At 43.7% G+C, this 72,089-nt stretch overlaps 1 protein-coding gene across 1 annotated transcript; it reads left to right on the forward strand.

Annotated features, from left to right (window-relative positions):
- Positions 1-12,757: 12,757 nt before the first annotated feature.
- On the forward strand, positions 12,758-20,516 carry LOC100657156 (protocadherin-8). Its single transcript, XM_064270058.1, has 3 exons — positions 12,758-15,584; positions 15,753-15,960; positions 16,399-20,516. The coding sequence occupies exons 1-3, from the start codon at positions 12,954-12,956 to the stop codon at positions 16,770-16,772; spliced, it is 3,213 nt and encodes a 1,070-aa protein (XP_064126128.1). The 5' UTR covers positions 12,758-12,953; the 3' UTR covers positions 16,773-20,516.
- Positions 20,517-72,089: the final 51,573 nt, after the last annotated feature.

Here is a 72,089-nt window from a genome sequence, read left to right on the forward strand (position 1 = left end):
CAACTGTAAAGCACTCAGCATAGCACAGCTCCAACTCTCTGGAAGTAGCTTAATAAATGCTTTTTTGATCCTGGTGGTCAGTTGGTGGTGGCAAAACTAAAAGCCATTAGGACTGTGATTAATGAAGATGCTTTATGCAAGTTTTCCCCAAGCACAAGCAAGAGGACATGTAATCCCATTACCAATACTCAATCATTTGCTCTCAGGGGATTTCCTCGCTAATTAGTCTGAAGCTGTAATTTAGCCTATACTTTAAGGAACGTGTCACAGGAGGACACTTCTAATTTGTTTCTGACCGTCCTTGAATTTAGAGGCACATATGCCTTTGAACAGCATTTCTCCCAAATGCCATTTTCTTGCAGTGAAAAAAAAAGGTAATGGTTTGTCCGAGACCTGAGAAGGGGGGACAGGCTCAGAGCACGTACTTGGTACCTGGCTTGTCTGAGGGTTGTGTCCACATGCCTCTCTCTCTGTTCCCTCAAGCCTTCTAGCAAGCAGGCAGAGTGAGCTCTGTACCGCACCACTGGGACTTTGAAATGGACAAAGAAATGGAAGCAGAACTGATGGTGTGTCATCACTGTGGAAACTTGAAGAGCCAATGCACAACTTGCCACCTGCCCTATTCCTCCTGCCATAGCACGTGGAAGGTTCCACATGGTGGCTACTGCATCCGCCTGGGCCTCCAGTGAGGATGGCACTGAGCAGAGCCCCAGCCAACCTACAGTGGGCAGAATAAGCAAGAAAAAAACCTTTTGTTGTTTTGAGTCACTACCATATAGGGGTTGTTAGTTACTGCAGCATAACCTGGCCCACCCTACTGAGACTATTACCCTAAACCCTGTAACCCGTTGCCCTTGAGTTGACTCTGACTTATAGCAATCCTACAGGACAGAGTAGAACTGCCCCATAGGGTTTCCAAGGCTACAATATTTCCCAAAACAGACTGCCACGTCTTTCCCCCATGGAATAGCTGGTGGGTTCCAACCACTGACCTTGTGGTTAGCAACCAAGCACTTTAACCACTGTGCCACCAGGGCTCCTTACAATTTCCCTAGTTAGAGGAAATCCCACCCCAGACTTTAACAACACGTATTTTGCTATTGCCCCTTCAATTTCCTCCTATGGGCCTACCACCACAAGTGACCTCCGTTGAACAGCCTTTCTGGTCCCTATTGACTCCCTGGCTCCTTATCCCTAGAAACCCCCCTCCAAAATATTCTACTCACAACACTCCACTCCAGGGCAAATTTATTCCACTCCTCCTTTTCCGGAAGTCCAGTAAAGCCTGCACTGGGGTTTGATGGAAAGGTGTATAATCCATCACACATCCTATATTGTCCCCTCCTCTGAGCTCCCAGCCTTGAAGGACAGCAGCACCGGGCAGGGCCCCCTGCCACAAGGAGACCAGGAGTCACCCAGTCGCCGTGTTCTGACAGGCTGTCACATTATTCTTCCCTGTGGGAGTTCTGATCCCTCCATCGAACCCTCTTCTCAGTCCCCTGAGACCAGAGGCCTCTATACAAGGCCCCCGAGGCAAAGCAAAGCAAGATTGATGCCCTACAAACAGCCGTGCTGGGAGGGCTTGTGGTTCAATGCAGGGAGCAGCCCATTCTTCCCTATCTCAGGTTCCCACAGTGGACACCAAAGCGGGAGCTTGGAGCCAGAGCAGCAAGAATTCAACCTTTATTCATCCCCTCACACAAATGATCTGCCACACTCCCATAATCTCCTGAGCCCCAGCCCTCTCACCTCATCTACTCAAAGTCTTTCTGAAGGTGCCGCAGCCTTCTTGGACTAACATGTGATTCACGCTGCCCTTTGAACAGAGGACATTCAAAAAATCTGACAGTTAAGTGCAGGGGTGGGCGGGAGGGGGGACAACTCATTTAAATATTGGCCAAGAGCTACCCAACTCCTGTTCCCACTCACACTAAGGTGCCTCTTTCATCATTTGTTCTTATTGAAGCAAGTAGTGTTTGAGGGCTGTAGGCTGGGTAATTCTGCTAAAGAATAATAAATCAGCATTAATGCCGATTCGATTAAAAAAAAAAAAAAAAACTCAAACCTGTTACCATCAAGTCAATTCTGACTCATAGCAACCCTGTAGGACAGAGTGGAACTGCCCCATAGGGTTTCTAAGGAGCAGCTGGTGGATCCGAACTGCCAACCTTTCTTTGGTTAGCAGTGGAGAGAGCTATGAACCAGGTGGGAGGATATTTGCAACCACAGTTTCTGGAACTCTCAGGTAAAAGCCTCCTAAGGAAGGGCTGTGGGGACTTTGGGGGGCATCCGAGCAATACCTACAAGAAAGATTTTATCTACATTCCCTGACATATTCCATAGAACAAAGCACCTCTGAAGGACAAAGGGAAGACTGTAAAATTACCTGAAAATAAATGCTTGTAAAATGGCAGGGCAAAAAAACCCACAGTGGGGCAAGTTGGGAGGCTGAGAACTTATCCATCAGCTCGGTTTTTTTGTTGTTCTTGTTTGCACATCTGGACTTTTTTTTCCCCCAAGGCCACAGCCTGTCACCATGCAGTTTATCAGCCGTCACTCCATCTCGATTCTGGGTGACATGAGATCAACAGCCTAAAACTGCTCTCAGATCTACGGAGAAATTTATAATGCCAGACTCCTCCGTGCCCTGGCAGGGCTAGGGGCCAGGGCTCTGAGAGCCAGGCAGCCACGCACACTTCATTTCCATTTCAAGTGTGAATCGCAGCCCACCAGAGCAGGTGGGTTCAAGCCATTAGACGCAAAGGAGGGTCCTAGTCAGAAGTCTTCTACACTCACAGAACAATGACTTTGAGGAGAAAGGAAAAAGACTAGCCAATTATTTAAAATTTTCTCTGCCTTGAAAAGGCCCTAGCTTCCTACTTTAATTTCTTTTGAATTATGTAGAATTTGTTAATAACAAAACCCTAAATTTGCAGCAACCCGTTTTAGGCTCTGAAAGCAATTAATCCATCCTTTTTATCTAACTACAGAACTTCTGCGCGTGGCTTAAGGAGAGGTTTGCGGAGTTTTTGCTCCTTGCTGAGGGCTTCCTTGGTTATATAGAGAGACGAATACCTGCCATTCAGTCGACGACAACAAAACAAAATGTTGCCCAGTCCTGCGTCATCCTCACAATCATCAATATGTTCAAGTCCATCACTGTGGCTACAGTGCCCATCCAGTTCACCCAGGGTCTCCCTCACCCTCACTGGCCCTCTGCTTCACCATGCAAAGATGTCTTCCTCTAGCAATTGATCCCTCCTGATGATATGACCAAGGCAAGAGTTGGACAATGTTCTGTTGTGATCCATAGGGTTTTCGCTGGCTAATTTTCAGAAGTAAATCACCAGGCCTTTCTTCCTAGTCTGTCTTAATCTGGAAGCTCTGCTGAAACCTAAACACCTGCTGGTATTTCAAAAACACCGGCGGCTCCCTTTCCAGCACCACATTAATACTCAAATCACCCCAGTATGACAAACTGACAGATTTATCTACAACCTCTCTATTTCACCATGAAACATAAATGAGGTCCTAGGAGCCCAGATCACATTCCATACCCCACACCCTCCAGTGAAAAGGCTTCAGGGAAATTATTTATTCCTCCCCAGCACTGAATCTTTGGGGTTATAAGGGAAATGCTAACTCTTCATCATACCCCCAGGCCATGGACAGCTCTTGGATACTAGGTTTTCATCCCCTCCCACCTCCAAGGGACAATTTGTCCTGGACACATGTCCAACCGAAGACACGCTGAGGTGACCCTGGACTTGCTCTTGGTGGAACCCAGAGAAGATCCAGCTTTCTGAGCAAAAAGGAAACCCTCTCTCCAACTGCTGTTCATCTACATCCAAGAGGAGGCTCCCAGGAGGAGCTGAAATTCTCCAGCCACAGCTGGACCACCACCTACCAGCTCCTCACATCCCAGCTGACTCAGCTCCCTCTGGCCAGGAGAGACACGGTGGGACTCACACGTGAGAAACCCAGTTCCTGTGGAGTCGGCTCCAACTCATGGCGACCCCGTGGGTGTCAGAGTAGGACTGTGCTCCACAGGGTTTTCAATGACTGATTTTTCAGAAGTAGATCACCAGGCCTTTCTTCTGAGGCACCTCTGGGTGGACTTGAACTTCAACCTTTTGGTTAACAATTCTCTGGCTCGACCCATAGTCAAGCAAGTGCTGTCTCAGTGCATCCTCCTTTTCCTTGAGTTTCTTGGGATTTGTCTTACCACTATCTAGTCCATGATACCTAACCAGCCACTTGAGAAAGTTGCCTTTCACATTCTTTCCAGACCTAATTCTACCAGGTTAGCCTTCTTGCTCCATTTCCCTTTCCCTGCACTACTTTTGCCCTTCTCTTCACCGTAGAGAACCTACTGATTTTAGGAATGAAGTCCTTCAACAGCTCCCCATTTCCTTAAGGATAAAACCCAAATTTCTTAACCTGACACCTGAGGCTGCTGCTTGCTCAAGCCCTGGCTTTCTTCATTCCTCTGCTCCCACCACTTCCTTCCACTGCACCCTACACCCCAGCCCTAACATCTTTGTGCCACCACATTTGCTGCAGAGAATGCCCTATTCATCTCCAATCCTTGCCCCTCCGCTACTAAAACCAGTTGCCTTCTAGTCGATCCAGCTCATGGTGACCCCCTGTGTGTCAGAGTAGAACTGTGCTCCATTGGATTTTCAAAGGCTGGTTTTTTGGAAGTAGATCACCAAGCCTTTCTTTTGAGGCCCCTATGGGTGGACTGGAAACCCTTGTGGCATAGTGGTTAAGAGCTATGGCTGCTAACCAAAAGGTCAGCAGTTCAAATCCACCAGGTGCTCCTTGGAAACTGTATGGAGCAGTTCTACTCTGTCCTGGGGGGTCGCTATGAGTCGGAATCGACTCAATGGCAACGGGTTTGGTTTTGGTTTTTTATGGGTGGACTTGAACCTCCAACTTTTCAGTGAGCACCGGAGTGCTTTAACCATTTGTACCATCCAAGGACTCCCCGCCCTTACTCCCATTGCCATTGAGTCAATTTCGACTCATAGCCATCCTATAATACAAAGTAGAATTGCCCCATAAAGTTTCCAAGGAGTGCCTGGTGAATTTGAACTGCCAACCTTTTGGTTAGCAGCCATAGCACTTAACTACTGTTCCACCAGGGTTCCCCCCTCCCTTACTAACTATCCCTGTTTAATTTCTACTCATGCTTCAAAATTCAGTTCAAATATCACCTTCTCTTAGAAGCGTCCTGTTCCCCAGAGCAATGGAGCCTCTTTGCTGTGGGTTCATACAGACATGCAGTGCACAGCTGCACTGCTGGTCTTGGGGCTCTGCGGCTTGTATGCATGTAGTTCACGCTTCCACTAGACTGGACAGCCATCCATGATCAGCGCGCTGTGGGCCTCATCACAGCACCTCTCACACCTGAGTGCTATCTCCTTACTCTTCTATCATCCCTGCCTGAGGGCTGACTGGGTCTATGACTTCGTTTTTGTTTTATTTTGCTTGCTCAATAAACTCTTGTTTTACAAATTTTAGATTTACAAAAAAAATTGCGAAGATAATAGAGAGTTCCCATACACCTCACATCCCGTTTTCCCTGTTACTAATGTCTTACATTAGTATAGTACATATGTTACAATAATGTACCAATATTGATACATCATCATTAACCAACAAAAACCTCATTGCTGTCGATTCTGACTCATTGTGACACTAAAGGACAGAGAATAACTGCCCCATAGGGTTACCAAAGAGTGGTTGGTGGATTCAAACTGCTGACCTTTTGGTTAGCAGCTGAACGCTTAACCACTGTGCCACCAGGGCTTCATCATTCACCAATACCCACACTTTATGCAGATTTCCTTAATTTTTAACCTAATGTCCTGTTTCTGTTTCAGGATCCCATCCAGGATGCCAAATTCCATTTAGTTGTCCTGCCTCCTTAGGCTTCTCTTGGCTGTGACAGTTTGTCAGACTATCCTTGGCTTTTGGGGGTTTTTTTAATCACATTTTATTATGTTTTTGGTGAAGGTTTACACAGCAGTTTAGGTTCCTATTTGGCATTTTCTACATAAGTTGCTCAGTAACATTGGTTACATTCTTCACAATGGGGGAACATTCTCATTATTTCCATTCTGGTTGTTCCGTTTTAGATTGTTCTTGTTTTTGATGACTTTGACAGTTTTGAGGAATACAAGTCAGGTATTTTGTATAAAGTCCTTCAATTTGGATTCTTCTCATGATTAGGCTGGAGTCATGTTATTGAGTAGAAAGCCGCAGAGGTCGCTATCCACTAAATATTGGTATCTCAAGGTCTCCGGGCTATGCAAATAGTGTGCACTGGGCTGGTAACCAAAAAAGGCTGGCGGTACAAGCTCGTCCACCAGCACCAGGGAAGAAAGAGACCTAGTGACCTGCTTGCATAAAGATTACAGCCAAGAAAACCCCACGGGGCAGTTTTACTCTCTAACAGATGGAGTCTCCTAAGTCACAAAGCAACAACAAAAACAAAATCAACAACAATATTAGTATCTCTGTGTGGTTTCAGTCATAATACGTGGCTTTGGTGAAAGTAGGCAGGGATAAAGGCTACTGAAAACTCCATTTTGTCATCATCTCATCTCAACCAGAGAGTACAAAGGTTTTAAATAACATGAGGGCATGAAAGCTGCTTGAGCCCTAATATGAGCATCCTCTCTTGCCTTTGGGAATCTATGCACTTAGCGCTACATCTGTCATGACATCGGGGGCAAGAGGGAGGGGTTAGAAGGCAGTTGTTACCAAAGCAAAAAAGTGGACAAGGAAATGGTAGTTGCAGTTTCGGTTTTTTTGTTTTGTTTTGTTTTTCTTTCTGAACCAATTCCTCATCTCTAAAATAAGAGGTTTGGATTACATGATCTCTGATGTTTCTTCCCTATACGGGTAGTCCCCAACTTATGATGCCGAGTTCTGTTCCCATAACTTCCGTCAGGTCAGTTCTAACCTAAGTAGGATTTTTTTTTTTTTTTTAGTTTTCATTATTATTGCCTTTTATTATCAGTATCTTTGTAAATCCTGTCTTAGTCTTTGGGGGTTGGAACATTACATATAAACATCTGCAAGTGAACATCTGAGAATGATTACTTCAGCAAATTACATGCTGCAACATTGTGTGTGGTGCATATTACTAACAATAAGATTAAAAAAAAAACAAAAAACCATGGTGGTAAGTACAGTTCATGATAACTAAAATATGCCGTCAGGGACTACCTGTACTTTAAAAGGGAATGACTAGCATATTTTCAGGGTTTCCAATGTACTCAATACTGTATTATCTTAGACAGTCCTCAAGACAACTTTTGTTGTTGTTGTTGTTGGGTATTGTTGAGTTGATTACAAGGTCCTATTATAACCATTCTTGAGGATAAGGGAACTAAGATACAGAGAGATCAATAACTTGCTCAGGCCCACATAGCTCATCAGTGGTAATGTTTAGATTTGAACCCAGGCAGTCTGATTCCAGAGCCCTGGAGGCACAAACGGTTAAGCACTGGGCTGCTAACCAAAAGGTTCGCCGTTTGAACCTACCAGTGGCTCTGCAGGAGAAAAGCCCTGGAGATCTACTCCCATAAAGACTTACAGTCTAGAAAACCCTATGACACAGTTCTACTCTGTTACATGGGGTAGCTATGAGTCAAAATAGACTTGATGGCACCTAACAAGAACAGTCTGATTCCAAAGCCTGCAGTTAACAGCTATGGTCTGCTACTTATTGGGTAAAGTAGGTCTCCCAGAGTGTCCTGACTCACAGAACACACAAAGGGATGAGTGGCCCAAGGCCTGAAAAATGTTCTAGGATTTGTGAGCATCTGGCATTGGGATCAATCCAAAATCAATGTTTAAAAAACAGTTACCTTAGACCAAAGACACAAGGGAAAGATTAGCCCAAGGGACTAATGGACCACAACTACCACAGACTGAGCCCAGAACAACTAGACAGTGCCCAGTTACCACCACCAACTGGTCTGGTAGGAATCACAATAGAGAGTCCTGGACAGAAAGGGAGAAAAATCATAGAACAAAATTCAAATTCCCAAAAAAAAAAAAAAAAATCAGGCTTGCTCGTCTGACAGAGACTGGAGAAACCCCAAGAGTATGACCCCCAGACACCCTTTTAACTCAGTAACGAAGTCACTCCCAAAGTTCACCTTTCAGCCAAAGATTAGACAGGTCTATAGGGCCAGCAGAAACCCTGGTGGCATAGTGGTTAAAAGTTTGGCTGCTAACCAAAAGGTTGGTGGTTCAAATCCACCAGGTGCTCCTCAGAAACCTATGGGGCAAGTTCTACTCTGTCCTATAGGGTCGCTATGAGTCAGAATCGACTCAATGGCAATGGGTTTGTTTTTTGTTTTTTTCGTTTCTTGGTATAGGGCCAACAATAACACCTGTGGGGAATGTGGTTCATAGTTCAATCATGTGTATGAGACTAAAGGGCACACTAGCCCAAAAGCAAAGACCAGAAGGAAGGAAGGGACTGGAAAACTGGACAAATGGAACAGGGAACCTAGGATGGAGAAGAGGAGAGTGTTGACACATTGCAGGGTTGGCAACCAATGTCACAAAACAATTTATTGTTTCATGAGAAACTAATTTGCTCTGTAAACTTTCACTTAAATCACAATTAAAAAAAAGTTACCTTCACCCCAAAACTGTCTCAGTCTGACTGCTGAGTTTGAATGGGGCTACGGAGGATGCTGTTGAGGTTGGGTATAAAGTTTAAAAGCCACGGTGCCAATACTTGGAAGCCCTGGTGGTGTAGTGGTTAAGTGCTACAGCTGTGAACCAAAGAGTCGGCAGTTTGAATCCATCAGGCACTCCTTGGAAACTCTATGGGGCAGTACTGCTCTGTCCTATAGGGTAGCTATGAGACGGAATGGACTCCACGGCACAGGGCTTGGTTTTTTTTTTTTTTTTTTTGGTTTGCCAGTACTGACAACTCGATATGCATACACACACACACAAATAGGACTTAAAAAAAGAAAAAGAGTAAGCGTTTCGAGTGTAGCAAAGAAGTGCTTGGTTGCACTTCTAGAGAGCCAATCCCAGAAAAATCTGGCGATTTAGTAATTCTAAGAACTGATTTGCAAAGTGGGGTTTCTTTACAAGAATGAATTGTATGCACCTGAAGAACCGCCTCGGTTTGGCTGAGCACTTGGTGCGAACTTCCCTGGAACGTTTATCCGATGTAATGGGCCCTGAGCTTAAAAAAAAAAAAAGTTATAAGGTTAAAAAATAACCTCTCTCTCCATCCGTCCTTGGAATTACACTTTCCAGTGAAGTCTAGTTCCCTTTCCTGGTAGATATAATCCTAATTAAAAATAAATTACATGCTGTATAGAACTTGAAATGGAACAGATAATCCTATTACATATGAGAATATATCCTGATTTTCTTTCCCGCTAAACTGTGGGAGATAGCAGATCAGGCTGAGTCCCCCATTGTAGCCGCTTTGAAAACTTTCCGGGAGCCCTAATCCGTCACGTGACGCCCGTGTCACTATCGGGGCCTGCACGCGAGTTTCACAAAGCAGGCATTAGGCTCGGTAACAGAAACGCAGCTTTGCGGAGCCCGCACCATTTGCATTCTGAGAAAACGCCGGCCATTGTGGGGTCCTGTTTGTTCTCAGTATTGCGAGACAGTTGCCGGCGAAGTTGCTAAATCCGAGAGAAAGGAACCCTTTGAGCCGGCCCTGGCCTTTTGGTATGATAACAAGCCGATTGGGGCGGCTTTTGTGCGCCTAGATCACCGCCTGGGCGGATGGACGGGCGGGCGAGTTCCCCTCCTTCCCCTCCTCTTCCCTCTCCTCCTTCCCGGACATTTTTCCTCCCCGGGGAGTTGCTGTGCCGGCCGATGCGGTCTTTTACAACTTATTTCCATAATCTGGCGGCTGTGGGCAGCGGGGTTCGAAGCTCACTCTGCTCGCGTGCCTTCACACCTCGGCGGAGGCTCAGACAGGCCTCTGCGATCCGGCCGCAGCCGTGATGCTCGCAGCTCCCCGCCTCCGGCTCCGAGCTGCCCGGCGCTGTCGCTGTCGTTGCCACTTCCGAGCGGCCTAGAACCTGGCAGCGGATGAAACGCAGCGGGCAGGCTCCTAGTGCTCGCTGCCGTCACACACCCCTCCTCCCGCCTCTTGGCTTTTGCCTGCTTCCCGGCTCTTCCCTTTGTCCTCCTCCAAGCACGCCTTCTTTTATTTCAGCCTTGAGAATGAGCATGCTAATTCCACTCAAAGTGGAAACGCTATGAGTAATAATAGCAGGTAATTCCGATGCTCTGGTCAAGCCAAAAAAAAAGCTAACTTAAACAGCCGGGGCCGGAGTCCTGCAGCCCAGCCCTGAACCGCGAGGCGCGAGTGCGTAAAAACAGAAAGCCGAGCGTAGAGGCGCAGGTTGTAGGGTCGGCCTCCCAGCGACCGGCAGCCGGGCTTTGGACAGCTGTCTGCTCAAAAGAACAACTAAAGTCACCCTTTCGCTGCAATTCCGCTGGCAAGCCCTGAGTGCGGAAGCCGACCCCACTGACACCCCGGCCCTGTAGCGCCGCGCAGCGCCAGCCTGACCTCGCCGGGTTACGCCAGCGGAAGCGCGAAGGCCGCTGTCCGCCTGCAGAGTTCTGAATCTGGCCTCTTCTGGGCCCACAGGGAGAGGCGCTTGAGGAGGGAGAGAGGACCCTAGGAGCGCCAAAGGTCACCAGCAGGCCCCGGGCAGGGGTGTGGGGGGTGTTTCGGGGCTTAGAAGTAGAAGGTTCTTTCGCCTGCGCAGATTCCGGAGGAATATTCGGTGGGGGCGGGGAGAGAGAAAGACGTTAAATGGCATTTGGAAGGGAAAAAAGTTCAAGAGAAGGCTGGAAACTGGGCTTCTGGGGGGAGGGGGCGGGGGAGAGGGTACCCTTTTCCACATGCTGTAGCCGCTGTAGATGCATTCCCAGGGCTGCAAGGTGGAAGAAGCAGGGAAGGGAACCGAGGGCACGACATCTCTGAGGAAGCTCCAAGCTATCTACCACCTCCCTTCCCTATCCCATAAGAGCTTTTATTTATTGATGGCTAGGGCTGCATTCTCTGCTCTCCGAAAACTCCGAGGACATTCCTCATCCTGTCCACCCCCATGGCCCTCCCAGCTCCCTGCTTGGTCTCTTTACTCTGGGGGTGCTCCTGCTCTTCTGGGAGTAGACCCCAAAACACATTCCCACAGAAAGGACGCTGGCAGCAGAACTAAAATCAGGATTCAGAAGAACGCTTACTAAATGCAGTCTGCTTATCAAACTTTTCACCTTTTCTTTTTAATTTCTTCAAGTCTGTGGCTTTTGTTTTTACCTCTCCTCCTCTGTGTGCATTTGCATAGCCTACTCAATAAAGCCCTTCACTAAAAATCAGTAAGCATCCATCTTGTTCCAGATTGGACCAGTCTCTGCGGCCTTCAAGGTGGGAGAGGAGGGCGACACCTGTAGGGGGGAGCGCAGCGCTGGGTCAGCCCCGGTACCCACCCAGCCCAGAGCTTGGCAGTGCCGGAGCTCCACACTTTGGTAGGCAGATGGTTTCGTTTCCCCAGGTTCGTGCCAGGTTTCAACTTCATGCTGCGATTTTGTTCTTCTGAAATGGGATGAGTGTTGTTTCCCAGAGCGGCCCTATTAGAACAGAAAGAAAATCCTCTAAATAGGCGGAACAGGGCATGGGGGTGGGGGGAAGTTCTCTAAATGCTCTTTAATACGAACCCGGTATTGTGTGGAATTCAGCGCCCATCATCGTTTAGCCGGAGAGTTACGGCAGTGAACGGGATGAATAGAGGAACATAATGGATACATGTGGCGTTTCTCATTATATTCAAGTTAGCCCAACTCCGCTGTGGAAACTGTTCAACTTTCTCTCCCCTTAGCTTGTCACAGTGAAATAATACAGACATTGGGGCCTCTAATGGGATGACTGCCACGCCATTCTATTTCCACTGCTAACGAGGGCTTCATAAGCCTTTGATACAGTCTGATCTTTGAAACCTTTCCAAATCTCCTCAAGCTTATGCTAAATCCTATTTGGAACTTTTTTTTCCCCCTTGCCTGCTAGCGCCCAGGGCTTAAGAAAGCCATTTGGACAGTGACATGCATACTAACACATCGCAGGACTCTTTCCTGAAAGGGAAATGGCAGCTCTGATCACCGAGGCTCACACGAGCAAAACACAATTGCATACACAAATTTGAATAAAATCAATTTCCCCTTATCCTTCAGGCTCCTTAATCGAGAGGCTATTCCGGGCTCTGTGGGAAGCGGGAGAGGAGGCGAGCAGAGCCTCGCCCGGCAGAACAAGCGTCTGTGGAGAGGGGGATGCGAGCGTTTGGAAGCCTCTGAGGTGCAAAATGCAGAGAGTAGGTGGGGGGCCCGAACCACTGGGGCGAAACCCCAGGATTTTCTCACTCAGTCCAAGCAGCCGGAGGGGAGGGGTACAATTAACAAAACCATCCGTCCAATTTACTCCTAGCTCCCTGTGCCAACTCCTCTAAATGCAGGGTGCCGGCAGGAAAGAGGGAGAAAGCAAAAGGAGTCAAAGAAACAAAGGAAAGATTCCCTAATTTTCCTCTCTTGTTTTCCCCTCTAAGCCTTTCCACATTGAAGGGATTGTCGGAGGCTGGAGGAGGGGCGGTGCGAGGGCGAGACCGCCATTGGCTGCCGGGCTCGGACGATTTGCATATCGGCGGCTATAAAGGTGGAGGCGGCGCGCGTCGGCACAGCTCCAGCGAAAGGAGGGAGAGGCGCTGAGTGAGGGCGGGTCTGCGCGTCATCAGAGCCCTCCAGAGCCGGCGAGCTGCAGCCTGCAGACTTCTCCCGCACAGGGCTCGCGAAGAGCGTGCCCTGGGGCGCCTAGGACTTAACGCCCGGACCTACAAACCAGAGAGGACTCTCTTGCTCAGCCTTTTGGAATAGCAGTTGGGGCCGGCAGCATGAGCCCTGGAAGGCTCGGGGGCAGCCCCTGCCTTTTCCTCTTGCAGCTCTTCAGTCTCTGCTGGGTGCTCTCAGTGGCCCAGAGCAAGACAGTGCGATACAGCACCTTCGAGGAAGACGCCCCTGGTACGGTTATCGGGACCCTGGCGGAGGACCTGCATATGAAAGTGTCCGGAGACACAAGCTTCCGCCTGATGAAGCAGTTCAACAGCTCGCTGATCCGGGTGCGCGAGGGTGACGGGCAGCTGACCGTCGGGGACGCGGGCCTGGACCGCGAGCGGCTTTGCGGCCGGGCTCCACAGTGCGTGCTGCCCTTCGACGTGGTCAGCTTCTCCCAGGAGCAGTTTCGGCTGGTGCACGTGGAGGTGGAGGTGAGGGACGTCAACGACCATGCGCCGCGCTTTCCCCGGGCCCAGATCCCGGTGGAGGTGTCCGAGGGCGCGGCCGTGGGCACGCGCATTCCCCTGGAGGTGCCTGTGGACGAGGACGTGGGCGCCAACGGGCTGCAGAGTGTGCGCCTGGCGGAGCCTCACAGCCCGTTCCGCGTGGAGCTGCAGACGCGCGCGGACGGCGCCCAGTGCGCCGACCTGGTGTTGCTGCAGGAGCTGGACCGGGAGAGCCAGGCCACCTACAGCCTGGAGCTGGTGGCTCAGGACGGCGGCCGCCCGCCGCGCTCCGCCACCGCTGCCCTCAGCGTGCGTGTGCTGGATGCCAACGACCACAGCCCGGCCTTCCCGCAGGGCGCTGTAGCCGAGGTGGAGCTGGCGGAGGACGCGCCGGTGGGCTCTCTGCTTCTCGACCTGGACGCCGCCGACCCCGACGAGGGCCCCAACGGCGAAGTGGTGTTCTCCTTTGGCGCTCGAACCCCGCCCGAAGCGCGCCGCCTCTTCCGGCTCGACCCGCGCTCGGGCCGCCTCACCCTGGCCGGTCCCGTGGACTACGAGCGGCAGGACACCTACGAGCTGGACGTGCGGGCTCAGGATCGCGGCCCGGGACCTCGCACCGCCACCTGCAAGGTCATCGTGCGCATCCGCGACGTCAACGACAACGCTCCCGACATCGCCATCACCCCGCTGGCAGCCCCGGGCGCGCCCGCCACATCGCCCTTCGCCGCGGCTGCCGCCGCCGCTGCTCTCGGAGGGTCGGACACGACCTCGTCGGGGGGGTCTGGGAGTCCGGAGGCTGTCGCCACGTCGCTGGTTCCGGAAGGGGCGGCGCGAGAGAGCCTGGTGGCACTGGTTAGCACCTCGGACAGGGACTCGGGCGCCAACGGGCAGGTGCGCTGCGCCCTCTACGGGCACGAGCACTTTCGGCTGCAGCCGGCCTACGCTGGCAGCTACCTGGTGGTGACCGCGGCATCTTTGGACCGCGAACGCATCGCCGAGTACAACTTGACGCTGGTGGCAGAGGACCGCGGCGCGCCCCCGCTGCGCACCGTGCGACCCTACACGGTGCGCGTGGGCGACGAAAACGACAACGCGCCGCTTTTCACGCGGCCGGTCTACGAGGTGTCGGTGCGCGAGAACAACCCTCCCGGCGCCTACTTGGCCACCGTAGCCGCCCGAGACCCGGACCTGGGACGCAACGGCCAGGTCACCTACCGACTGCTAGAAGCCGAGGTGGGCCGAGCAGGGGGCGCAGTGTCCACCTACGTCTCGGTGGACCCGGCCACTGGGGCCATATATGCTCTGCGCAGCTTCGACTATGAGGCGCTGCGCCAGCTCGACGTGCGTATCCAGGCGAGCGACGGCGGCTCCCCCCAGCTTTCCAGCAGCGCCCTGGTGCAAGTGCGGGTGCTGGACCAGAACGACCACGCGCCAGTCCTGGTGCACCCGGCGCCGGCCAACGGCTCCCTAGAAGTGGCAGTTCCCGGACGCACGTCCAGGGACTCAGCGGTGGCGCGTGTACAGGCCCGGGACGCGGACGAAGGCGCCAACGGGGAACTGGTCTTCGATTTGCTGCAGCAGGAGCCGCGCGAAGCCTTCGCCATCGACCGCCGCACGGGGGAGATCGTGCTCACTGGGGACCTCTCGCAAGAGCTGCCCGGCCGCGTGTTCCGGGCGCTGCTGGTAGTTTCCGACGGCGGCCTCCCCCCTCTCTCTACTAGCGCCACCGTCAGCTTCGTAGTAACAGCAGGCGGAGAGCGCGGGCCGGAGGGGTCTGGCAGTGCTAGGGGCACGGAGCGCTCCCGCCCGCCCGGCTCTCGGCTCGGGGCATCGGGGCCAGCGCTGCAGTGGGACACGCCGCTGATCGTCATCATCGTGCTGGCCGGGAGTTGCACGCTGCTGCTCGCCGCCATCATCGCCATCGCCACCACCTGCAACCGCCGCAAGAAGGAGGTGCGCAAAGGGGGGGCCCTCCGGGAAGAGCGGCCCGGGGCGGCGGGCGGCGGATCCTCGGCTCCCGGCTCCCCGGAGGAGGCCGCCCGGGGAGCCGGGCCCAGGCCCAACATGTTCGACGTCCTCACCTTCCCTGGCAGTGGCAAAGCGCCCTTTGGCAGCCCCGCGGCCGACGCGCCCCCACCCGCGGTCGCCGCGGCCGAAGTGCCGGGCTCGGAGGGCGGCAGCGCCACGGGGGAAAGCGCCTGTCACTTCGAGGGGCAGCAGCGGCTCCGCGGCGCGCACGCCGAGGTGAGGCCTTCCTTCGGCTGGGCGCCCCCCTCCGTGCTCTGCGGACAGGCTGGGGGAAGGAACAGGAGGGCTCGGGGAGGTCGCGCTCAGGAGACGCTTAACTTATGGTACTTCTTTTTGTTTTTGTTTCTTGTCCAACTCTCGAACCCACCCTATTCCCTGCTGCAGCCCTACGGTGTCTCCCCCGGCTTCGGGAAGGAGCCGGCGCCCCCTGTGGCCGTCTGGAAGGGGCACTCGTTCAACACCATCTCCGGCCGAGAAGCGGAGAAGTTCAGCGGCAAAGACAGTGGCAAAGGGGATAGTGATTTCAACGACAGCGATTCCGACATCAGCGGGGATGCTCTGAAAAAGGATCTCATCAACCACATGCAGAGTGGTGAGGACTCTTCTTCCCCACCAAGTTCAGCGTTCTTCCCCTCCCGCCTTGCTTCCCTCCTCTCATCTCGGTTCCCAACCCCCTTCTCGCTCCCAATTTTTCCCCCCACTCCTCTGAGTGGCGAACCCAGGCTTGCCTCATACAGTAAATTTCAAAATACCCAGTCGAGGCAGCTCCACCATTTGAATAATGTACACTCCCACCCTGTTAGGCGGAGGGAGGGGTGGTGCTAGCCAGATAAAGATGCGGCGCCAGCTTGCTGTTAAGGTGATTTCACAGGAAGCCATGCGCCTTTCAAATCTTGAGTCACAGTGTTCATCTTCTTACATGCTTTTCTCTTCAGCCTCCCTGACCCTGTCTGACATTCTGAAGATGGAGGCCCAGGTGTGTTAATCCCAGTAATAACCATCATGCTCTCTTCCCTTACTCTTACGCTAGGACTGTGGGCGTGCACCGCGGAGTGTAAGATCCTCGGCCACTCAGACCGATGCTGGAGTCCCTCCTGCGGGGGGCCCAATGCGCCTCCCCTGCCTCACCCACCAGCCCAGATGTCCACCTTCTGTAAGAGCACGTCCCTGCCTCGGGATCCCCTGCGAAGGGACAATTACTACCAGGCCCAGCTGCCCAAGACAGTGGGGCTGCAGAGTGTCTATGAGAAAGTGCTGCACAGGGACTATGACAGGACAGTCACTCTCCTCTCCCCGCCCCGCCCGGGGAGGCTCCCAGACCTGCAGGAGATCAGCGTCCCTCTCTACCAGTCCCCCCCTGGTAGGTACCTGTCCCCGAAGAAGGAGGCCAATGAAAATGTGTAATCCCACGCTGCATGTCTTCACACACATACAGGCCATTCTGAGAAGCCCCTAAGTTAATTGACCGGTGTCAGTGTTGTATATATAAATATGCAAGACGTGCCTTAAAATGAAGTTGTTGGAAGCTGTTTCCAATCACATGAGTACTGTTTGGTATTTGCAAACAAACGGAAAAAAGTAGTCAATGTAACTTTTATGAAATGTGTGCAGTATTTAATTTTTCTTATCATGCTATGGATTTTAAGTTCACTTTCGGCTTGCCGTTTTCTTAGTGTTTTTAACCTGTACATTGTGTAATGTAATGTTTGTATATAATTAAATTTTGTTCTATTTTTATATACTAAAAGCTAAAGTGGACGTTATTGCCAAAGGAACTGTCTGTAAGACAAAAAAAAAAATATGTTGGAATTACTGAATGGAAATTTCTTTCATCTGAAACAATCTAGTGTTTGAGAAATTTTGCCTTGCCAAGTATAACTTGTATATCTTGAGTCTGTGGTAGATTTCAAGTTCAATGTTATTTAATTACATTTGGATTTCTGTAAACCATGTCACTTATAAGCACAGTAATAAAGGATTTGTCATGTGTTTGAAGAATCTGCTAATTGCTTTTCATGGAGTTACCTATAGTCAGACATCAACAGATAATTTGAGTACCAGAATTAAGCCTTCTTTCAAGTTCTATTTATTTGAGCCAGTTCAAATAATTAATGTTCATGGCAATATTAAACCTCTGAGAGATCAACTATTGGGAAATTTCACCAAGTTATTAAAAATACTTGTTTTTTTTTTAAAAAGTGTGTGCATCTTCATATATATCAAGCACTCTATAAAATTCCTGCCCTAATTTATTCACTCAGTGAGTATTTATTAAGCATCTACCAAAAAGCGGAGGAAGCTAAGTTAGGGTTGTTCATTCATTAAGTAAGCAAACATCTGCAGAGTATTACAAGCTGCCATTAACTCCTCTAGGAGCTGGAGACCAAAGGCGAAGAAGACATAGTCCCAGTGAGCTCTCAGCATATCAGGGATACTGGTATTAAAAAGACACCCAAGTTTATGGGTGAAATGGCATGATGCCAAAGATTTGCTTTAAAATATTCCAGGAAAAGAAAAAACAGGAGGGGTGGGAATATGAAACGATTGATAAAACGTTTGTCAGTGCTGGTATGGGTGCGTGTAGGAAGATTCATTATTTCTATCTCTCAATTTATGTGTTTATATCTGATAGCGTATATAATAGAAGGTTAAATTAAAAAAAAAAAAACACTCTAGAGGTATAAAGCCATATAATAAACAGAAAAAATTTTTACCCTTCCCTAAACTTCTGCAATTTCTTTCTAGCCAAATATTTCTGTTTCAGGAATACCTGCTCTTAACAATGCATTCTTTTCATTTGCAAATTAAAATGGTGATGATAATGAGAGCTAGCATTTACTGAGTGATCTTTGTGACTGGAGCTCCATAAAAAGCACTCTGTAAGAATTAATTCATTTCATCCTCACAGCTACCCCCATAAGAGGGGAAGTATCATCTCCATTTTGCACCGGGAGGTTAGGTAAAGTGCCCAAAATCATAGTCAGGTGACTGTCCAGGGTGAAATTCCAGGCCAGTTTAGGGCAGAAAAATGATGTAGTGAAAAAAGTTTGTTTTTCTTTTTCTTTTTTTAATAAACATGAAAGAGTTAGGTGAAAAAGTCCCAGTGCATTGCCTTTACTGCCTGATTATTGTTTAGTCCTTTGTATTTGTGAAGTGCCTGTGTTCCTTTATTACTAATTATAGAGTGTGAGGCACCAAAATGAATAGAGAAGCCCTCCAAGCTGCCTGTTGAAGTCATAATTGAAACCAGTGGTGGCTCCAAGCTGAACAGCAGGGTAAGTGCACACAAGTGCTTCGCCACCCACCGCCTGTGCAAAGTTCAGTGGTTTCTTCAGGCAACCGAGCTGCGCATGCGCCTGAGGAACTCAGCCTTTGCAGGCCTCAGGTCTTTAAAGAAACCTGTTCATCCAGAGCCATGATGACTAGGCCCAAGAGGAGGGACTCCAGGGTAGTGGTGGTGGTGTTAGGTGCCCTTGAGTTTATTTTGGACCCATAGCGACCCCATGTGATGGAGTAGAGCTGCCCAGTAGGGTTTCCTAATGTAACCTTTACGGAAGCAGATGGCCAGGTCTTTCTCCCGGAAAATGGCTGGGTGGGTTTGAACCACTAACCTTACAGTTAGCAGATGAGCACTGAGCCATTTGTGTCACCAGGGCTCCTTGAGCCAGTCGGGTAAGTGCAGAGCAGAATAAATAATCCCGTGGGACAGCAGTGGGTTTTTGGCAGCCCAAAAGCCTCCAGTTTCTGACTGTGGTTTGCTTGCTTGTGTCCTTCAAAAGTACAATGTTATTGTCATTATTTATTTTGTACTGTGTAAGCGATTTCATTATTCCAAAAAATTTGGTTTTCAAAACCTTTCAGACTTCACAGTGATATTTTTTTTCCCCCTTAGAGAAATGACCATTAAAAATCTTGTTTTTACTTTGGAACTTTAAAAAAATCAAACACATTATTCAGTCCTGATATAAAAAAAAAAAAAAAATTTTATGTGTTTGTTTAAACAAAATGAAAAGAGAAGAAGGAGGATCTTCTAAGAGACAGGAGAAAGGGCTCTCAGAGAAACAGGGCCTGTATGAAAGGAGCCTTCTGCTTTTCTCTAGAAATGTTTAATCTCAAGCATATTTTTATGAAAATAAGTTGTTTTATTACATTTCCAGTTGCCATTGAGTTGATTTTGACTCATGGTGACCTTATGTGTGTCAGAGCAGAACTATACTCCACAGGGTTTTCGGTGGCTGACTTTTTTAAAAAAAGGTTGCCAGGCCTTTCTTTTGAGGCATCTCTGGATGGACTCAAACCTTCAACCTTTCAGGTAGTAGCCAAGCACATTAACCATTTGCACTACCTAAACCAAACAAAAAACTCGTTGCTGTCGAGTCGATTCCGATTCATAGCAACCCTATGGAAACCCTGATGGCGTAGTGGTTAAGAGCTCGGCTGCTAACCAAAAGTTCGGCAGTTCAAATCCACCAGGCGCTCCTTGGAAACCCTATGGGGCAGTTCTACTCTGTCCTATAGGGTCACTATGAGTTGCACTACCCAGGGACACCTTTATTAAATTAAATGAGATTATATATATGGAGAATACTTAGCACAATACCTGGCTTATAGTAAGCACTCAGTATGTCCTGTCATCTTTTCTTGCCTTTCTTTGGAGACTGTCTCCACCACAGCTAGCAGGGAAGCCCCAACCACTAAGGAAGATGAAGTAGACCCCGGATGTCTGGCCTTGTTCTGACACTAATTTGCCTTCTTTACCTCTTCCACTTTCATCATGTAGACCAGAGCCTTCTGAGTCATCAATACTCTACAAACAAGGATGGCTAAAGGGAATTATCACAGGCAAACTCACCACCTCCTAGAGCAGTCAATACTCTACAAACAAATGAGGCTAAAGGGAACATCACAGGCAAACCTGCAAGCACTAGAGGTTTATGATGGTGCCACAGATGTCTCTCTGGAGGTGGAGGCCAGCAACCCTTGGGTACCTTCGCAGTGATAGGTTATGGGAGGGCCCTTGGGGAAGAGAGAAGTCACCTTGAGAGAGAAAGCTAAAGCCAGACTTTACCTCTTTCACATTTTCGTCTCTGGCCCCATTGACTTGGATGTCCTATGCTTCCTATAATAAAATATCCATCAAGGAAACCACTTCAGAAAATTAAAATGTAAGTGGTTTCAAAGTCTATTGAAAAATGCACTCTGAAATAGAGCAAAAACAGGATGCATGTCTCCAAATACAAATATATACGCACATGGAGAGGGAAAAAAATTATAATCAGGATGAGTTCCATGCCATATTTAGCTAAATTTCTGGCTTATTCCACTTGGCAAATATAAGCTTTTATCTTATAAAAAATTCCATTTTAGAAAACAAGCATATGCACTTTAGTCCTGAATTCAGTAACACAAGGATAATTGGATGGCTGTAAGTTTTGAAAGCAAACTGAAGCAAAGTAATACAACACTTGATGTGGTACTGTGCTCTGCAACAACTGAGAAGGACTTTGAAAGCGCTGTCTTGGTTTTCAACAGGCGTGCAATAACTCAAGAGAGTATTTATTATTCCTTTTCTTTAGAGGGGGACAATCTGCAATGGAATTCACCAACAGGGTCGAAGTCAACTAACGAGTGGACAGCAGGTAGAAAGAGATACCAGGCTGTTCTAAAAGCCATCATTTAAACCAACAGATTAAATGTGCTCTTTTAGTGGAAAAAAAAAATTTTTTTTTTTTTTTTTAGTGGGGTGGAGGGGGAGATTTTCATTCATTATCAGAGTACAGGATTTGCTCCCAAAAAGCATGTTTAAGGAATTTCAACATGTCAAATTGAACCCTGCATAGTTCACTACAGAATTAGGAAAACTCTGTTTGCCAGCCTAGTAAGGTTCCTTCAATTCAACATGCCCAACCAAGACCATTCCCCATTGTCTGACACCATTACCCTCCAAACTACCCATCTCTGGCAACTGTAAATGGAACTGCAATTTTTAGACCAAACCCAAAATATTCCACTCTCTTTCTTTTTTTTTTTTTTTTACTTTCTTACTTTTTTTTTTTTTTAATATTGTATTTTTGGTGAAAATATACGCAGCAAAACATGCTCGCATTCAATGATTTCTACACATAATTTTCAGTGACATGGGTTACATTCTTCACATTGTATCAACATTCTCATTATTTCTGTTCTAGTTGTTTCACTCCCATTAACTTGGACTCACTGCCCCCCAAACTTCTCATCTGTGCTTTAAAGTAGCTGTTGTCCATTTGATCTCACGTAGATAATTTTTAAAATGGCACAGTACTCAAGGGAGACATTCTTAAATTTTTGAACTAAACTACTATTCAGTTTAAAGGTGTCTTCAGGGATAGTTTTGCTTCAAGGTTTAAAGACTATCTCAGGGCAAGATTCTCAGGGATTCTTCCAGCCTCATGGGTTCAGTAAGTCCAGATTCTTTAAGAATTTGAAGTTCTGTTCCACGTTTTTCTCCCTTTCTGTCAGGATCCATATATTGTGATCCTGATCAGAGCATTCAGTATAGTAGCGGGGCACCATCTAGTTCTTCTGGTCTCAAGGTAGAGGAGGCGATATTTCATAGGGACAAATAGTCCTGTAGTCCAATTCCTTCTCTGAATCTTCTTTCTCTTTTGCTCCAGATGAATAGAGACCAATAGTTGTGTCTTAGATGGCTGCTCATAAGCTTTCAAAATCCCAGACACTACTCACCAAACTAGAGCCACTCTATTTCTTACTTCCAATATCCAATCAGTCAAGGCCCACTGATTCAACCTTTTAAGCATTTTTAATTGTCCCTTCACTCTGCTGTAGCAGATATGATGTTCTGCCCCATATTCCTCTGCCCACCTCTGAGCTTAGCTCAGAGCCAACTCCACTAAGACAGGCTCCATCACAAGCACCAGGGTCTCTGCTGCTGGAGACCTGTTGAGGGCTTTTGACAGTGTTGGGGCCACAGAAGCTTGTTCGGCCTGTGTACAGTACAGCCTAGGAGTACTGGGGATTGAAGGTCTGAGGGACAACCCTCAAACAACTAGGGAAAAGAGTCGGTGGATAAATACCCCAGCTTTCCAATTCCTTGGAAGGACCACTTTCAGCTGTGTTCTACGCAGTTCCTCTGAGGGTTCCAGTGAATTTGAGCCCCAGTTTCCCACAGTAGTAACTCACTCAGTAACACACACTTTATGGGTTTTCTCCCCTCCTTGTCTCACTTTCCTCACTCCTTCACTTGTGTTTCCTGGGATCATCTTCCAAATAAACTATCTGTGGTACAATTACACATTCAGCTGCTAACCAAAAGGTTGGCAGTTCAAACCCACCCAGCAGCTCCATGACAGAAAGAGCTGGTGATCTGCTTCCATAGGGATTATAGCCAAGAAAACTCCATGAAGCAGTTCTACTTTGTCCTATAGGGTTGCTAGGAGTCAAAAATTGATTCAATGGCACCCATAAACAACAACACTCAAGTTCTGGTTTCAGCGTCTGCTTTCAGGGGCACTATCCAAATTAGGATGGCCACATAATAAGGAAGATACATTTTATGTGTGATTACTTTGTTCCAGGCACTGTATTAAGCATTTTACAGGTGTTATCTATTTAAAGGTATTATTTAATTGAATGGTACAATGGAGCCCTGGTGGCGCAGTGGTTGACCTTGGCTGCTGACCAAAAGGTCAGCAGTTCCAAATCACCAGCTACTCCCTGGAAACCCTATGGGGCAGTTCTACTCTGTCCTGTAGGGTTGCTGTGCGTCAGAATCGAAATCGGAATCAATGGCAACAGGTTTGGGTTTTTTTGGAATAGTACAGTTACCGCTCAGCTACTAACAGAAAGGTTGGCAGCTTGAATCCACCCAACAATGCTTCAGAAGAGAGGCCTGGTGATCTACCTCTGTAGGATTACAGCCATTCATCTGGGGTTTTAAACGCTAGCAAGAGGCCAGCTAAGATGCATCAATTGATCTCAGCCCACCTGAAGCAAGGAAGAATGAAGAACACCAAAGGCACAAGGTAATTATGAGCCTAAGAGACAGAAAGGACCACATAAGCCAGAGACTACATCAGCCTGAGACCAGAAGAACTAAATGGTGCCCGGCCACAACTGATGACTGCCCTAACAGGGACACAACAGAGAACCCCTGAGGGAGCAGGAGAGCAGTGGGATACAGACCCCAAATTCTCATAGAAAGACCAGATTTAGTGGTCAGACTGGGACTAGAAGGACCCCAGAGGCCATGGTCCCCAGACCTTCTGTTAGCCCAAGACAGGATCCATTCCCAAAGCCAACTCTTCAGACAGGGCTTGGACTGGAATATGGGATGTAAAATGATACTGGTGAAAAATGAGCTTTTTGGATCAAGTAGACACATGAGACTATGTTGGCATCTCCTGTCTGGAGGGGAGATGAGAGGGCAGAGGGGGCCAGAAGCTGCCCCAATGGACGTCAGGAGAGAGAGTGGAGGGAAGGACTGTGCTGTCTCATTAGGGGAAGAGCAATTAGGAGTGTACAGCAAGGTGTATAATTAAAAAATATATATTATAGCCATTGAAAATCCTATGGAGCACAGTTCAGAAGCATATGGGGTCACCATGAGTCAGAACCAACTTGATGGCAATGGGTTTGATTTGATTTATCTAATTTAATCCTCACAACCTTATAAGGTTAACTCATTAAACCATTTTACATTTGGGAAAAGTGAGGCTTGGAGAAGTAAAGTAACTTATAATAGGTTTTTGTTGTCTTTAGCTGTCCTTGAGTCTGCCCCCGACTCGTAGTGACCCAACACACAATGAAACAAAATGCTGCCCAATCTTGCACCATGATCAATTGCAGATGGAACCATTGTGATCCATAGGGCTTATACTAGCTGATTTCAGAAGTAAATCACAAGGCCTCTCTTCCCAGTTTGTCTTAGCTTGGAAGCTTCGCTGAAACCTGCTCATCATCACAGCAACACACAGCCCTCCACTAACAGACAGGTGGTGGTTGCAGGTGAGGTACATTGGCCAGGAATCGAACCTAGATCTCTCACATGGAAGGTGAGAATTCTACCACTGGCCCACCACAGCCTCCATTGCCACAAGTGATACAGCTAATAATAGAAGGAGCTAGGATTGAAATCAAGATCTGGCTCCATCCTCCATACTGTTGTCATAAAGAATTTTTAAACTATCTAATCGTGTCACTCTGATTAACACACATGATGGCTTCATATTGCTTTTACATAAATTCCACAGTGCTGCCCATGACATCCAGGCCTTCATGTTCTGCCTCCTGCTTCCCTCCCCAGTCTCCATCCTGCCCCATTCCTTCTCCCCCCACCTCCCAACACACACCTGGCACTTCAGCCAGAAGGAACTATTTGTGTCTCACTTCTCCATCCAAGGCCTCCTTCTGCCTGGAATGACATTCTGTTTCCTCCTCCTCTCTCCCCATCCCACCCATTCTCTGGCCCTTTCTTCTTATCTATCCTTCAAGAGTCTGTTCAAGAATCACTTCATTAAAGAAGGCTTCTGTGCTCTGCCTTCCTCAGTGCCCTCTCCCAGTCACCAGCCAGGCAGGACAGAGTACTCCTCCTGTGTGTTTTAGCAGCATGCCCAAACTGAGAGGAACTGTTATTCCAATCGTCTGTCTTCCCCACTGGCCCATAAGCTCCCTGAAGTTAAGGACGATCTGTGTTTTTCAACTCTGTGTCTCTAGCACCTGGGACGCTGGCTGGCACATAACAGGGATTCAATAAAAGCACTTGTTGAGTGGAATGATTCACTAAGCCAAGCACGAAAGGTCATGGTTATGTACCCATAGCCAAGAGACACTGCATTCACAAGTCATCGTATCCCAGCACGGGGAGTCTGTGCTAGATATGCCTCTGAATCAGACGTGACCAAAAGATCCAGTATCTCATCCATCCCAGCTTGTCAGATGACTCCAGGAGTGCTGGAGGATGCAGAGCAGTATCAGCCCTGGCCAAGTAGGACCTAACTTTATCCACTGAAGATCAAGCTCTCCCCACCTTCCAGTCTCAGTCAGTGTGACGGCGTCTCTTTAGACTCAACCCAAGAGATTCCTAGAAGTTTGCAGGTACCATGCATCTAGATAATTGATGTGTTGTAGTCCATTTTGGTGAAGTCTCTGGGTGGCACAAACAGTTAAGTGCTCAACTGTTATCCAAAAGGTTGGTGGTTCTAACCCACCCAGAGGTGCCTCAGAAGACAGGCTTGGTGATCTACTTCCAATAGGTTACAGCCTGGAAAACCCTATGGAGCAATTCTACTCTGCACACATGGGGTCGACATGAGTTGGAATTGATTCAACAGTAACTAACAACGAGAAGTGTGTTTTGGTATCTGAACCCCCATGACCCAAATAATTTAGATAACTGTCAAATCTCCACTTTGTTCTACACAAACATGGCAACCGTAAAGTTGAAATCTTCAAATTATTTTCTATGCTATTAGTCTTTTGTTTTCTTGAGGCCTTGTCTATTTTTCAAAATTTTCTTCCTGTCATTTCAAGGAAAGTAGATGGTGAGGGGTGAGGCTTTGCTTCTAATGAATGCCACTAGATTATCAGAGAAAGAGCTAGGCTACTCGGGGTAGGGTAGGGTGGGAGGGAAGCTCATTTTTATTCAGCAACTGACTTTCTGCCATCACTTAACCTCGTTGTGATTCATTCTGCTTATCAGCCAAAAGCCCTTAATCATCGGCCTCACTGGAGGTCTGAGAATGAACTAATGAAGATGCTGAAGTGCCACAGGAATGTTAAGGACTCCGCCAGCCATCACCTGCACTAAAGAAATTCAGTGTAACCTCTCTGGCTCTGGCATTCTTCCCTGTGCATGTGAAGATGTACTGCCCAGGTCATGTCTACACACAAAAGCTAGTAAAATCCACATTCTACATAATCATCTAGCTATTTGCATGTATCCATATGGGACTCTTTTAAGTATCTTTATAAGTCCTTAAATTCCTAGCTTGATTTGGGGCAATTGTCCCAAGTTCCCTAAAAGCGGAGCCTGAGATGGGGATTCTTGTGAAAGTGATTTATTGAGGAAGTGCTCTCAGGAAAAGAAGAGAGAAGCAAGTAAGGTTGCGTAGGGGAAGAAAGCTAAAAAGTTGGTGGTCTTAGCTGAAGACTGGCTTCAGCCTGGTCCTACCTGGAGCTTGAAGCACAAATGTGTACTCTCCTGAGGCAAAAGGGGACTCTTTTGTACCCTAAAGTTGGTCAGTCTGCGGCCCCTGATAGGGAGTGTAGTTCATAGCCTCTCAGATAAGAGGCTCCCATTAGGCAGAGGGCAATTCTCCTGACAAGGGGCCACTGGGAGCCTTCAACAGCCAGTACTCACAGCAGCTAGGGGTAAGGCCCCACGGAGGGATGTGGACAGGGCACTAACAGCATCCACTACATCAGGGTTCTCAAACTTGCCTGTGCTAAACACAGATTGCTGGGCCCCAGGTCCAAAGTTTCTGATTCAGTGAGTCTGGTGGGCAGCCCTATAATTTGCATTTCTGATGGTGCTAAATATACCGTAGACTGCCAGAAGAACAAACAAATCTCTCTTGGAAGAAGTGTACCTAGAATGTTCCTTAGAAGCAAGGATGGTGAGACTTCATCTCACGTACTTTGGACATGTGATCAGGAGGGACCAGTCCCTGGAGAAGAACATCATACTTGGTAAAGTACAGGGTCAGCGGAAAAGAGGGAGAACCTCAGCGACATCAATGGACGCAGTGACTGCAACAATGGGCTCAAACATAGCAACCATTGTGAGGATGGCATAACAGTGCAATGTTTTGTTCTGTTGTACATGAGATCTGATGAGAAGCAGTCCCATGCTACTCACCATTGGCCAGGCTCAGCTTTAAGGGGACACTTTGGCAGGGACACAGGAGAACTTGTGCATGCCCCCAGGGGAATCATTTGGCGATGAGGAGAGTCAATGCAATAATGTTGCATGGAGGAAATCTGGTAAACAATCTGTGATGATGCAAGTTACTCAAAACTGAGATGAGCCATCTCAGGAGGTAGTAATTCCCTGTCAGTGGAGCTTTCTGGCAAAGGCTAGACAATCAGCTGGTAGAGTAAAAGGGCGAGGGGGAACCTGGATTAGAGGTTGGACCAGGTGGCCTTTAAACTTCCCCCCAAGCTTATTAGTTCACAACTTTCTGAAAATGTTTGGAGTGCACGTCCTTCCACTCTCCAGATGTTCTCAAGGTCCCATCACACTTTACCCGATTCTCGAATGAGTAGAAAGCTTAGCACTCCAGCTCTTATTCCAGTTTACTTATTAAAAAACTTATTAAGAACCCCCAAATTATTTCCAGCTTTCTAAGAAGAACCAAAATAATTCCTGCTTTTCTGGTTGCATGCTTAATGAACTGGAAGACAAGTTCTCAAAGAATTGCCCCCATATCAGCACCACCAGCATCACCTGGGAACTTTTTAGAAATGCAAACTCTAAGGCCCCAACCCAGACCTACTAACTCAGAAGATCTGGGGCTGGGGCTCAAAAATATGGGTTTTAACAAGCCCTTCAAGTGATTCTGATTTTCTCCTTTTATGGTGCTCAGCCCAACTCTTGTTCCTGTGAAATTGCCTGTGATTTGATTAAGGTATTTTCCAAGCCACTTTCGGTTGTTTATAAAATATCCTACTCTTGACAGGCCTATGAGAACAGATCATGATGAGCTGCCCCATCTTGCAGAGAGGGAAACTGAGATCAAGAGATTATCAGAAACAGGTGTATTCCCAGTCATTTCCTTACTCCATGGGAAACCCTGGTGGCATAGTGATGATTAAGAGCTACTGCTGCTAACCAAAAGGTTGGCAGTTCAAATCCACCAGGCTCTCCTTGGAAACCCTACAGGGCAGTTCTACTCTTTTCTATAGGATCGCTATGAGTCGGAATCGACTCAACGGCAACGGGTTTATCTCTCTCTTAAATGCTTATTTAATGGAGATTTTTATTCAGGATAAGTCTCCATATCTATGTTCCTTTTAAATCACTTAAGAATCAAGCTACTGGGGTCGTATTTCGGCTGACCTCGCACGTCCACTTATCCCAGACCCATGTTCTAGAATACAAAGGTACGGTAATTCTTTTCCACTCTTCAGCCTCGCTAATCAGAGAAGCTCATTGGCTTGCCATGCACTGAGTGATACAACTGAAGTTTCTAGGCTCGGGGAGGGGGCATTAGATTCAGATACAACCAAAAATGTTAGGTGATCTGAGTTACTGTAGCAGTGGAGATGTGAAAAGACAAGGCTGGATTTGCGTGCTCTCTCTCTTACTCCTTAAGCTATGGGCATAAGCAATTGCCAATTTGTTTGACCAAGTAATCATGAGGGAATCTCTGGGCTCACACAGCTCTAGCCAGTCAAGGAGGAATGAACAGGTCTGGGCAGTGTGTGAAAACCAAAACCCCCACAAAATGAAACTAGATCCAGAAAATTATAGTTTCCAGAACTCCTCTCAGAAAGATTCCTGTATGTGATTGGCATATCAGTATCAAGGGGTGGTGGCTGGTAAACTGCCTCCCAAGGAGCACCTGTCTGTTAGTTGTATTGTTTTTGTTTGCTGAACGGGACAGGCACAGATTGGGAAAGTGAAGTTGCTGGGAGGAGGAGAGGGTGATTATCCTTCTCTGCCCTTTCCTCATGTGGGTGCCATCATTCCTCAAAGTAAATGTGAAATGAATATTTAAAGAGCATAGGCTTAGGGGACTTAAGTCTTATTTGTAACATCTTATTTCTTTCTTTAAGTAGATCTAAAGTTAATATGTGACAAAACATTAACATTTGTCAGTTCTGGGTGATGGGGTACCTTAGTGTTTGTCTTTTTCAGCTACAGCAAAGGAGTACTGCTTTGCAGTAATGTAAGAAAACACATGTATACCAATGTTCACTGCAGCAATATTCACAATAGCCAAAAGGTGGAAACAATCTAAATGCCCATCGACAGACAAATGAATACACAAAATGTGGTATATACATACAATGGAATGCCACTCTGCCAGAAAGAGAAATGAAGCCTCAATACATGCTACAACATGGATGGAGCTTGAAGACATTATGCTGAGTGAAATAAGTCAATCACAAAAGGACAAATGTTGTATGACTTCACTTAAATAAAAACACAAGAACCAGTAAATGTATAAATTTACTGTAAATGTATACAAAGTTCATTGGTGATTACCAGGGGCAGAAGGGGGGAGATGGAAAATTCACACTAAGGATAAAGGTTACACAGCTGATTAATATAATTGATGTCAATAAGTTGTACACCTCATGGTTTCATGGCACATCCCAGTTAATTGGCCTAATAATGTGTTTAGTACTTCTATTCTACCTCCTAGTTCCTTGCGTAGTGCTTGGGGTCTTAAAAGCTCGCAAGCAGCCATTCAAGGCACAATAATTGGTTTCTATTCACCTTGAGCAACAGAGGAAGAAGGAAAGTCAGGAACAGGAGGAGGATATGGAATGTGTGGCTAATTACCTCCATGAACAACTGCCTCCTTTGCCATGAGGCCAGAAGAACTGGACCAGAAGAACTATTATTGAACATTTTGATCATAGATTCTATGAAAGAAAGGGGGGAAATGCAGAACGGAATTTCAAATTCTCCTGGACTCCAGGCTGTGTAGAACCATGGAGGTTAGGTGAACCCCTGAAACTACTGCCCAGAAATCATCTTTAAACCTTAAGCCAAAAATACTCCCTGAGGTTTTCTTAAAACCAAATGGTAGTTTACCTTAGCTAGTAAAAGATGTCTGCCTTGAGCATTGTGCTTTTTTAAGATCTATCTACATGGGATCAAATTGACAACAATGACTCAAAAGATTAGGTAGGCAGCTTAGGAGGCAGGGAGTTTACATTAATGGGGAGGGAACAACTCAGAAAAAGAGGGTGAGAATGGTTGCACAACTTGAAGAGTATAATCAATGTCACTGAATTTTACATGTCGAAACTGTTGAATTGGTGTATGTTTTGCAGTGTATATTCTCAACAACAATGAAATAAGTAAAAAAAAATTTTTTTTAAGTTGTATACCACCTGTAAAAAGTTGAATTGGCAAATATTATGTGATAGATATATTCACAAAAAAAAAAAAAAAAAAAGCAGCTGCTGTGGTTGCTTATGTACAACCAAATACCTCATGGGATTTGGTTTCTTGGTTTGGATATCCCAGTTGATTGGCCTAATGTCCTGTTTGGTGCTTCTGTTCTACCTCCTAGTTCCTTGTATAGTGTCTGAAGTCTTAAAACCTTGCAAGTAGCCATCCAAGGTACAATAATTGGTCTCTATTCACCTGAAGCAACAGAGGAAGAAGGAGAATCAGAAATAGGAGGAGGCTATGGAATGTGTGGCTGATTAGCTCCATGAACAACTGCCTCCTTTGCCATGAGACCAGAACTGGATGGTGCCCGGCTACCATTAATGAATGTTTTGATCAAAGGTTCTATAGAAGAAACCTAATCAAAATGGGGAAAATGCAGAACAGAATTTCAAATTCTCATAGACTCCAGACTTTCTGCAGCCACAGAAGCTAGACAAACCCCTGAAACAATTACCCAGAGATCGTCTTTAAACCTTAAGCCAAAAATATCCCCTGAAGTCTTCTTTAAACCAAAAAAAAAAAAAAAGCAACAGTTCAGCTTAATTAGTAAAGACTGTCTGCTTTGGGCATTGTACTCTCTTGAAGAACTATCTACATGGGATCAAACTGACAACAGCAACTCGAAAGATTCAAAATGAAACTTAGGAGGGCAGTGAATTTATGAAAATGGGGAGGAACAATTCCAAAAAGGAGGATAAGAATTGTACAACTTGAAGAATATAATCGATGTCACAGAATTGTGCAAGCAGAAATTGTTGAACTGGTTTATGTTCTGCTTTGTATATTCTCAGCAGCAAGAAAAAATAAAATTAATTAAAAATTTTTCAACTAAAAAAAACCCAGTATTGTTTTGAAGTGTCACTCTATTTATTAGCCTATCCAGACCTTCTACAGAGCTTGATCCCAAAATACAACCATTGACACCACCCCAACTCCCACCCCCACTTTCCTCTTATCCCTAAATTCTGGATAGCACTCTATCAAGCATTGTCCTGGGCCAGGATAAAGATCACAACATCTGAAGGCATACCTGGCATATGGAAACCCTAGAGAAAGAAGCATATGATGGCCTGGGGTGCATGGATAATGCCTCCAGCAGCTCATCTCTCTTTCAGGGACCACCTCAGAGTCAGTGACATCACTCAAATGCAGCTGAAGTGAAGGGTATATAGAGGGAAGAGAAGAATAACCCTTAGAGGGAAGTTCCTATGCTGCAATGTGCTTGGAACTAAACCATGAACAGTAGGGGCTCTAAGAGAGCATGGGCAACATAGGATCAAGCCATCCTCCCTGACACCGTATTTATGAATGTTGGGCTTATGAGGTTTATACCCAGTCTAGTATGCCCCTGTCAGTAGACATGGTATCTTTTTATATTGAAGGACTTGATCCTGCAAGCACAAAACATCTAGGGAAGAAACGTAAAAGGAGAATTCAGATTGTGCCATTAGGTAGACCAGAAAGTGACCGGCTCACAATCTATTGGAACTGGATGTAAAGGACTCTGTCTGGGCTTGAAGTTACTTTTAGGAGGGAGAGTGTTAAAATAGTGGTATCAAAATGTGGTCCATGAACTCCTGGAGGTCCCCTAAGCGTCCATGGTCCACCAGGTCAAATCTGTTTTTATAATAATACTAAGGCGTTACTCGCCTTTTTCACTGTGTTGCTCTGATAAAGCAAAAAAAAAACGGTATATGAAACAGCCCATGCCTCTGTAAGTTTGTTGGACTGTGGTAGTTTGCGTGTTGCTGTGATGCTGGAAGCTATGCCACCGGTATTTCAAATACCAGCAGGGTCACCTATGGTGGACAGGTTTAAGCAGAGTTTCCAGACTAAGACAGACTAGGAAGAAGAACCTGGTGGTCTACTTCTGAAAAAATTGGCCAGTGAAAACCTTATGAAAAGCAGTGGAACATTATCTGAAATAGTACCAGAAGATGAGCCCCTGAGGTTGGAAGACACTCAAAATACGACTGGGGAAGAGTTGCCTCCTCAAGGTAGAGTCAGCCTTAATGGTGTGAATGGAGTCATGCTGAGGTGGCATGACTCAAAATGAAAAGAAACAGCTGCAAATATCCATCAATAATTGGAATGTGAAATGTACCAAGTATGAATCTAGGAAAATTGGGAGTCGTAAAAAATGAAATGGAAAATTGATATCCTAGGCATTAGTGAGCTGAAATGGACTGGTATTGGCCATTCTGAATTGGACAATCATTTGATCTACTATGCTGGGAATGACAAATTAAAAAGGAATGGCGTCTCATTCATGGTTAAAAAGAATATATCAAGATCTATCCTGAAGTACAACGCTGTCAGTGATAGGATAATACCTACAAGAAGACCAGAGAAGCCCGGTGGTGCAGTGCTTAAAGTGATGGACTGCTAATTGAAAGGTCAGCGGTTTGAAGCCACCAGTGGTTTTGCAGGAGAAACATATGGCAGTCTGCTTCTTTAGAGATTTACAGCCTTGGAAACCCTGTGTGGTTACTGTGAATTGGAATCTACTCGTCGGCAGCGGGTGGAGTCAGGAGTCAGAGTCAAGGAAGTGGTCCAACCTGCACTGAAGGCATTGGGGAAAAACTAGGCTCCAGGAATTGACAGGATACAAGCTGAGATGTTTCAACAAATGGATGCAGCACTGGAAGTGCTCATTCATCTATGCCAAAAGACGGCTACCTGGCCAGCTCATGGGAAGAGATCCATATTTATGCATATGCCAAAGAAAAGTGATCCAACAGAATGCTGAAATTATCAAAGAGTATCATTAATATCACATGCAAGTAAAATTTTGCTGAAGATCATTCAAAAGCAATTGCAGCAGTATATCCACAGGAGACTGCCAGAAATTCAAGCCAGATTCAGAAGAGGATGTGGAATGAGGGCGATCACTGCTCATGTCAGTTGGATCTTGGCTGAAAGGAGAGAATACCAGAAAGATGTTTACCTGCGTTTTACCGACTATGAAAAGGCATTCGACTGTGTGGATCATAACAATTATGGATATCACTGAGAAGAATGGGAATTCCAGAACACTTAATTGTGCTCGTGAGGAACCTGTATATAAATCAAGAGTCAATCATTTGAATAAAATAAGGGGATACTGCACGGTTTGAAGTTAGGAAGTGTGTGTGTGAGGGTTGTATCCTTTCACCATACTTAATCTGTATGCTAAGCAAATAATCCAAGAAGCTGGACTATATGAAGACGAACAGAGCATCAGGATTGCAGGAAGACTCATTAACAACTTGTGTTATGCAAGTGACAGACACAACTTTGCTTGCTGAAAGTGAAGAAGACTTGAAGCACTTACCGAAGAAGATCAAAGACCACAGCCTTCAGTATAGATTGTACCTCAACATAAAGAAGACAAAAATTCTCACAACTGGACCAATAAGCAACATCATGATAAACAGAGAAAAGATTGAAGTTGTCAAGGATTTCACTTTACTTGCATCCACAATCAACACCCATGGGAGCAGCAGTCAAGAAATCAAATGTTGCATTGTGCTGGGCAAATCTGCAGGAAAAGATCTTTTTAAAGTGTTAAAAAAAAAAGATGTTATCTTGAAGACTAAGGTGCACTGACCTAAGCCATGGTGTTTTCAATCCTCATATGCATTGGAAAGCTGGACAATGAATAAAGAAAGCCAAAGAAGAGTTGATGCCTTTGAATTGTGGTGTTGGCGAAGAATAATGAATACACCATGGACCGCCAAAAGAAAAAATAAATCTGTCTTGGAAGAAGCACAAACTTAGAAGCAAGGATGGTGAGACTACATCTCATATACTTTGGGCATGTTATTAGGAGGGATCAGTCCCTGGAGAAGGACATCATGCTTGGTAAAGTAGAGGGTCAGCGAAACAGAGGAAGACCCTTAACAAGATAGATTAACACAGTGGCTGCAACAAAGGGCTCAAGTGTAACGATTGTGAGGATGGCACAGGACTGGGCAGAGTTTCATTCTGTTGTACATAGGGTCACTATGAGTCAGAACCAACCTGACGGCGCCTAACAACAACAACAACAACAACAAGGAAAAACAGTTAATATGACTATTATTCCAATTTACGCACCAACCACTAGTGCCAAAGATGAGGAAATTGAAGTTTTTTTTTTTTTTTTTTTTTTTACCAACTTCTGCAGTCTGAAATCAATCAAAAATGCAATCAAAATGCATTGATAATTACTGGTAATGGGAATGTGAATATTGGAAATGCAGAAGAATTAAAAAAAAAAAAAGAAGAATAGGTAGTTGGAAAATATGGCCTCAGTAATAGAAACAGCAACGGAGATTACATGACAGAATTTTACAAGACCAAGGGCTTCTTCACTACAAATACCTTTTTTCAACAACATAAACAGTGACTATACATGTGGACCTCACCAGATGGAATACACAGGAATCAAATCAACTACATCTGTGGAAAAAGACGATGGAAGAGCTCAATATCATCAATCAGAACAAGGCCAGGGGCTAACTGTGTAATAGATCATCAATTGCTCAGAGACAAGTTCAAGCTGAAGCTGGAGAAAATGAGAACTAGTCCACAAGAGTCAAAATATGACCTTGAGTTTATCCCACCTGAATTTGGAGACCAGCTCAAGAATAGATTTGATGCACTGAACACTAACGGCTGAAGACCAGATGAGTTGTGGGAAGACATCAAACATCAAACATGAAGAAAGCAAAATGCCATTTAAAAGACAGGAAAGAAAGAAAAGACCAAAATGGATGTCAAAAGAGGCTCCAAAACTTGCTCTTGAATGTCGAGTAGCTAAAGCAAAAGGAAGAAATGATGAAATTGAAGAGCTGACCAGTTCAAAGGGTGACTCGAGAAGAGAAAGTAAACTATTATAATGAAATGTGCAAAGACCTGGAGTTAGAAAACCAAAAGGGAAGAACACACTCAGTATTTCTCAAGCTGAAAGAATTGAAGAAAAAGTCAAGCCCCGAGTTGCAATTTTGAAGAATTCTACGGGCAAAACACTGAATGACACAGAAAGTATCAAAAGAAGATGGAAGGAATACACAGAGTCGCTGTACCAAAAAGAATTGGCCGACGTTCAACCATCTCAGAAGGTAGCATATGATCAAGAACCGATGGCACTGAAGGAAGAAACCCAACCTGCACTGAAGGGAATGGCAAAAAACAAGGCCCCAGGAATTGATGGCACACCAGTTGAAATGTTTCAACAAACAGATGCAGCCCCGGAGGTTCTCACTCATCTGTGCCAAGAAATTTGGAAGAGAGCTTCCTGGCCAACCCACTGGAAGAGATCCATATTTGTGCTCATTCCAAAGAAAGGTGACCCAACAGAATATGGAAATTATCGAACAATATCACAAGTAAAATTTTTCTGAAGATCATTCAAAAGCAGTTGCAGCAGTACATCCATAGGGAACTGCCAGAAGTTCAAGCCTGATTCAGAAAGAGGACATGGAATGCCATGGGATACCATTGCTGATGTCAGATGGGTCTTGGCTGAAAGCAGAGAATACCAGAAAGATGTTTACATGTGTTTTATCGGCTACAAAAAGGCATTCAACTGTGTGAATCATGACAAATCATGGATAACGTTATAAGGAATGGGAATTCCAGAGCACTTAATTGTGCTCATGAGGAACCTGTACTTAGACCAAGAGGCAGTCGTTTAAACAGAACAAGGGGATACTGCATAGTTTAAAGTCAGGAAAGGAGTGTGTCAGGGTTATATCATTTCACCATACTTATTCCATCTGTATACTGAGCAAATAATCCGAGCAGCTGGACTATATGAAGAAGAACAGAGCATCAGGATTGGAGGAAGACTCATTAACAACCTGCAATATGCAGATGACACAACCTGGCTTGCAGGAAGTGAAGAGGACTTGAAGCACTTACCGAATAAGATCAAAGACTACAGCCTTCAGTATGAATTGCACCTCAACATAAAAAAAAAAAAAAATCCTTACAATAAGCAATACCATGATAAACAGAAAAATGACCAAAGTTGTCAAGGATTTCATTTCGCTTGCATCCACAATCAACACCCATGGAAGCAGCAGTCAAGAAATCAAACCATGTCTTGCATTGGGCAAATCTGCTGCAAAATACTTCTTTTAAGTGGTAAAAAGCAAATATGTCACTTTAGTCTAAGGCATGCCTAAGCCAAGCCATGTATTTTCAATCTCCTCATATGCACGCAAAAGTTGGATGATAAATAAGGAAGACCGAAGAAGAATTGAAGCCTTTGAATTATGGTGTTGGTGAAGAATATTAAGTATACCGTGGACTTTCAGAAGAACAAGCAAATTTGACTTGGAAGAAGTACAGCCAGAATTCTCCTGAGAAGCAAGGATAGCATGGCTTCATCTCATGTACTTTGAACGTGTTATCAGGAGGGATCAGTCCCTGGAGAAGGACATCATGTTTGGTAAAGTAGAGAGGTCAGGGGAAAACAGGAAGACCCTCAACAAGATGGATTGACACAGTGGCTGCAACAATGGGCTCAAGCATAACAACAATTATGCGAATGTCAGCATCTTTCATTCTGTTGTACGAGGGGTCACTATGAGTCGGAGCCGACTCAACCACACCTAACAACAAATGTGAAACAACTGATGCCTTGTATGAATCAAGAGAGAGACACCAAATTGTACTAGCCATTATATTGCTCCATTTGCAGAAAAATCTCCTTAAGAACGATCTGGATAAACCAATAATAATTATTAATTTTATTAATCCCTGACCCTCGAGAATATGTCTTTTTATTATTCTGGGTGGCAAAATGGGAAGTACACTTATGATGTTTTTGCCTCATATCAAACTATGGTGATTGTCTCGAAGAAAAGCACTACTGTGATTGTTTGGGTTGCTGCCTGCATTTTCATGGAACACCATTTTTATTTGAAAGTGTAACTACCAGACAAGCTGTGATTATTCATACTTGGGTATTTGGCAGACATTGCCTCGTAATTGGACAAAGTGAGCTTCCTGTCACTTTGAAGGAAACAATTGATAAAGTTTGTTCTAATAATAAAATTGAACTTTCAAGGAAAAATTAGAATCTTGGAAAACGTGTGAGCTTGACAACTCTTAAAGCTTTTTAAAATGAGATAGGTAGTGATATTAATAAATGTGAGTGTTTCAAAATTTAGAAGATCTGCATAACTCAGTGAATCAATATTTTCCAAATGACTAAAGTATGATGTTACAAAATCATTCATGGGTCAAAAGATCCCTTAAAAGTACTAGGAAGATCAATGGATTCTTTTGTAATGGAAGATGAAAAATTCATTGATATGGTTTCAGGTTCCATGTTGCACCCAATTTTTAAGAAACTCCCACTTGTAGAGTTTTGGTATAGTATCAAAGAAGACCACAATTACAAAGACATTGCTATTAAAATGTTCCTCCCTTTGTGATACCAGATTTTCTTCATATAATTCAATCAAAACAATATATTGTAACTGTTTGAATACAAGAGCAATTATGAGAATTCAGTTGTCTTCTACTAAGCCAGACATTAAAAAAATCTGCAGTGTAAAATAGTGCCTATTTTCTAAATTTGCTTTTAAAGATATAGTTATTTTATTATAATTATTTTACTTTGTTGATATGTAATGGGTTTGTTATTGTTATCTTCAAATGAATTAGTTAATTCTTTTAATTTCTGCTTTACTTTTCAATATGGTAAGCATCTATAGGAGTCCCTGGGTAGCACAAACAGATAAGTGCTCAGCTACTAACTGAAAGGCCTGGTGATCTGCTTCCAAAAGGTCACAGCCTTGAAAACCCTATAGAGCACAGTTAAGCTCTGACACACATGGGGTCACTATGAATCAGAATCAACTTAATGGCAACTGGCTTGGTTTGGTTTAAGCGTCAATAGATATAACCTACATAAACAAAAACTCTTTGAGGCCCTTAATAATTTTTTAAGAATGTAAGCAGGTCATAAGATCAAAAACTTTAAAAATAACTGGTTAACTGAGTCCAGTACAACTAGATGGTGCCCGGCTACCGCCACTGACTGCTCTGACAGGGATCACAATAGAGGGTCCCAGACAGAGCTGGAGAAAAATGTAGAACAAAATTCTAACTCCAAAAAAAAAAAAAAGAAGACCTGCCTTATTGGCCTGACAGAGACTGGAGAAACTCCAAGAGTATGGCCCCAGATACCCTTTTAGCTCAGTAATGAAGTCGGTCCTGAGGTTCACCTTTCAGCCAAAGATTAGACAGGCCCACAAAAACAAAAAGAGACTACGGGAACACACCAGCTCAGGTGCAACGGCTAGAGGGCAGGAAAAAAAAGGGGACAGGAAAGCTGGTAATAAGGTACCCAAGATTGAGAATAGAGAATGTTGACATGTCATGGGGTTGTTAACCAATATCATAAAACAATATGTGTACTGTTTAATGAGAAATTAGTTTGTTCTGTAAATCTTCATCTAAAGTACAATTTTTTTAAAAATAGCTGGTTAAACCATTACTGTGAAGCTCAAGTTAATTCATGTAACTATTCAGTTATAATATTAATAGCTAATACATATTTACTGTGCACGGGCACTGTTTTAAGTGTTCATTTAACCCTCACAACACTTCTATGAGATAAGTACTATTATTTCTACAAACGAGGAAAATGAAGCACAGAGAGATTAAGTAAACTGCAGAAGGCTAAAGAGCTAGTCGCCTGGTACAGCTGGGATTTGAACCCAGGCAGTTTGGCTTCAGAGTCTGGGCTCCTATACTATGCTGGCAGTAATTGTTGGTGATGATGATGCTGATGCTGGTAATGGTTGTAAATTAGATCCTGTAGTTTTACGTTATCCACCCTATTTATTTTCTCTTGTTATTCCCAAGTTGTTTACAAGGTCTTATTTAATATTCCAAATTAGTCTCAAATGTGGTAGGAGACATTAAAGGGCTGGATTAAAGGGGTGATATTCATGGGGAGGAGTCCCTGGGTGGTGCAAATGCTTAACAATATTGACTGATAACCAAAAGGGTGAAGATTGGAGTCTACCCACAGGCATCTCAGACAAAAAGCCTGGTTGTCTACTTCTGAAAACTCAGCCTTTAAAAACCCTATGGAGCACAGTTCTTCTCTGACACACACAGAGTCACTGTGAGTCAATATCGACTTGACAACAACTGGACTGGATTAACAGGGAAATAGTACCACCTCCCAGACCTACGTGGAGGCAGTAGAAATTAACAAGAGGTTCAGAAGAATCAGGGCAGAAAAGTCCAGCTACCCCCTCCTCACACGGAGATTTTCCACTCTCTACCATGGAAGATTCACATTGCATTTGTTAAGATGGCACTTTCCAAAGAAATGACAATCAAGTTGAAGAGACTAAAGCAAATATATGAAACGACAGCTAGAACAGATGACTGTATCTAATTAAGTGCTAAATTAATATGAAACCAGACTGAGCTTTTTATTATTATTATTATTGTTTTTTCCTGTAGATGATTCAGAAAATAGGGCCTACCGTGCCTCTGGGTCATCATTACAAACTGCAATTATTATTGTACTCCTGATATTACAGAATTGAGTTAAATTCTTTCATATCTCAATCTGGCAACTTTTTTCCTCCACTGGTGACCCTGGATTTTATTCTTAGTCCCCTCCCCTTCATCCCCGCACCCACGTAAAGCACTTTTTCCAGGTTGAGCTGTGCTGTGTTGACTCAGCCACAAGCCTAAACCAAGGGAAGCTTTTTCTGTGCATCACTGGGATATTGTTGCGGGCCTTTGCTGCTATACACAGAGCTTCTTTTATGAGAGATGCCTGTGGGTACCGATACCAAAAACGATTGGACTTCTCTGAGCTATTAACTCGTTTCCTTTCACGGGCAACACAGAATTTTGTATCTGACCAATTTCCCTTTCTGTTTTGACATACAGCAGTTTAAAGCCAAGTTTGTGGCTAATCTGTTACAGTGGTCTTTTTAGTATATGTTTCTGTTTTGCCCTCACTTTCACCTCCTTTTTCTGTTATTTTCTTTTTTGTTCCCTATTGCAATTTTGCTATCTTATGTTTTAGTTATCCTTCTAAACTGCCTTAAATCCTTGCAGGAATAAAGTGGGTTATAAGTAACTGCTCTGTTCTGCTACAACTAGTCATACGGTCTTGAACAAGTCTTCAACTCTCCAGATTTCTTATCTGTAAAATGCTTAGCTCTAGGGTCATTCCATGGGGCATTGGTAGTTCAGTGGTAAAATTCTTACCTTCCATGCAGGAGACCCTGGTTTGATTCCCAGTCAATGCACTTCATGCATAGCCACGATTGTCTGTCAGTGGAGGCTTGCATGGTGTTATGATGGTGAACAGGCTTCAGGGAACTTCCAAACTAAAATGAGCTAGGAAGAAATTCCTGGCAATCTACTTCTGAAATCAGTCAATAAAAACCCTATGGATCACAACAGTCCAATCCCCAGGGTACCAATTCCATGGCAGCTACCAAAAACAACAGGGTCTCTTCCAGCTCTAACATGTGGCGAATAATGAAGAATTATGGTTGACAGCATGTTTTAGGACAAGATTTACAAATTGAAATGTACACTAAAGATGTATTTGCTGGGATTCTTCTTAGATGTTACCAGTCAATACGTACCTGGAAATAGGTGCAAAGAGTGGAAGGTGGAAATGTTATTGCCACAATACTTCCCTCTTACCCTTCTTTGTGGCAAGGACATTTTGGCAATGATTCGTTGAGCAACTACTGTGTTCAAGGCAGGATACTAGAAGCAGATACCCGTTGTCATCAAGTCAACTCTGAATCATATTGACCCCATGTGTGTCAGAGTAGAACTGTGCTCCACAGAGTTTTCAATGGCTGATTTTTCAGAAGTAGATCACCAAGCCTTTCTTCTGAAATGTCTCCAGATGGACTCAAACCTCCAACTTTCAGTTGGCAGCCAAGCACTTAACCGTTTGCAACACCCAGGGACTCCTAAAAGCAAGTATGGAAAGCAATATACACAGGATCTGGTCCCTACACTTTGAGGCAAAAGCCTCCTAAGAGAACGCAAGGGGAGGTGGGGTGAGAGAGGAGGGAAATGCTGAGTGAGTGCTAACATTAAAGGGCAAAGCTCCCCCAGCTCTTCCTGCACTAAAGCATGCTGACCCCTGACTGTAGGAAAGGGTCAGGGCAAAGCAAGGGGAACCCTCTGCTGGCTGAGATGTGGGCTCAGTCAGAGGAGAATCCTGAGCGAGGAGGAGGTGGCTCACCCTGCCACTGGTGCCAGGGCTCCACTCATGTTAATCCATAATAATAATAACTTCACCCGTAAGTTAACTTATCTTCGCAGGCTCTGCCAAGTTTATGTGCCAGATGGTACTTGCCTCCCGCATCTGATTTACTGTAGGCAAGACCAGCTGTGCTTCAGCCTGGGGCAGGCCCACATCTGGCAGCCAGTTGGTAAAGTTCTCTCCCTGTGACACTCGTGCCCTCATAGCATACTCCCCAGAGCAATCCTCTTCCTATCTGTCAAGGTTTTTTGTATGTTTTTCTCTTCTCATCTTATTTCTAGGACTACTGTTGAATATTTGTAGGCAAAATGTCTGCTTAAGCAACCTTGTCAGAGAAACATCTTTTACTGCGATAGATAAATAATGCTACTACCATATTCTGTAGTAAAAATACTCATGGATAAAGTAACGTGGCAGACACCATCAACTACATGCCCAAGAGCCATTCCTCCCTTTTTGTTGTGTTTATAGGACTCCAATTTTTTTTTTCTCTTTAGTTTTCCTGGTTTTTTGTTTGTTTGTTTGTGTGTGTGCTTTAGATGAAAGTTTACAGAGCAGATTAGTTTCTCGTTAAACAATTAATACACATATTGTTTTGTAACATTGGTTGCCAACCCCACGACATGTCATCACTCTCCCCTTTGCCACCTTGGGTTCCACACTTCCATTCGTCCAGCTTTCCTGTCCCCTCTTGCCTTCTCTTCCTTGCCCTTGGGCTGGTGTGCCCATTTAGTCTTCTATACCTGGTTGAGCTATGTGTATTATTGTTTATTTTATGGGCCCATCTAATCTTTGGTTGAAAGGTGAACCTCAGGAGTGACCTCAGTGCTGAGCTAAAAGGATATCTGGAGGCTATACTCTCAAGGTTTCTCTAGTCGCTGTCAGACCAGTAAGTCTAGTTTTTTGTTTTGTTTTGTTTGTGAGTTTGAATTATGTCTACATTTTTCTCCAGATCTGTCTGGAACCCTCTGTTGTGATCCTTCTCAGAGCGGTCAGTGGTGGTAGCTGTGCACCATCTAGTTGTGCTGGACTCAGTCTGGTGGAGGTTGTGGTAATCGTGGTCCGTTAAGGACTCCAATTTTATATAAGGAGGCAACTCGCTCCAGGAAGGACCGCACCCCTCCAGCCCCAAAGGACATGATGTGATTGCTCCAAGGTGACCTCATTCCCCTTCCTAGTGATTGTTTTGGGAACGAGAGGGTGACCCAGGACTCTCTAGTGATGTGTAAGTGAAGGTCAGCTAGGGGCTTCTGGAAATAATTTTGCTTTCTAAGAAAAAAGAAAAACAATCCAGAAGAAATACAAACATATGTGCACACCAAGACTTGTACCTGACTGGTCATAGCAGCCTGACCCATAATAGTCAAAAATTGGAAACAACCTAAGTGTCTGCCAGCTGGTGAACAGATAAACAAATCATGGTATAGTCATACAATTATTGTTGTTGTTAGTAGCCAAGGAGTCAGAGCCAACTCAAGGCAACCTTATATATGACAGAATGAGATGTTACCCGGCCCTGCACTATCTTCATAATCATTGGTATGTTTGAGTCATTGCTGTGACTATTGTGTCGATCCATCTTGTTGAGGGAAAGTTAACCAATGAAAACCCTACGAATCACAACAGAATGGAATACTATGCAACAATAAAAAAGACTTGGACTACTGATACCTGCAACAACATCAACAAAGCTCAAAATCATTATGCAGAAAAAAAGAGTCCATACTGCATATTCTATTTCCATGAAGATTCAGAAAAGATACTTACTCTATGGGTATAGAATGTAGATCAGTGGTCATTGGGGTTAGGTAGGGGGGATGACTGGGAAGGAGCTTAAAGGAATTTTTTGGAGTGTAGAAAATGTTGATTACGGTGATGGTTATACAGATTCGTACATTTGTCAAAACTCATTTAATCACACACTTAAAATGGGTGCGTTTTATTGTATGGAATTATATTTATATCAGCTTGCTTAAAAAAAAAAAAAGAAGTGATGAGAAAGCCTGTATCTTCTTCCTGCCCTGAGCATGGCTGTATAGAGATATGCTTAGAGCTGAGGCAAAAATTCTGTAATGTGTCAAGACAATAAACCTACAGTTCCCAAACTATGCACTGAGGTGCTCTGGAGTGCTACAGTGAACTCAGAGAAGCATCATTAAGAATTTTAATTGTTATAGGAAAAGTCTAAATGGAGTGATCCTTGATATCTGCCAAACATTGTGCAAACTACTAGATCCACATAGTTCACAGTTCCAACATTAGATTGTCCTACATACCTTTCGATGACATCATATCCTTATGAACCTGGGTTTTCAGCAGTTGCTGCGATTAAAAATAATACTAATAAAAGTACTATGGGAAAATCAATGTGGGATAGGAATAGGAATTGAGTGTGGCAATATCCAATCTGATTCCAAGGTTGGAGAAGATGTGTAGTGACCAGCAGGCTTTCCACATTCCTTTAGTAAGGAATTGTAATTATTTAACTACTACTGCGATCCGTTGCCATCGAGTCTATTCTGACTCATAGAACAGAGCAGAACTCCCCGAAAGGGTTTCCAAGGCTGAAATCTTTACAGAAACATACTGCTACATCTTGCTCCCACAGAGCGGCTGATGGTTTCAAACCACTGACCTTTCAGTTAGCAGCTGAGCACTTAACCACTGAGCCACCAGAGAAATAAAAATATCTTTTCTTTCAATTTATATGTATTTTTTTTTTCAAAATGGCTACTGAATTGTTAGGACATGAATATTTATTAAATTGTTTGTACCTAACTATCCAATAAACAGAAATGTTAGTTATTTCTTTTGGCTTAGTTGTTGTTAGCTGCCATGTTGTTGCTGTTAGTGGCCCCCAACTCATGGCAGCCCCATTCACAAAGGAATGAAATGCTGCCCGGTCCAGTCCTGTGCCAGCCATGTCCATGATCGGGTGCAGATCTCCTCTGTGATCCATAGTGTTTTCATTGGCTAATTTTCAGAGGTAGATTGTCAGGCCTTTCTTCCTCATTTGTCTTAGTCTGGAAGCTCCACTGAAACCTGCTCAGCATCATAGCAACAGGCAAGCCTCCACTGATGGATGGGTGGTGGCTGCACATGAGGTGTATTGGCTGGGAATCAAACCCATGTCTCTCACTCGGAAGGTGAGAATTCTACCACTGATTCACTGTCCTCATATTTGATCCATCGGTACTATGAAAAAATTACTGCAGACTATGGGCACCATGAACCGAGAAAGTTTGAGAACCTCTGCTGTAAATCTAAAGGCAACATGTTGGGGAACGGTGGGCAAGAGAGAGAATGAGCTGGAACCTTTGGTGAAATCACTAACATGCTGCCCCCACACAGCCTGGAACATCTACCTCTAGACATTTTAATTACGTAAGCTTCTAAATGATTTTGTCTAAGGCACTACCATAAGAAAAAAAAAGTTAAACAATAATCTACATACTGCACACCTTGACTCTTAAAAGTGACTGTTTTTATCAGTTTGGCAAGAATGCATTTTTGTATTTATAACGTAAATCTAACAGTTTCATTACTTGATTTTTTCACTTAAGTCTTAGAGTTTTTTTTTTTTGTTTTTTTTTTTTAATGCTGCTTGGTATACTGCATTGTGTGAATATACCATTTCACTACTGGTGGATATTAGAAGAATATCAAATTTTTGTTAAGATGAGCATTGTTTTGGCAAATATCCCCCTATATATCTCCTATGCAACTTATCAGTATTTCTGAAGCATAGATGTACAAGAGTGATAATTCAAAAAAAGTGCAAATTTTAGATTTTGAAAGTTCCTAATAGGCTGTACCAATTCATCCTTCCAACAACAGTGAGTGTGCCGATTTTCCCAGGTCCTTGATAAAGAGGTCATGAGGTGTGTCTCAGTTTCTTAGTGCTACTATAACAGAAATACCACAGGAGAGGTGGTTTTAACAAATGGAGATTGGTTTTCTCACAGTTTAGGAGGTTAGGAGTCCAAATTCTGGGTGCTGGCTCTAGGGGAAGGCTTTCTCTCTCTGTCAGCCCTGGGGGAAGATCCTTGTCTCTTTCAGCTTTTCTTACTTCATTCCTTGGTGATATCTAAGTGGCATCATCGTTTCTCCATTTCTGCTTCCTAATGTCTGTGCCTAATCTGCTGTTTTTATATCTCAAAAGTTGTTGGCTTGAAACTCCCTATACTGATGCCCTCATTAACATAACAAAGAATACCCTATTCCCAAACAGATTATATCCACGGTATGCGGCTATTGTAGTTATGTGCCGTCGAGATTCCGACTCATGGTGACCCTATAGGACAGAGTACAACTGCCCCATAGGGTTTCCAAGGAGTGGCTCGTGAATTTGAAGTGCTGACCTTTTGGTTAGCAGCCCAGCTCTTATCCATTGTGCCACCAGAGGCTCCTTCGTAAGATTAAGGGTTAGAATTTACAACATATATTTTTAGGGGGACACAATTCAATCCATAACGTGGTGGTTTGCTCCCCAGACAATGAGGACAAGCCTATCCCTCTTTGCAGTGATGCACTTAGGGATAAGCATGTGACCCAGTTCTGGGCCAATGAAACATGAAGGGAAACCTGCCTGGAGGACTTCTGGGAAAGTTTCTTCATAAGAGAAAACAAGAGAAAAATGATTCCCCTTTCCTCTGAAACTTGTGAGGACTGAATGTGGTATCTGCAGCTGCCTCAACCCTTTTGACACCATAAGAGAAAAAGCCTTAGGATGAAGTTTGACAGATCAAAGAGAGAGAAGGAACCAGGTCCCTGGTGTCGTTAAAAGCCACTGAAGGTGCCACACTGGAGCTGACCATGCCTCTAGACTTTTAGTTATGTTAGATAATAAACTCCTTAACTCCTTACGGCAGTTTAAGTTATATCTTTATATTACTTGCAGCCAAAAGCTTAGTAATATATATGTGGCATTATTGAAAGATTTCAATCTCTTTAAAATTTTGGCCAATCTTATTATGGGGAAAATTAACATCCCAAATGTAAAATGGTGCAGTTGCTGTTGAAATAGTTTAACAGCGCCTCAATAAAGTAAACAGAATTTCCATATGACCCAACAATTTCACTCCTAGCTATATGCCCCGAAGAATTACAAACAGGTATTCAAACAGAATCTTGTACACTACGGATTATAGCATCTCTTTTCACAATACGCCAAAGGGGGAAACAACCCACTTGTCCATCAACGGCTGAACAGATAAGTAAAATGTGATACACACATACAACAGGATATAATTCAGCCATAAAAAGGAAAGAAGTACTGATATATCCTACAATAAGCCCTGAAAACATGCTAAGAAGCCAGATGTAAAAGGCCACATATTATCACATATTATATAATTCCATTTGTGCGAAATATCCAGAATAGGTAAATCCATACAGATAGAGAGCAGACTAGTGGTTGCTGGGGCTGAGTGGTAGGGGAAAAGGAATGGGAAATGGGGACAGGTTGTTTAGTGGGTACGGAATTTGCTTCTGAGGTAATAAAACAGTTTGGGTACGAGATAATGGTGATGATTGCACAACATTGTGAAAGCATTTAATGCGACTGAATTGTACACTTTAAAATGCTTACAATGATGAATTTTAAGCTATGTATATTTTACCACCATAAAGAAATTAATATCACAATCTAACATTAATTTGCATTTCCCTTATTAGTAGTAAGACAGTATTTTTCAGGTATATGCTGGCCTTTTGTATTTCTCCTGTGAATTGCCTATTCACATCCTTGATTAATTTTTCTATTGGGTTGTCTATTGATTTATGGGAATTCCTTAAGTATTATGCACATTAATCCTTTGTCTACTTTGTATCTTACAAATATATCCTCCCATAGAAAAGTTTTTTCTGTTTATGTAGCCAAATCCATCCATTTCTTTTTGTTGTTGTTTTGGCTTTTTTGATTTGGGGTTTAGGGTTTTTTGTTTGTTTTGATTTTTGTTCTTTTTTTTTTTTTTTTTTGGCCTTGGGTCTTATATAAGAAGGTCTTCCCCATTCCAACATTATAAAAAAGATTCTCCCATATTTTCTTTCAATATTTTATAGTTTAGATTTTATGATTAGCTTTTTATATATATATATCTGTGATGTTTTATTTCTCTCTTTAGAAATGTCTTACAGTAAGTATAACAAAATGTTAACACCCATCAATTCTGGGTAGTCTCGATTCTTGATTTTAGTCTGTATTTCTATTTTTTCCCAACAGAAACAAACAAAATAATAAAAAAAGGAAGACATTAAAAGTCCATCCACATCCCACCACCTCTGCAGATTCCCACTACCCAAGAAGCAGGCACTCTTTACTGTTCACTCACCCCAACCTCACACTATACATATAGAAATCTGTATTTCAATTGCATAAGAATGACATGTATAGGAAACATTTTTTTTTAATTTGTCTTTATTTATTATAATATAGAAGGAATTGTGGTGGTGCATTGGTGAAGGGCTTGACTGCTAAACACCAGCAGCTCTGTGGGAGAAAGATGTGGCACTCTGCTCCTGTAAAGATTGTTTGTTGTTGTTAGGTGCCATTGAATCGGTTTCAACTCACAGAAATCCTACTGGACAGAGTAGAGCTGCCCCATAGGGATTCCAAGGAGCCGTTGGTGGATTCGAACTGCCAGCCTTTGGTTAGCAGCTGTGCTCTTCACCACTTCACCACCCAAAAACCCTATGGGGCAGTTCTACTCAGTTACATGGGGCCACTTTGATTCTAAACAGACTTGATGGCACACAACAGCAACATCGTAATATACGAAGATTTTGTCTCTTGTTAGTTCGTCTAGTTTTTACCTTCATAGTTTTAAACATAAACCCCTACTATTTAAAAAGATAAATTTTTACAATAAAGCATACATCTACTGACTTTCCACCATGAATATATGGAAATGATAAACTTAGAAATTCTTCTTTTTCCTTCCTGCTTCTTGGTGCTTGTTATGAAATATTTTTCAACTGCCTAATATAGTTTTATAGTTGTTTTTCTTCATGTAGTTTTTTTGTAAATTTTGTAATATATATTTTAGTTAACCATAATTGTCATCAATATTTAACCTTAGTTTGATATTTAAATGGTGCCCTTGTGGCACAGTGGTTAAAGCTCTCAGCTACTAAGCAGGTCAGCAGTTCAAATCCACCAGCGGCTCCATGGGAGAAAAATGCAGCAGCCTGTTTCCACAAAGACCACAGCCCTGGAAACACAATGGGGCAATTCCACTGTGTCCTATAGGGTCGCTATGGTTGGAATAGAAGACAAAGGGTTTGGTTTTTTGGGTTTTGCTGTTTAATTTCACACTCACCTCTAGTCCTCTCATACCAGACCTTTCTATTTTGTTATTTTGATTTTTCACTTTTTTTTATTGCATGTTTTCATTAGTTCGCTTTGTCAAGAAGATTTCAGGGCCTGTGTTCTTGTATTTGAGAACATCTGTTGGTTTTCTTCATACCTGAGTGACTATCTTACTGTTGGTGACAGCTGTTGAGCTCCGACTCCTGGCAACCTTATGCATAACAAAACAAAATGTTGCCCAGTGGCTATGTGACTTCCTGTAATATCCCTGAATCATACAATTTCCCACACCTTAAGCCTCTGTTGACATTCTTGCATTGTCTTCTGGCATCAGTGACTGCTATATAGAAGTTTGAGCACAGCGTGACTTTTCCTCATACAGGATTCTTTTCTGCTGATGTTTAAAAACTTTGCCAAGACACAAACAATAGCTAACATATGATTAGCTTTTTAATACATCACTAATTTACTTTTGTGATAACGCAAGATTGAAATCTAACTTGTTTGGGTGTTTTCAGATGAAAAGGTAATTTTTCCAACACCTTTTTGAATGTCGTTTTCCCACTGATTGAAATGCCATCTTAATCATAAACTAAAGTCCCACATTGTCACTACTCTGTTTCTGGATTCTCTCTTCTGTATCATTCATTCATTGGTGCACCAAGACCACACTGTTTTAATTACTACATTTTAGGAGCATATTTTATTGTTCAATAGAGTAAACCTTTCGTCTTCCACTTTCTAAAATGTTTCTTGGTTAGTCACATGCTTTTTTCCCCTCAGATTAATTTTAGAATCAGTTTATCAAATTCCACTGGGGTTGGGATTTTTATTTGGATTGCACTAAATTTGTAGACTGATTTGGGGAGAATTGTCATCTTTACTGTATTGAGTTATTCCACTCATGAAGTGACACACCATGACTCTCCATTTACTCTGGGTTGTTTTTATTTATTTATTTATTTTTAATGTTCTTAACACCATTTATAGTTCTCTTTTGTTATTCTTGTTATAGGTCTCGTCTATTTCTTGTTAGATTTATCCCATTGGTATTTTGTGGGTTTTGTTTGCTATTGTAGGGCCCCAGGTGGCACAAAGAGTTTGCACTAAACTACTAACCGAAAAGGTTGGTGATTCGAACCCACTTAGCAACACTGTGGAAGGAAGGCCTGGTGATCTGTTTCCATAAAAATTAGAGCCAAGAAAACCTTATGGGGCAGTTCTACTTTGTAACTCATTGGGTCATCATGAGCCGGTATCAACTATACAGCAACGGGTTTAATTTGTATGGTTTTGTTGCTATTATGACTGTTATTTAGATCTTTTATTCTTTTCATTTTCTAATTGGTTATTGCTGGTATATAGAAAAGCTACTAATTTGTGTAAGTTAATTTTGTGCCTGGTCCCCTGACTGACCTTACAGGTTCTAACACTTTGTCAATTGATTTCTTATACTTCCAAGCTAGAAGGTCATATAAAATATTGCTTTTGATTCAGTTTAATGCTTTTGACCTTGAATTTTCCTTTGTCTGGCACTAATATTACCATATTTGTTCTTTCTGTGAGTCTTTTCCTGGGAAATATTTTTCCATCCCTTTATTTTCAAACTTAGTATGTCTGCATGAGGTATGTGTCGACTCTTTGATTTAGATCTGTTTCGTAAACAAGATTTTTAAAAATCAAATCTTAAAATCTCCACACACTCATTCATTCAACAAATGTTTTTTGAGCACCTACTGTGTGTGAGGCACTGTGCTAAGCTCTGGAACTCAGCAGTAAATAAAACCAAAAACGATCCCTGTCCTCATGGCATGCACATTCTTGTGGCATTTGGCCTACTCACACATTTATTGTGGTCCCTGTTATGTTTTAATTTATTCCTGTCAACTTGTTTTATGTTTTCTCTTTCCATGTGTCTTGTTCTTTGTCTCCTCAGCTTCCTTTTATTAGAGTGGGACTTTTTTACTTTAATAATTTCAAAATTACATATCTCATTTCTATTTGTCTAGTGGTTACTACTAAATTTTGACAAGCAATTAAAACTTAAATATTTGATCAATGCCTAGGTTTAGTATTTGTAGCTTTTCCCTGACAATATCAGAATCTTAATACACTAACACCTTTTCTCTCCCACCATACTCTCCCATGACATAGTTAGAATTTTGGTTCAGAAGTCATTTTTTTTTCCCTGTGTAATGCATTGAACTGTGTCCCCCAAAAATACATGTCAACTTGGTTAGGCCATGATTCCCAGTATTGTGTGGTTGTCCTCCATTTTGTGATTTTCCTATGTGTTATAAATCATAATCTCCACCTGTGTTAAAGAAGATTAAGGTGGAATGTAACACCCTTGCTAAGGTCACATACCTAATCCAGTATAAAGGGAATTTCCCTGAGGTGCGGCCTGTCCCACCTTTTATCTTACTTGAGATCAAAGGAAAGCAAAGCAAGCAGAGAGTTGGGGACCTCATACCGCCAAGAAAGCAATGCCAGGAGCAGAGCGTGTCCTGTGGACCCGGGGTTCCTGCACAGAAAAGCTCCTTGATTGATGACAAGGACCTTCCTCCAGAGCCAAGAGACAAAGCCTTCCCCTGGAGCTGACACCCTGAAATTGGACTTGCACCCTACTAAAATGTGAGAGAATAAATTTCTCTGTGTTGAAGCTATCCACTTGTGGTATTTCTGTCACAACAACACTATATGACTAAGAAATACTGGAATGCTAGTTTGGATGGATATTGAATTCTAGGGTCAAAATTATTTTCTCTCAAAACTTCGAAGATTTTTCTGCTTATGTAGTATTCTATGTGGCCAATGAGAAGTCTGATGCCAATCTGATTTCCATTCCTTTGCAGGTGCATGTCACAAAAACTCAACTCCAGCTTGCTTCAGCAAAGTAGGGAATTTATTGACTTATGCCTGGGCAGTCCAGAGATGAAGGTGGCCTCAACCATGGCTGAATCAAGTGATCCAAATGGTGTCCCTAGGGTTCTTTTCCATGTCTATGGCTTTGTTTGTCTGTGTTTCTTTCTATATGTTGGTCTCATTCTCTGCCACCTCAAAAGCTTCCTCAATGAAAGAAAGATGACTACGGGCAGTTGCAGCTAACATCCCTATGCCACATAATCCCAAAACAAAGAATCCTGACTTCCCGTTAACACATGCAGAAAATCCTGCAGAGGATTCTGGGTAAGCCGGTTTGTGTCATATGCCCATCCGGAGCTAATAGTACCATATAGGGAATGGGATCCTCTGATTGGTCACGTCTGGGTCCTGGGCTTCTCCCTGTGGCCAGAGCTGGGCTTGGGGTGCCCCTGTAATTCACAGTCCCATCTGAATGACAGAGAGAGGAAAAAAAAAAATCTCGTTAAAAAAAAAGAAAGGAAGGAAATGGGTGTTCTTACTAGGAGAAAGAAAATAAGAAATGTAAAACTATAGCTACCATTGTCTGCTACAGTAGATGTCTTAGTTATCTAGTGTTGCTATAACAGAAACACCACAAGCGGATGGCCTTAACAAACAGAAATTTATTTTCTCACAGTTTAGTAGGCTGGAAGTCCAAATTCAGAGTACAGGGTCTAGCAGAATGTTGTCTCTCTGTGTCAGCTCTGGGGGAAGGTCCTTGTCTCTTCAGCTTCTGGCATCAGTCTTCCCCCATCTCTGCTTGCTTGTTTAATCTGTTCTATATCTCAAATGAGAAAGACTCAAGACACACTCTACACTAACACCTTACAAAATAAAATAGTAAGTTTGGCTCAAAAGCACATGAGGAGGAAGCGCTCTGTGAGGGAGGGCTTCCCAGGTGATTGCAGGGCTGAGGAACAAAATAAGCAAGGCGACCTCAAGGAAATCTCAAACCTCATAAGGTATGCAAAAGGGAAGAGAAATAAAGACTTTCTTCCCAGGAGGGATATCACTGAGGTTCATCACTGCTAGAGTAGAGTCCTCCTTACTTTGACAATTTTGGGGAGAAGCCCCCAGCCTGCCTGCTTGCTATCCTAAGCTTACCTGTTGGGAATCCACTTTATCTACAAAGAACTCTTTCAGAGGAAAGGCCTTTTTGGGAAACCAATCAACACGACTGCAGAAGAAACACTTAAACACTTAAACCCACACTAATCATAGTATGAAAGGACAACCAACAAGTACCAGGTATTTGAGTAAAACTAACAGCATGAAAGAGAAGTAACAAGATTAACAAGGACCATTGATCTTCGAGAAAAAAGACAATTCAGGAAACAGAAAAAGAGATTAAAAAGCAAAAAAACCATGAGAGAAGCACACCCATATAACAAACAAAAAAGGATGTTCTGAAAAATGAAAAAAGAAGACAGCAAAAATAGAAAGTTAAAAATATGACTGAAATGAAAAATTCATAGAATTTTTGCTGTTGCTGTCGAGTCAGTTCCAACTCATGGTGACCCAATGTGTTACAGAGCAGAATTATGCTCCACAAAGGTTTTTCTTTGTCGTAATCTTTATAGAAGCAGATCGCCAGGCTTTTCTTCCTTGGACCAGTTGAGTGAGTATAAACTGCCAACCTTTAGGTTAGTAGTCAAGTGCAAACTGCTTGTACCACCCAGGCTCCTCATAGATTTATACCAAACAAAAAACCAAACCCACTGCCGTCAAGTCAATTCCGACTCATAGCGACCCTATAGGACAGAGTAGAACTGCCCCGTAGAGTTTCCAAGAAGCACCTGGCAGATTCGAACTGCCGCCCTCTTGGTTAACAGTCATAGCACTTAACCACTACACCACCAGGGTTTCCCACAGATTTATAGAGTAGACCAAATCAGTGATCTGGGAGATTGGGTTTAGGATATTTACCAGAATTTAGAGGAAAAAATACGAAGAGATAGGAAATACAGGGGAAAGTTAGAAGATAAAAAAAGAATCCATCCAGGAGAGTCAAAAATATCAGTTGAACAGAAATTCCAGAGCCCAAGAACAGAGACAGAAGAAGGAAAAATTTAGAGAGGAATATTTCTTCAAGCTAAAGAAACAAGAATCACCTATTTTAAGCCATTGAATACCAGTGGAACTAGTGTAAAACGATGCGCATTGGGTAATCCTGATGAAGTTAACAGAATCCAAGGATTTAAAAAAATCCAAAAAGCTTCCAGAGAAAAAGTAAATCTTATCTACTTTTATGGGTTGAATTATGTCCCCCAAAATATGTGTTGTAAACCCTAACCTCTATGCCTGTGGTTAAAATCCCATTTGGAAATGGGTTGTCTTTGTTATGTTAGTGAGGCAGAATTACTGTAGGGTGTGTCTTCAGTCAGTCTCTTTTGAGATATAAAAGAGATTAAACAAGCAATTGAGCAAGCAGAGATGGGGGAAGACTGATGTTAAGCTACATAGAACCAGGAAACAGAAACTGAAAAAACAAGGACTTTCCCCCAGAGCTGACAGATAGAGAAAGCCTTCTCCTACAGCCAGTGCCCTGAATTCCAGCCTCCCAAACTATGAGAAAATAAGTTTCTGTTTGTTAAAGCCATCCACTTGTGGTATTTCTGTTATAGCAGCACTAGATAACTAAGAAAAATTTGGTACCGAGAAGTGGGAGGTGTTGCTCCAACAAATATCTACAATGTACAAGTGGTTTTGGAATTGAATGGGTGGAAGCTGGAAGAGCTTTAAGATGCCTAATAGTAAAAAAACCTAAATTGCCTTGAGGAGACTATGGGTGGAACTATGGATACCAAAGGCAGTTTTGGTGAGGGCTCAGAAGGAAGTGAAGAGAGCTATATTGAAAGTCTCTATCTTCTTAGAGGATACATATGGCACAAGCCACAAAATGTCACTAGAAATGTGGATGTTAAATGTGCTTCTGGTGAGGCTTTAAAAGAAAATGATGAGCACGTGATTAGACAATGGAGGAAGGGCGATGCTTTTTATGCAGTGACAAAGAACTTGTCTAAATTATTTTCAGATGTTTGGTGGAAGGTAGAACTTGTAAGTGATGAACTTGGGTATTTGGCTGATGAGGTTTCTAAGCAAGGTCTTACAGGGGCCGCTTGTAGTAAAATGCAAGAGGAAAAGAAAGGAACTGTGCAAAATGAAAACAAAACTTAAAGATCTGGAAAATTCTGTTGTACAAACTAAGGACACGTGTACTAGAATTTTCACCAAGGATATGACTACAGTGTTTTGTTAAAGAGATTAAGTCTGTGACTGATGTATCTAACCAACTACCACAGCAGAAAGCCCATCTGCTTAGATTGCAGGGGTCAGAGACAGGACGAAAGGAAAGAAAACTGTCTGCCTCTTCGAATTTACAGGCAGGAAACAGGCCAAGGCAGCTACATCTGTTGTCCTTCAAGAAAAGAAAAGGACCATCTCTGGATCCGCAGAATTGTTGCAATGAGCCCAGATAACAGAGCTGCCTCGATTTCAATGGGTGGAACCATGGCCTGCTGGGTTTCAAAGGGTGGGGCCACAGCCTCTTCGGTTTTAAAGAGTCAGACACGGTTCTGCAGTATGGGACTCCAGCAGATGGAGCCACTGCCCAAAGCTGATAGGCAGGGCAGCTATGGCAAAGGGGCAGAATAACAGGACCTGAAGGGCCAAGGGCGTAGGGCAGCCACTCAGATGGACTAGGAGAATGAGGCCACCCAAAGCAGAGGGAGGAGAGTTGCCATCCCAGTGGGCCTGGAAGGCAGAGCTGAAGCCCAGGGCCAATGGGCCTCCACCCAGAATCCAGAGGGTGTAGACAACACCCAGACTGGAGGGTGGGGGCATGGCCCAGATGGTCACAAAAACGGAGGATTATTTTCAAGCCTTAAGATCTAATGTAATCTGTTCTGCTGAATTTTGGACTTGCTTGGTGCCTGTTATTTCTTCTTTCCCTCCATTTTCTCCCATTTGTAATGGAAATGTCTACTTTGTACCTGTTTCACCATTGTACCTTTGAAACAGATAGCTTTTAATCTAGATTTCACAGGTTCACAGATGAAGAGGAATTTTGCCGCAGGATGGAATACACCTGAATTCAGACTTCCAGCCTCCTAAACTGTATGAAAATAAATTTCTGTTTGTTAAAGCCGTCTACTTACGGTATGTCTGTTATAGCAGCTCTAGGTAGTCTGAAAGCTCTGCCAAAACCTGATCAGCATCATGGCAACACACAAGCCTCTACTAGGAGGCAGGTGATGTAATGGCTACACATTAGGTGCATTGGGCAGGAGTGGAACCTGAGTCTCCCTCATGGAAAGGGAGAATTCTACCACTTTTCTCTCAGTTTCTGGTGTTAATCTCTTTTCACTGCTTTGAGGGTATTGGAGGGAAAGGAAAGTAGCCTCCTGTGTTTTGATCCCTTCTCAGATTTCTTTCAGAGTACTCATTATGTAATTCTTTTATATACTGAACTCCTCAAGGGACACTAAAAAGGAGCTAATTTCCTGGAATTTTATTTTTATACAAGGGAGATGTGAACAAACATTTTAATACGTAGCGAGTGTCAGACACTGTGGTAGGTACCTTCTGTACGTCTTCTCATTTAGTATAACCTAGTTTTCATAACACATCCTTGCTTACCGAAAGTGAGGAGGACTTGAAGCACTTACTGATGAGGATCAAACACATTAATCAGCCTTCAGTATGGATTACACCTCAATATAAAGAAAACGAATGTCCTCACAACTGAACCTATAAGCAACATCATAAAAAACAGAGAAAAGACTGAAGTTGTCAAGGACTTCCTATTACATGGATCCACAATCAACACCCATGGACACAGCCATCAAGAAATCAAACAACACATTGCACTGGGCAAATCTGCAGCAAAAGACCTCTTTAAAGTATTAAAGAGCAAATATGTCACCTTGAGGACTAAGGAGAGCCTGACCCAAGCCGCGGTATTTTCAATCATCTCATATGCGAAAGCTGGACAGTGAATAAGAAAAACCGAACAAGAATCAATACCTTTGAATTATGCTCATGATGAAAAATATTAAATGCACCATGAACAGTCAAAAGAAAAAGCAAATCTGCATTGGAAGAAATACACCCAGAATGCTCCTTAGAAGCCAGGATGGTGAGACTTCATCTCACATACTTTGGACTGTTATCAGCAGGGATTAGGCTACCTGGAGAAGGGTATCATGCTTGGTAGAGCAGAGGGTCACCAAAAAAGTGGAAGGCTCTCAATGAGATGGATTGACACAGTGGCTGCAACAATGGGCTCAAGCATAATAGCGATTATGAGGATGGGCGGTGTTTCATTCTGTTGTACACAGGGTTGCTGTGACTTGATAGCACCTAACAACAACAACAGTTCTCATAAAAAAATTTTTTTTTTCTGTGAGCCAGGTATTATTTTACAGATGAAGAAACTAACAATGCACAGAGAAATCAAGCAGCTTCCCCAAAGTTAGGCAACTAATAAGTTACAAAGACAAGATCCAAGCCCAGACTTCTTCAATCTCAAAACCCAAGGACATAAAATGCTATATATAATATCTCCAAGCAACTGACCTGATTATTTTCTTGTAACGTAATTTGGCCTCCATGAGTGCTGATTGAAATGTGAGCCCATATATGTATGTATGTATGTATGTATAACACTAAAATTTTTAATTCCAATAGCATTTGGTGTTGTTGTTAGGTGCCATCGAGTCGGTTCCAACTCATAGCAACCCTATGCACAACAGAACGAAACACTGCCCGGTCCTGAGCCATCCTTACAATCGTTGTTATGCTTGAGCTTATTGTTGCAGCCACTGTGTCAATCCACCTCGCTGAGGGTCTTCCTCTTTTCTGCTGACCCTGTACTCTGCCAAGCATGATGGCCTTCTCCAGGGACTCATCCCTCCTGACAACATGTCCAAAGTATGTAAGACGCAGTCTCGCCATCCTTGCTTCTAAGGAGCATTCTGGTTGTACTTCTTCTAAGACAGATTTGTTCATTCTTTTGGCAGTCCATGGGATGTTCTTTACCAACACCACAATTCAAAGGCATCAATTCTTCTTCGGTCTTCCTTATTCATTATCCAGCTTTCACATGCATATGACGCAATTGAAAATACCATGGCTTGGGTCAGGCGCACCTTAGTCTTCAGGGTGACATCTTCGCTCTTCAACACTTTGAAGAGGTCCTTTGCAGCAGATTTGCCCAATGCAATGCGTCTTTTGATTTCTTGACTGCTGCTTCCATGGCTGTTGACTGTGGATCCAAGTAAAATGAAATCCTTGACAACTTCAATCTTTTCTCCATTTATCATGATGTTGCTCATTGGTCCAGTTGTGAGGATTTTTGTTTTCTTTATGTTGAGGTGTAATCCATACTGAAGGCTGTGGTCTTTGATCTTCATTAGTAAGTGCTTCAAGTCCTCTTCACTTTCAGCAAGGAAGGTTTGTCATCTGCATAATGCAGGTTGTTAATGAGTCTTCCTCCAATCTTGATGCCCCGTTCTTCTTCATATAGCCCAGCTTCTCATATGATTTGTTCAGCATACAGATTAAATAGGTATGGTGAAAGAATACAACCCTGGCGCACACCTTTCCTGACTTTAAACGAATCAGTATCCCCTTGTTCTGCCCGAACAACTGCCTCTTGATCTATGTAAAGGTTCCTCATGAGCACAACTAAGTGTTCTGGAATTCCCATTCTTCGCAGTGTTATCCACAGTTTGTTATGATCCACACAGTCAAATGCCTTTGCATAGTCAATAAAACACAGGTAAACATCCTTCTGGTATTCTCTGCTTTCAGCCAGGATCCACCTGACATCAGCAATGATATCCCTGATTCCACGTCCTCTTCTGAAACTGGCCTGAATTTCTGGCAGTTCCCTGTTGATATACTGCTGCAGCCGTTTTTGAATGATCTTGAGCAAAATTTTGCTTGTGTGTGATATTAATGATATTGTTCTATAATTTCTGCATTCGGTTGGATCACCTTTCTTGGGAATAGGCATAGGAAGCTGTCTTCCATATTTCTTGGCATAGACGAGTGAGCACCTCCAACGCTGCATCTGTTTGTTGAAACATCTCAATTAATATTCCATCGATTCCTGGAGCCTTGTTTTTCACCAATGCCTTCAGAGCAGCTTGGACTTCTTCCTTCAGTACCATAGGTTCCTGATCATATGCCACCTCTTGAAATGGTTGAATATTGACTAATTCTTTTTGGTATAATGACTCTGTGTATTCCTTCCATCTTCTTTTGATGCTTCCTGCATCATTTAATATTTTCCCCATGGAATCCTTCACTATTGCAACTCAAGGCTTGAATTTTTTCTTCAGTTCTTTCAGCTTGAGAAACACCGAGCATGTTCTTCCCTTTTGGTTTTCCATCTCCAGCTCTTTGCACATGTCATTATAATACTTTATTTTGTCTTCTCGAGAGGCCTTTGGAAATCTTCCGTTCAGTTCTTTTACTTCATCAATTCTTCCATTTGCTTTAGCTGCTTGATGCTCAAGAGCAAGTTTCAGAGTCTCCTCTGACATCCACCTTGGTCTTTTCTTTCTTTCCTGTCTTTTCAGTGACCTCTTGCTTTCTTCATGGATGATGTCCTTGATGTCATTCCACAACTCGTCTGGTCTTTGGTCAGTAGTGTTCAATGGGTCAAATCTATTCTTGAGATGGTCTCTAAATTCAGGTGGGTTATACTCAAGGTCATATTTTGGCTCTCGTGGACTCACTCTGATTTTCTTCAGTTTCAGCTTTAACTTGCATATAAGCAATTGATGCTCTGTTCCACAGTCAGCCCCTGGCCTTGTTCTGACTGATGATATCGAGCTTCTCCATGGTCTCTTTCCACAGATGTAGTCAATTTGATTTCTGTGTGTTCCATCTGGCGAGGTCCACGTGTATAGTCGCCGTTTATGTTGGTAAAAGAAGGTATTTGCAATGAAGAAGTTGTTGGTCTTGCAAAATTCTATCATTCGATCTCTGGCATTGTTTTTATCACCAAGGCCATATTTTCCAACTACTGATCCTTCTTCTTTGTTTCCAACTTTCGCATTCCAATCGCCATTAATTATCAATGCATCTTGATTGCATGTTTGATCAATTTCAGACTGCAGCAGCTGATAAAAGTCTTCTGTTTCTTCATCTTTGGCCCTAGCGGTTGGTTGGTGCATAATTTCGAATAATAGTCATATTAACTGGTCTTCCTTGTAGGCGTATGGATATTATCCTATCACTGACAGTGTTGTACTTCAGGATAGATCTTGAAAAGTTCTTTTTCGCGATGAATGTAGCACCATTCCTCTTCAAGTTGTCATTCCCAGCATAGTAGCCTATATGATTGTCCAATTCAAACTGGCCAACACCAGTCCATTTCAGCTCACTAATGCCTAGGATATCAATGTTTATGCGTTCCATTTCATTTTTGATGATTTCCAATTTTCCTAGGTTCATACTTCTTACATTCCAGGTTCCGATTATTAATGGATGTTTGCAGCTGTTTCTTCTCATTTTGAGTCATGCCGCATCAGCAAATGAAGATCCTGAAAGCTTTACTCCATCCACGTCATTAAGGTCGACTCTGCTTGAGGAGGCAGATCTTTCCCAGTCATCTTTTGAATGCATCCCAACCTGGGGGGCGGGGGGCTCATCTTCCAGCACTATATCAGACAATGTTCCACTGCTATTCATAAGGTTTTCACTGGCTAATGCTTTTCAGAAGTAGACTGCCAGGTCCTTCTTCCTAGTCTGTCTTAGTCTGGAAGCTCAGCTGAAACCTGTCCTCCATGGGTGACCCTGCTGGTATCTGAATACCGGTGGCATAGCTTCCAGCATCACAGCAACAAACAAGCCCCCACAGTATGACAAACTGACAGACACAACAGCATTTGATAGAGTCTATAAAAGGAGGCCTTCCGATTCTCAATTATTCAATATGAAGGAGGGTGGAAACATACAGAGTGTCGGGAATGAAAAGCAAATTAAGTTCTTTCCCTCATCAGGGATTTTGCATCTTTTCATGCATGCTGTCCCCTCTCTGCTTGAAATACTTTTTAGCACGCTCTTCCCCTATTCCCATTTTCATTGTTTAGTTCCTTCAAACTGCACTAAGAAGTCAGCTTCCCAGAAAGGTCCTCCTGCAGCTGCCATCTAAGATGGGTCTCTTCTTCCCAACCCGTCTTTTCTAACTCAACACTATGTTCTCTTCTCTTAACACAATTTGTAATTATTTTGTTTACTCATCTTTTTTTCTGTCTCCCCCGCTAAATTGCAGGCTCCAGGAGAGAAACATGCATTTCTTTCATCTGCCCCTACTTGTTAAACTATTAGTTAAACCGTAGTTGTTATTAAGAAATAAAGTGGGGGGAACAACAGGCAGTGAAATGGTCAAGGTTAGAGAGAAGGACCCAAAAGCAAAGAATGTGGAAAATCCTCCCACTGTATAATCATTTCGTAAACAATCAAGAGTAAATATTGTACCAGATTTTCCCATTTCCTTCACCACTCCATATTTCCCTCTTAAGAACCTGCTTTGTCAGCCTCCTGCTGAGGGCACCTGACCATGTGAACCTACTCCTGGCCAAAGATGATAGGTCTAAAGGTATTTACCTGATTGGAGTGTTCTGACTGGGCCAATTTGGTCCGATAACCACATAACCACCTGTAGACCAATCAAATCTGTGAATCACAGTTGTTTGTTTCTGGAGTTTGGTACTGGGGTCCTCAGATCTTGACAGATCAGGGGAGAGACAGACTTGCTTGAGTTAAATAAAACCAGTCAGCCAAAGAGAGAAAAGTAAAGCAAGCTGACAAAAGGAAGCAGAGGCCTTGAGGCTCCCACAAAGTAGCTGACTTGGTTCCTGGTAGTTTTTCAGTTTCTGGATTCATCCCCTGGGAGCCACACTGTTTCTCCGCTCCTGGGCTCTGTGTGACAAATTTTCCCTTTTGCCTAAACCAGCTTAAGCAAATTGTTACGAAATGGTCCCTGGTTAATACAAGTGTGAAGTGATTGCTATTCCTCACCTCCTCCATGGTGTGTGTGTGTGTGTGTGCGTGCGTGCGTGTGTGTGTGTATGTACTGAAGGGAGGGAGGGATTATTCAGCCTCCCTCCAGAGACCTCCCTATTTGTCTATGAAGATGATAGAATTCAGACTTAGAATCAGTCCTTGCCATATGCACAAGCAATGTAAGGTATGGAGTATGTTTTCTGAGGCTTCCATAAAAACCGGTTGCTACCAAGTCAATTCCTACTCATGGGAACCCCATGTGTGTCAGAGTAGAGCTGTGTTCCTCAGGGTTTTCAGTGGCTGATTTTTTGGAAGTAGACCTCCAGGTCTTCCTTCCAAGGCATCTCTGGGTGGATTTGAATCGCATATCTTTCAGTTAGTAGGGACTGTAACACATCTACAACACAGTGGGCTCCTTATAAGCAGAGACTCGTTGCGTTCATACGGAGTTCTTACTGGAGCAGGACCTGGTGCGGACGCCTGCTTAAATAAATAAATCAAGTGGAAAAACGTGTGCAGAGGGGAAGGCCAGGGCTCCACACTCCAAAGTCTTCAACTTCCCTATTTGGAGCTAGGCTAGTTCCACTCATGGCATAGTGGTTAAGAGCTATGGCTGCTAACTAAAAGGATGGCAGTTTGAACCTGCCAGGCACTACTTGGAAACCCTATAAGGGTCCTATAGAGACACTATGAGTCGGGATTGACTTGATGGCAATGGGTTCAGTTCTGATCATAGCTGAGTCGTAAGATGACAGTTACAAAGAATCGAAAAATTCTGAACTGGGAGACGGACTCTACGCCCATCTTTGCTGTTTCCATTTACTTTCACAAGCGTTAATGCCGCCCGGCCAGATTCATTTAAATGAAGAGGAGCTGAAAGGTTTACATGTTCAAGGGAATTGAAGGGCATAGAGGGAGAAAAAGGAAAAAGAAAATTGCCAGGCAAAAAGGTGCAGTTGTCTGAATCTCTCCCTCCTGCTTTCTCTTTCCCCACCCTTGCTCTATTTCATAAGTTTTATTGCCATCCTGACACTACCTAAATTATGATTTGAAATGCGTTCACGCAGCCTAACTAGCGACTGCATTTGTAAAATTTGGAAAAACAAATTTAATTTCTTTCTGCAGAAAAAAACAGCAGTGTGATAAATACAGCTAAGGGACTGTTCATGGGCACACAGTGACTGGAACAACCAGATGCCTGGTTTTAATATCCATTCTCATAAGCCTGCAGGTTAGCCTCCCAACAGCACCCGACAGGATTTCATACCATCTTTTTCAAGAGCGTCACTAATTAGCTGCCATCATCTGCACAAACAGCCCTGTGAGAAGGCGGGAGTTGTAGCTGTTCCAATGGCAAATGAGAAGATGGAGGTTTGAAGGAGGGAGATGACTTTTCCCAACTGCACAGCAAACCCAGGGCAGGGTCAAAACTCTGAGTTCCCTGCGGCTGATCCCCTGAGCTAGTTTGCTATTTGAAATGAGACATCCTCAGACAATTAATTCTTAGATTCTAGCCCGGTGGTGGGTTAGGATGGAGGCAGAAAGCCCACAAATGGAGAGAGATTTAAAGCATACGATATAAAGCAGTCATGCACATACAATCAAGGGGGAAAAGAAGTTTCCCATGGCTCATGCACCGAGGCTTTACGAGCAGTCATGGAAAGTTCAGGAACAGTGTTCTAGCGTTCTTCCTAACAAACATGAGTGGCACACTATTCCACACGGACGCAGGGCCCAAGGAGTGTTTCTGTATATGTTATTTTAGGTCTAACACAGGATGTCTAATTGGAAATGTTTTGATCCACATCTGGAACTTTCCAATGAATAGCCCATTGCCTAATTGGTCCCTTGAGTTACAAATGGTTGCTATTTTGATGGCAGAGTTTTCCTATCCATAACAACTTTTTACTCAATTCACTTCAATACACATTTATTGGACAATGTCTATGCAAGGAACATTGCTGGATGTTGGGTGAGGCAAGGAAGGGGAGGAGGGTTAGGGAACAAAAATAAATAATAGGCAATCTGATCCCTCTGGGAATATAAAGCCCATTTGTATAAATAACCAACTTGATTATAAGGCAAACTGAATTAGATACTATGAAAGATGCAGAGATATCAGAAGGCAGAGGAAGAAACAATGCTTTAACAGAGAATGGAAAGGAACAAAAAGGAGGCAGATTTTAAGGCTTCATGAAGGAGGCAGCATTTAGCCGGGCCATGTAGAATGAATAAGATGTCAATAGGTGAGGAAGTGAGGAGCCCTGGTGGCACAATGGTTAAGTGCTTGACTGCTAACTGAAAGGCTAGTGGTTCAAACCCACACAGCGGCTCTGCAGGAAAAAGACCTGACGATCTGTTTCCATAAAGACTACAGCCTGGAAAACCCTATGGGGCAGTTCTACTCTGTCACATGGGGTCGCTATGAGCCTAAATCAACCGTATGGCACCAAACAGTGGTGATAGGTGAAGAGGCAAAGGGCATTCCAGGCAGAGGGAGCAGCATAGCAAAAACACAGAAGTGGAAGGGAAAAGAGTAGATAAATTGGAAGAGTGGGTTGGGTTCAGATTGTGAAGGACTTTGAATCTAGTTCTGCAGACAGTGGAGGGCTATCAGTGGCTTCTGAGTAAGGGAGTCAAGAGCTCCCTGCCAACCTGAAATGACTGGGTTGCTATTAAGAGAGCGAAATGAATGGCTATCTTATTCAAGCCTTACCCTGGCTAATATAAACATCTTCATTTTACAAATGAGAAAACTAAAACATAGAGAAGATAAGCAACCAACATCTTGTTACCAATCACGGTAGAACAAGATCAGGCAAGAAATGTAGGCCTGGAGATTCCACATACTGAAGATATGTGATGACAATGATGACAACAGTGATGAAAATGATGGTGCCTTAGTTTACTAGTGTAGTGCTGCTATAACAAAAAAATACCACACGTTGGTGGCTTTAAAGAACAGAAATCTATTTTCTCACAGTTCAGGAGGCTAGAAGCCTGAATTCAGGGTGCTGGCTGTAGGGGAAGTCTCTCTCTCTGTTGGCTCTTAGGGAAGATTCCTGTCTCTCTCAGCTTCTGTAGCCCTGGGTGTTCCTGAGTTGCTTGTAGATGTATCTTCACCAAGGTCTGTCTCCTCCCTGTGTATGTTTGAGTTTACGTCTATTCTGCTCTTTTAATAAGACACCACTCTGAAGGGATTACGTTTAGGACCCATCCTACTTCAGTGTGACCTCATTAACCCCTTTTTCCAAATAGGGTCAGGTTCACAAATACAGGGGTTAGGGCTTCAGCATAACTTTTTGGAGGACACAATTCAATATGTAACAGACGGTGGTGATGACGCTATAACAGAAATACCACAAGTGGTTGGCTTTAACAAAGAGAAATTTATCCTCTCACAGTCTAGGAGGCTAGAAGACCGAATTGAGGGAGCCAGCTCCAGGGGAAGCCTTTCTCTCTGTTGGCTCTGGGGGAAGGTTCTTGTCATCAATCTTCCACCGTCGAGGAGCTTCTCAGCGCAGGAACCCCAGGTCCAAAGAATGCGCTATTCCCCTGGCTCTTGTTTCTTGGTGGTATGAGGTCTCTTTGTCTCTCTGCTCGCTTCTCTCTCAAGAGAGACTGACTTGACACCATCTCATCTTGTAGATTGAGTCCTGCCTCATTAACATAACTGCCTCTAATCCTGTCTCATTAACATCACAGAGGTAAGATTTACAATTTAGGAAAATCTCATCAGGTCACAAAATGGTGGACGACCACACAGCACTGGGAATCATGGCCTAGCCAAATTGACACACATTTTGGGGGGACACAATTCAACCCATAACAGATGGTGATGGTGGAGAGTCCTTGTTTTTGTTAAGCTGGTCTTTAGGCTTTGTTTTTATATATACTATTCTTTACATTTTTCTGTTTTTTAATATGTAACAGATTATCCACGTAACCACTTTAATCAATTATCTGTGGGTGATAACTTCCCTGCAATTTAATCAGTAGTTTCCCAGACTAACAGTATCTTAGGGCATCATCTAAAAGTCACCTAAGAAAGACAGAACTATTCATTAAAAATCACTGATGTCTGCAGGGTCTGAAGATGTAAAGTGTTGGTTTGGAGAATGAGAAATCAGCTCACATTGACTCTTGCTGTCCTGGTTTGTCACGTTCTGTGTACGTGGGATGACTCATGTTGGTAAAGCCCAAGTTTAATTAACATGCTTATTCTGTGGTGGTACTTCCATTCTAACAAATTAAATGTTTAAACAGCCAGTGCAAACATTTAGACCTGAGTCAAAATTGTTTGCACTCTGCCAGTTTAGGCATTTAATTTATTATAATCCTTTCCATAATACATGCCTTGAAAGTCATTTTTTTGCACTGAAAAAAGATTGTTAGTATTTCGACTGGCAATATTGAATCTGAGGCTATCAGAATGTGATGTGAGAACCAATTTGGACTGTAGGCAAGGACGATAAATGAGATAATAAATGAATCTTCATCTCTCCTGACTTCCCCAACTGACCAGGTGATAACAGTGACAGGTGCCAGCTCCAGGCCTGACTTTTGCCCCATAAATCTCTGCTCTGGTAGACAGAGGCTACAGCAAGATGAGAAAAAGATCTTGCAAGGCTCTTATATATTCATTCCATCTGAAGAGCCTTTCCCTAGATGCTGACTCTTTCTCCCTGCAGATATTTTTTCAGAATATAGAATTTTGCAAGCTTTCAACAACTTTCCCTTTCCTGAGGCTAAAGAAAGTGAAAATGTACTAGAAAGAAAAACTATAACAAAAGTTCCACTGAAGCCATGCTGACTGCACTGGTAAAGATCTCAGGCAGGGAGCCAAAGGAGCTGATGGACAGACATGCTCCAGAGCAGTGACCCTCTGTGGCTCCAGGTGACCACAAGGTGGCAGTGAAGGTCTTCCCCATCCTGCCCACTCCCACCCCTTGGCCTCAACCCCAGACACCCAGCCCCCTCCCCACTGTCTCCCAGGGAAACAGATGGGTGCACCCAAATCTAGACAGCTGAAGCTTTTACATTTTTAATAAAGACACCCTTGTGTCTTATTGAGAATAACATGGAAACTGAAAAACGGGTGGAAATTCCTGCAATACCTCTTGCTTGAAGAAAATGGGGGATTGTGTTGGGACCAAGAGGAAAATATTAAAGAGAAATAGAGGCTGATCATGCAAACTCATTAGATCTCAGGTTCCTCATCTATGGAATGAGAGGCTGGCCTCTCTCATCCTGAAAGTTTCTTCCAGTGATCCTTCCAGACAAAGAGTAGAACGGATCAAACTCATCAAGTTAGGGAGAAGGCGGGCATCAGGGGACAGCAATCAATTTGTTGCTGTGTGTTAACCAAGGTCACTAGGAGCTGAAAGCCTGAATTCATTTGCTCCCTGGCACTCGCTGGGGCTTCCATTTCCTGCTGGGAAATCTTTCAAGGTCTTCCACAAAACATTCCAGTTTGTTTATACCTTGAGATTAAATTATCCAGAGTCCAGCTCTGTCAGATTTCATAATGAGGCTATATTCTACCCCAGAATTGACTGGTGGAAGAAGGGAGGCAATAGTGGAATTCAGCCCATTTGCTATTTCTGAAAACAATCAACTCAGATCAATCCAGCTTTGCTTGTTTTTCCAAATAGTTTGATGGGTTTAGACACGCTCGAAAGGGTTTTCTCCTAGACTCAGCTCCAGAAACTACCTATTCAAAGGAGCTCTGCCGAGAGAGGATGGATGCCTGGCTTCTCGTCACACATTTACTGCTTAAATGCCAGAAGGGTTAATTGAGAAATAAAAGGCAACAGTCCTCTCCCATTGAACATCTATGCTGAGGCGTTTTTCAGTGTTTTTAATGTCTAAGGGTTGTAATTAAATGTGGCATTAGTTAGCATTTTAAAATCACTTTTTAAAAAATTAATCATCATTATAATAATTATCATTAATGAAAGGCTTACTATATGCCAGGCATTGTGCTAAGTACTTTATAAGTATTACCTCACCAATTCTCATCCAACCCTATAAAGAAGGAACTAATGTTTCCCCCCATTTTATAGATGCAAAATCTGAGGTCACCTGCCCAAGGTCATGCAGCTGAAAAGCACGTATGCATGTGTAATTCCGAAGCCTGAGCTCTTCAAGGCAGTGAGTCCAGCTCCAATTCTGTTTTTAGTATTCTCATAATCCTCAAGGATGAGTCTTCTGTTTTTATTGGGATCTGGGGAATTAAATTCATTTAATATTTATAAAATAAGACCAACACATTAAAATTTACAGTAGGAAGCCCACAGTCTTTACTGTAGAAAAGATACCAGGGGTCACTCAGGGTGGTTCTCCGCCTCCACGCCATTTATATAGATGGGTGCTGGTCCCAGGCTCTTCAAGTTCAAATCCACAGAAGGGGATTCCACAAGCTCCATTGACGTCAGAGCCCACACTCTTGGAGTTAAGGAATCCACCCTAATGGCCTTGGCTACCATTTAAGAGTCTTCACTCTTGTCTCAATGCTCAGTGGACACCAAGAACAGACCCCCTTTTTAGCCAATTACCACCTTCCTTTTGATACTGAACTTCACTACTATCAAGGAAATGCACAATTCTTGACCTGGATATGATTTCCAGAGGCCCTCCAATCCTGCCCTCCACTTCCAGATAGAAAATATACAACTAAAACAAACTTTAAAAATCATAATAACAACAATCCCTAATTTGTTTGAGCACTTACTATGTACTAGGCAGAGTACAGAGAGCTCATTAACTCATTTTACAGAAGGGAAGACTGAGGCACAGCGAGGTGAAGTGACTTTCCCAAAGCAGTATCACTAGACAGTGTAGAGCTGAGATTCGAATCCATCATGTTCTGAATTTGATTTGCTAAATCCCTGCTTCCTGCCCCCAGGAGAGGACAAGGACAGGAGCCTGAGATAGAATTGTGGGCAAAGTGAGGAAATGGGGGTTAGCACAGGTCCCTAACCCCCTCTGCCTCTAACGGGCAGTGTTTCTTTAAACGAATCCCTTCACTTGTCTGGCCCTCAATTTCCTCATCCTCAAAATTCCCTGAGGACCTCTTTGTAACTCTGAAATTCTAGAATTTGGGTTCAAGGAGTATCTTAGCAAAATGGTAGCTGTAAAGTACCAAAATTTATTTTCTCATACTTCAAGAGGCTTGAAGTCCAAACTTAGAGTGCGGTTTTTGGGGGAGGACTTTCTTTTTCTATTCCAGCTTCTGTCGTTGTTGTCAGGTGCTGTCAAGTCAGTTCCGACTCACAACAACCCTGTGTGCAACAGAAAAAAACACTGCCCAGTCCCCCACCATTCTCACAGTCGTCGTTATGTTTGAGCCCATTGGTGCAGCCACTGTGTCAATCTATCTCATTGAGAGCCTTCCTTTATTTCGCTGGCCCTCTACTTCGTTTTTTTTTTCTACTTTGCCAAGCATGATGTCCTTCTGCAGGGACTGATCCCTCCTGATAACATGTTCAAAGTATGTGAGACTAAGTCTCGCCATCCTTGCTTCTCAGGAGCATTCTGGCTGTACTGCTTCCAAGACAGATTTGTTCATTCTTTTGGCAGTTCATGGTATATTCAGTATTCTTCACCAACACCGTAATTTCAGCTTCTAGTAGCCAGCAATTGTTGGAGCTCCTGGGCTTGTAGGTTCATCTGCTTCTTTTGTCATCAGATAGTGCCTGTCTTCTCCCATATGTGTCCATTTGTCTGTCTCTATGTCTACGTTGCTCTTTATGTCACTCAGAAGTGATTAGGTTTAGGACACAGCCTACACTAATATGGCCTTATCAACAAAACAAAGAAAACCCTGTTTCCAAATGAAATTACATCCACAGGTATAGGGGTCAGGACTCCAACACATATTTTGAAGAACACAATTTTAGTCCATAACAAAGAGGATCCAAAACTAAACCAAACCCACTGCTGTCAACTCAATTCCAACTCATAGCGACCTTATAGGACAGAGTAGAACTGCCCCACAGAGTTTCCAAGAAGCACCTGGTAGATTCGAACCAGCAATCTTTTGGTTAGCAGCCATACCTCTTAACCACTACACCACCAGGGTTTCCAACAAGGAGGATAGTTGAGGGAAAGAAGGCAGGAAAGCAGTAACTTGGGAAAGCAATGAACTGGCCGGTGGCCAGAGCTCTCCTGTCCAACCTGCAAATATTCTGCCCCAGCTGGGAATTTTCTCTCCATTCTCCACATTACACATTCAGCATTAGACCTCTGTTTTATCTTCAGCATGTTAGTATTACAACTTATATTTTGCCAGTTATCTCTTCTATTAACCGGGGCACTCTGCAAAACGACTTGTCATTAATAACGTGAACTGGCTTTTCCAGTTTAGACAGAAAGGAAGATATGGAATTGGAGGAACCGTGTTATCTAATGCATTTTCAAAGAGATTTGTTTGGAAAGAAGCACTGGTTAGAAATACCTAAGCAGAGAGCATCACATCTTTGACAAAATATATATTAGAAATATTGCTTAGAGGACATTCAGGGATTAAAGCCTTCCATCACGCACTGCTTTGAATTTGTTGACAAAATTTTAGGAGCGACCATATTAGAATCTTATAACCACATTCACAAATGCCACCTCCAAATCACAGCTGGATGTGAGTTTAAGGGTATTTTTGTTTAGGGAGATGTTTTGGACTTTATTGTTTAATTTGCTTAGCCACTTTTTTTTAAAGACAAACACAGAACTTTAGAATTGGGAGGGATCAGATAGATCATTCCCAATCCCCTTGTTTTCTGTTGTTGTTAGTTGCTGTCACGTCAATTCTGACTCACAGTACCCCCATGTATGCAGAGTAGAACTGCTCCATAAGGCTTTCGAGGCTGTGACCTTTCAAAAGTAGATCACCAGGCCCTATTCCTGAGGTGCCTCTGGGTGTGTTCAAACCACCAACCTCTCAGCTAGTAGTGGAGCACTTAACTGTTTGTGTGACCTTGTTTTCAAGATGTGGGTGCTGGGTCAAGGTGCACGGATGTTCCCAAGATCATGTAGTCAGCGGTACAGCCGGAATTCAGACCAGCTCCTTGACTACTAGTCCCTCACTTTCTCCATTATGCCAGCTGTCATGTTCCACAGAAGAAGAGAACCAGGGAACAAGGAGCATCAGAGGACAATGTCATTAATCAAATCATCCCTGAGCCAAGAGATGGATGATTCGGAGCACTCACAGCCCCAGAAAGGGTAAAGAGACCCGATGTGGGGAACCTCTGCAGACGCAGGGGAATGGCTGGGGAGGGCTGAGCTGGTAACCACCACCTCCAGGGCAGAGACAAGCCTGGTGATTAACCTTGAGAGCAGAGACTTACACAGAACATCTCTAATCACAAAACTGACAGGCCCTTGACCGGCAATGCAGTAGAAAAAGGATGGGATTTGGGGTCACAGAAGCCTTGAGTGTGAACCCCAGATCTGCCTCCCACTGCCTTTGACCTTGGGCAACAAACTCACTTCACCTTCTCTGAGCCTCAAAGCCCCAAGAAAGGGTAAAGAGATCAGATGTGGGAAACCTCACCTGCAAACAACACCTTTGTGTGTTATACAGGAGTCTCTGGGTGGTACACGTGGTTAAGCTCTCAACTACTCTCCGAAAGGTTGGCAGTTCCAACTCATCCAGGGGCACTGCAGAAGATAGGCCTGGCAATCTGCTTCTGCAAGCCCACAACCTTGGAAAGCCTATGGCGCACATTTCTGCTCGCATACATGTGGACACCATAAGTCAGAATCGACTCGACAGCAACTGGTTTTGTTTGTGTATGTGTGTGTTGTAAAACACTGTGAGTATGTAAATCTTACCACTGTGGTTTATATTTGTAAGTTTTTACAATGCAGTCAGCAACCGGCCAACCAACCACCATCTACCCTCTTTTCACGGACAGAGCAGCAAACTCTGACTTAGAAACAGGGCCTGGGCTTGGATTCCTACAACCAGACCTGACCACAAACTATGCAGTGTTGGCTCAGACCCCCAGGCAAACCTTTCCATTCCACCGACCAGCTGCGCTGCCCATGTTTGTTTAAGTTAATTCAAACACCATCCCAGCCAGGGGAAAACATTGCCGCTGTTGTACAGAAGGC

Source organism: Loxodonta africana, chromosome 17 (assembly GCF_030014295.1).
Source record: "Loxodonta africana isolate mLoxAfr1 chromosome 17, mLoxAfr1.hap2, whole genome shotgun sequence".
NCBI classification, from domain to species: Eukaryota; Metazoa; Chordata; class Mammalia; order Proboscidea; family Elephantidae; genus Loxodonta; species Loxodonta africana.

Coding starts and splice junctions, on each gene's coding strand:
- LOC100657156 (XM_064270058.1), top strand. CDS start 12,954: ATGAGCCCTGGAAGGCTCGGGGGCAGCCCCTGCCTTTTCCTCTTGCAG. Junction 15,585..15,752: donor TCCGCGGCGCGCACGCCGAG/GTGAGGCCTTCC, acceptor TCCCTGCTGCAG/CCCTACGGTGTCTCCCCCGG. Junction 15,961..16,398: donor CATCAACCACATGCAGAGTG/GTGAGGACTCTT, acceptor CTCTTACGCTAG/GACTGTGGGCGTGCACCGCG.